Below are 72,089 nucleotides of genomic sequence, written 5' to 3'. Positions count from 1 at the left end.
ACAGCAGAATTTTTTATCTGGCAGAAAGTACACACAACAACAGCTTCCCAATTTAAATTATAGGTAATTAATAATCATCCAATTGTGGATATTATTCAAACAGTGAGATGCTCAAGTTAAAGCTACATGGAGTTTAGGAGAATTTCTGAGATAAACTTAAGTATTGCCATCACAGCAAAGGAAGAGCACTTTGTGCTGACACAGAATTTTACTGAAGGATAACAAATAGATCAAATAAAAGTATTTGGCTACTAATCCATAGTGAATTGGGGGGAGAAAACATATTCTTTTTACAAAACCCTGCAACAAAGTATGAGCTTAACTCCTTAGTACAGAGCCTTAAACTGTGAAGTCTCATAAGCAGTGCAATAAAATGCTATGTTCAACAGTATCCAAGGCAACAATCAGATGAAGCAAAACAAGGAGATTTCAGATCCTAAATCTGTTACCATGATAAAACTTTGACATTTCTGATCATGGAACTCTCAGTACTCATCGAAACTAGAAAGCCACACTGAAAGACTTCAAATCAATCTTTACTAGACAATTAAAGGAATACTCCAAGCTATTTTTTTTTAAATATGTTGCAGTGATGACCAAGAAAAATAAACCGGTCTTTAATTCAAAGGCTCCATCAAATTTAAATGTATTCCCTGTCTATGCTCTGTGTTGATTTTTCTGGAAGTATTTATTTAACAATATTTTAGCAAAAATGTATGTGTTTTGCACATTGTAAGCATATGACTGGGTAAGTGACATGTGGATTATGCCTTTTTTGTTTTTTTTAAAATAGTATCAAGCAAACCGATTGGTTTTAATGCATTTTAATTGTCATTTCATCAAAGTTTACTGCATATGCTGAACCCTATTCAATAAATAAAGCAAAGCTAACTTAAAAGTAGATGAATACTCACGTCTCATGGGTGCCGAAAAAAAACACCTGGTACTTATTGGAGGAAGACTTAACTGCACCTTCAGGCAGTTCATCAATCTAGGGAAAAAAAAAAAAAAAGGAATATAAGAACAAAAGAACTCCATTTTTATAAGAGAGGTGACTCAGACAATTCTAATTCACAAACGTCTATTCAATAACTCTAAAACAACTTAAATGAACCACCTGAACGTTGGTTGCAAGAAAACTATTTACACAAGACGGAAAGCAATTTATGCATCTCTTTCATTTTAATATTCTATGAATTACTGTAAAACCTGGAAAAAACAGTGCAAGAGAAAATATTCTTCACCCATGTAGTATACAATACATTTATATATACAGATGCACACCAAGTTAATATTCCATTTTGGAAACCCTTAAATACTCTTTAACATTGATTGATCACAGCCTACAGGCTATGAACATGTTTAATGTTATTTCTGTCAGTTCCTTTAAGGTAAAAACACTTACAATTAAGGTAGAGTTAATAAAATATTAAATATTCAATAAAACTAAAAATGAAATTTTTTTTTTCAATTTTCTGCCGTGTAACAGAGCTGACTGTGAAATGGCGGGTAGTTGCACTGTGCCTTCAGGTTTCCATATGAACGTACAAAAAGATTACTTATTTCTTGTCATTTGTTTACATCTGTTAAGATTTGGACTACCAAGGTTCATAATAATATTAACTGACATGACTTCAGAAGCTTCTCGATAGGTGTTAAACACTAATTTGATCATCATGTCTATAGTTTTGTTACACTAGTTTTTTGTGGGATGTTTTAAAGTGTGCTGTAAATTTGTTTTGTTTAAATGCCCTATAAAGATGGTAATGTATCCGTAATATAATTGACCTTGACACTAATCATACTTTATACGGTTTAGGAATACTGTACTACATTTTTTTTTTTTTTATTGTGATCTTTACTGCAATGTTAGTAGATTATTCCTTTTTTATCCCTTTGTTATTTTGCACATACCTGTATATATTGTAAGTTTCAGTTTGGTACAAGGATCATGTATAACTGTAAATTTGGTAATGTACACAAAAGCTGTATAGACACACTTATGGGCAAGTGAGAATTAATAAACTGGGGAGCTGTAAAACCAATAGCTTGTTTCAACTTTGTTAAACTGGACATACATATGAAACAAACTGTGCCATGCATATGAACTAACATGGGAAAAATGCAGCTCAACACTTCTTCACATTGTTTATCCTCATTCAGTACGTACGGAAAAATATAATTTGTAAGACACCTCATTAGAAACTTGTTTTCACTATAATGTCCTACAATAATGCCAACATGTGTAAAATATTAAAAATGTTTAAATATTTTTGCCATCCTAGTTATTAAAAATTCTCTCAGGATATTTTGTCTAATAACAATTACGGCAGCATGGCACAAGACTTTACTGTTTTTAAAATAATGTGAAAATAAAATACCCACAGACCATCAGGGAAAATGAGTGTTCCAAAAGTGTTGTGCTTTTTGTGACCCCATTCGAAGCAAGCACGATTAAAACAGGTGAACAAATTTGTGCTTTACTGTTTGAAAAACTTTGTTAAACTGGACATACATATGAACTAATCTGACTGTTCACTCGTGGCAAATAAGATTGTCTTTGTTAATGACCGAGAAGAAAATATGATCATTGTCGTGCGTGGCTACATCAGATTAAATTGTTGTGTCCACATTAATAACACAATTCTCTCAAGTGCTTTTACACCAGCTGTGTTGGAGAAAGCACCCAAAGTTGCACAGCTCAGGTATTTCACACATACTGGACAACAAGGCAAGCTCAAAAAGTCATTCAGTCAATGGAAAAAAGATGGAACTCTAATTTTGATATACTTAACTGAGTATTGCAGCAATTTGACAATATCATATTAGTACTGCTAGAGGATAAGCAATACGACAGAACTGGTTGCATCAAAAAAAAAAAAATATTTACAACTGTGGTCTTTTTTCTGGAACCACTGAAAGATGCAACGACTAATTTAGAATCAGATATTACCACTGTATGTGCCTGTCTAGTGCTTCCACAGGCAGCAAGACTCGAGGAACACTGCAAGGCAACTGAGCCTATACTCGGTAAAGTCGCATCCATTTGTGTTCAACGTCTGAAACAACTATTGTCAACTAAATGGTCAGCACCAAATAATATGCATATGTTCTACAAAGTAGCAACATTTCATCACCCAAAGCTAGAACAACTGAAAATGCTTGACAAAAATTAACAAAATGCAGTAATGAATGCAGTCAAACAGCTGGTTTTGGACTTGGGTTTTAAAGTCAGAAATGATCAGTCACCTGCTAAGAAAGTGACTTTCCATGTCTTCTCAGAATGTGCGGATGTGGGTACCCACAGGCAGCGATGAATCAGTGTTTTTGGATTCAGATAATTGACTATGTAAGAACAAATACTGGACATACTGGAACTATCAAAAACACACAATGTTCTTCAGTGGTAGAAAAGTTACTGTTAAGAGCTGCAAGCTCTCAGTAAGCTAGCCCACTATGTTCTATCCATCAAGGCATCTAGTGCACCCTTGGATCTGGCCTTCAATGTTTGTGGTGCATATTCCAGCAAAGACGATGGATGCTGAAGCTCTCCTCCGAGAGTGATATTCTGTCCTTATTCAGAAATCTCTGTTAAACACTGTTCCTAAGTCTAGAACATAGCAATCCTGTATTTAATTTTATAACATTCCATTTTTCATGACTAATATGTTACTTATTCTGCATTATTTACAGCTCTTACTTAGACCTACGTATACAGAATGCATCCTGAGCCGATGTGTGAATAATTGAAACTTATTTTATAGACTGTATTTGCTGTAAATAAATATCTCTGTGTAGTTTGGGAACAATAATTAAAAATCAAAAATGTAGGCAATTATAAAGGGGAGATGGCCCATATTAAACAGGGCAATTTTCAAGACAGGAGTTGTTATAAATGAACCCTAGACGCAAGTTTCATCTTTTACTTTTTGTTTTTAATTACATGGGAAACCTGAATGTAACTTCAGAGACATTTTAATTTCCACAACTTCTTTGATGTAAATGCTTTTCTAGAATGACTGCCGATTATGTTATTGAAGAAAATATTTCACCTCCTCTATTGCACATACATACAATATACCTTATTTTCCCCGCTATATATTATTAAAATGAAAGACGGTTATGTACCGAGCATCACTTGAAAATTGCCTCAAGTACTCTACTAAATATAAATATTTTATATATCAGCATCAATGTTTATTATCACATATTAAAATGAATCAAATAGATGCAAAGGAACAGGAACAAGAAGAGATTTTTAATAAGTTGTTATAATCGTGCCTTAAAGCAACTACACAAAAACAAAGTGCAGTGAAGAGTTCACTGGACAACTGTTAGTAACATCCTCTTTCCTCACAGAACTAGCGAGTAAATGTGGAGATGCCAGTACGCTTACAGTAAATACCTTTTTTATTTCTTGTGATCTACTTTTTATTGAGTAATTACTTTTTGAAAGTGAGTAGTGGTGGTTTTAAGCAAAACTAATATATTCACCTTGTATGTATGCAGCACGTACCTTCGACATAGATAGATAGATACTTTATTAATCCCAAGGAGAAATTCACATAATCCAGCAGCATCATACTGATATAAAAAACAATATTAAAGAGTAATAAAAATGCAGGTAAAAACTGACAATAACTTTGAATAATATTAGCGTTAAAAAGGTGGAATTGAAGAGTCGCATAGTGTGGGGGAGGAACGATCGCCTCAGTCTGTCAGTGGAGCAGGACAGTGACAGCAGTCTGTCACTGAAGCTGCTCCTCTGCCTGGAGATGACACTGTTCAGTGGATGCGGTGGATTCTCCATGATTGACAAGAGCTTGCTCAGCGCCTGTCGCTCTGCCACAGATGTTAAACTGTCTAGCTTCATTCCTACAATACAGCCTGCCTTCCTCACAAGTTTGTCCAGGTGTGAGGCGTCCTTCTTTATCCTGCCTCCCTAGCACACCACTGCGTAGAAGAGGGCACTCCCCACAACCGTCTGGTAGAACATCTGCAGCATCTTATTGCAGATCTTGAAGGACGCCAGCCTTCTAAGGAAGTATGGTCGGCTCTGTCTTTTCTAACACAGAGCATCAGTATTGGCAGTCTAGTCCAATTTATCATCCAGCTACACTCCGAGGTATTTATAGGTCTACACCCTCTGCACACAGTCTCCTCTGATGATCATAGGGTCCATGAGGGGCCTGGGCCTCCTAAATTCCACCACCAGTTCCTTGGTCTTGCTGGTGTTCAGGTGTAAGTAGTTTGAGTCGCACCATTTAACAAAGTCCTTGATTAGCTTCCTATACTCCTCCTCCTGCCCACTCCTGATGCAGCCCACGATAGCAGTGTCGTCAGCGAACTTTTGTACGTGGAAGGACTCCGAATCGTATTGGAAGTCTGATGTATATAGGCTGAACAGGACCGGAGAAAGTACCGTCCCCTGCAACTCTCCTGTGTTGCTGACCACAATGTCAGACCTGCAGTTCCAAAGATGCACATACTGAGGTCTGTCTGTGAGATAGTCCACGATCCATGCAACCAGGTGTGAATCTACTCCCATCCCTGTCAGCTTGTCCCCAAGGAGCAGAGGTTGGATGGTGTTGAAGGCGCTAGAGAAGTCCAAAAACATAATTCTTACAGCACCACTGCCTCTGTCCAAGTGAGAGAGGGATCGGTGTAGCATATAGATGATGGCATCCTCCGCTCCCACCTTCTCCTGGTATGTGAACTGCAGAGGGTCGAGGGTGTGGCAGACCTGTGGCCTCAGGTGGTGAAGCAGCAGCCGTTCCATGGTCTTTATCACATGTGACATCAGAGCAACAGGCCAGAAGTCATTCAGCTCACTAGGGCGTGATACCTTTGGGACTGGGTGATACAAGATGTTTTCCAAAGCCTCAGGACTCTCCCCTGTTCAAGGTTCAGGTTGAAGATGCGCTGTAGAGGACTCCCCAGCCGGGACCGGGTGCTTTGCTGGCACGAAGTCTCCTCAGCTCTCTGCTCACCTGTGCTGCTGTAATTGTGGGTGGGGATGTCTCTCCCATGCTGGTATCAGCAGAAGGATGGTTGGAGGATGCAGTACTCCAAGGTGAGAGTGGGTTAGGGTAGTCAAACCTGTTAAAGAAGTTATTCATTTGGTTTGCTCTCTCCACGTCTCTCTCAAAGGTGGCACCCCGCTTCGAGCTGTAGCCAGTGATGATCTTCATCCCATCCCACACTTCCTTCATGCTGTTATTCTGCAACTTCTGCTCCAGCTTTCTCCTGTACTGCTCCTTCGCCACCCTTAGCTGGACTCGGAGTTCCTTCTGCACGCGCTTAAGCTCATGTTGATCACCGCTTTTAAAAGCCTTTTTCTTCTGGTTCAAAAGGTCCTTGATATCACTTGTAATCCATGGTTTGTTGTAAGCATAGCAGCATACTGTTCTTACTGGAACTACAATGTCCATACAGTGGATGTAATCAGTTGTGCAGTCAACAACCTCCTCAATGTTCTCACTATGTGATCCCTGCAGGACATTCCAGTCCATAGTTCCAAAGCAGTCTCTCAGAGCCTGCTCTGCCTCAGGGGACCACTTCCTGAATGAGCGTGTGGCTGTAGGTAGCTCCATCATTTTTGGTTTGTAGTGAGGCTGAAGCAGAACCAGGTTATGATCTGCTTTCCCAAGCGCAGGCAGCGGGGTGGCACTGTATGCGTCTTTAACGTTTGCATACAGTAGGTCAATAGACCCATTTCCCCGGGTGTTACAGCCCAACATGCTGGGAGAAGGCAGGTAATGTTTTGTCCAGAGTTACATGGTTAAAGTCTCCAGCGATTAGCACAAGCGCCTCAGGGTGCTGTGTTTATAATTTAGCAACTGCGGAATGGATGACGTCACTCTCTATCTCTTCATTCGCTCAAGGGGGGGGGATGTAAACAATAACAACAATGACTTGTCCAAACTCTCTGGGCAAGTAATAGGGACGCAAACTTACGGCCAACAGTTTGATGTCCTTGCAGCAAGTGGAGATTTTAACGTTTACATGTCCAGAGTTGCACCATCTTGTATTGACATAGAGAGCGACACCCCCTCCTTTGTCTGCTTCCCGCTGGTACTTGCATCTCTGTCCACTCTAACTGTGCTAAACCGTGTAGCTCCACGTTAGCATCTGGGATGTTAGTTGATAGCCACATTTCACTAAAACACAGCAAACTGCTTTCACTGTAGATCCTGACATTTTTCACCAGTGCAGCCAGTTCGTCGATCTTATTTGGTAGTATGTTCAAATTTCCCAGGATCAAAGAAGGCATCGAAGGTTTGTAACACCAATTTCTTGCTAGACGCATGGCTTTTATCTTAGCACCGGCTCTGCTGCCCTGATACCCACCTTCTTACCTCATCAGGTAAATTGGGAACCACACCAGCGTGCGCATTTGTTCTCAGTGCTTGAAGTTGACTACTTGAATAGATTAGTCTTGGTGTGTAAAAATTCATCTCCAAGTAGTAAAAAGTGTCCATGGAACGAGTCCACATAAAAGAAAGTGGTAGGATTTAACAGTGAAATAAAGAAAAATAGAGAAAAAGGTAGAAATATAAAGACTACACAGAGAATACACAGAGCTGCTGGAAAGGCTGCCACTCACGTTGGTGCATGAGTTTCTGTGCAAGAAGTTCAGGGCTGTGGAGTCAGTAGATAAATGCTCCGACTCTGACGTTTCTAAATCTTCCGACACGACTCCGACTCCTCTGTATGTATATACTATGCTAATGTATTTTCTACATCCATTGAAGGAAAGGAAGGCAATAGACATGTCATTTCACCACAGAACTACTGGCTAGGAAAGCCAACACAATTGATTGGCGGCCGCAGATTGCGGGTGTCCACATGGACGGGCAGATCCAGCTTGCTGAAAATCTCGACCACCGCCCCCATCCAAAGTAATGTGATGCCTCTGTCTGCTGCAGTGGCTGTCTCCTCTGTCAGCCAGCCGGAAGTTTAGTGCATTGTGTCACTCACCGGCCAGCTGATCAGCAGAACGAGCCTCTGTTGTAGACAGGTAGGGAGATCTGTGTTCTCGGCTCCTTCGGGCCCCTTCACTAGCGCATAGCGAAGGGGAGCCGACGGAGCTGAGAACACACCAGATGATTTTCAGGCGTTTGGCGTGATGACTCGTTGAACGGCGAAAAATCGGCAGTGCATCTGTAAATGTATGGGGGGCTTTAGGCTAGGTTCACAGTTCCCTGTAACAGTGGAACACGACACAATGGAAAGCGGTGCCGCACCTTACCTGTGCATTACATCCGATATAGTGACGCATACAGTCAATGAAAAGCATGCTTCATGGTTACTTAACATGTTCGTTTTGTGGTAACATTATGCACTGCATGCACTGGGCTTTATTCTTACAGCAGAGAAGTAGTTCATTATGACTGTTTGTGAATTGGGACATTTCAACTTACTTTTTTAATTCCCATTTAAATTTAGTAGGAGTCGGTTAACTTTTTGCCGACTCCGACTCCAGGTACCCAAAATTGTCTCCGACTCCGACTCCACAGCCCTGGTAAGAACATTACATTTTTGTGGAATGAATACCAATTATTAACATACGTCATACTTTATTTCCATATGTGATAGTAAGCATTGCCTACCTACAGTACAAAGCTTGACAAAACACATTGTTTACACTTATCTTTTCTGGTGGTTTCTGTAAAAAGATGTGTGGACTTGTGCTTAGAAATTATTATTAAAGTCCCATCGGAAGATCTGTAATAAATACTGATGAAGCAGAACCGTCACCAAAAAAAAAAGAAGTGGACTCAGTCAAAAAGGGGAAAGGTTCATGTTAAACAGGCTTATCAACCACACATTACTTTTTTTCCTCAAAAGAAGTAGGACAAAAACCTTAGGGTGCGGGAAGGAGCACTACAAATGAGGCCAAATATATGCAGAAGCGGGCAGGTGTGGGATGGAGTACTGCGGAGCAGGTTAAAAAAAAATAAATAAATAAATAAATCAATCAATCAATCAGTCCTGCACAAACTTCCAAGCAATGCCAAGACTTCCAAATCATTGGATAAAGTGTCCTAGAGAACACAAATGGAAAATCACCGAGAGGCACTCGGCAAGATGATTGGGAACATGGGAAAGAGGTGATTTCACAAACTGAGCAGAAATAGCTATGACCAGTTTCATTAACTGTTGTTTTTCAAGGTTGTTCATGTGTCCATGTTCTTCAAGTATGGCTGTAGATCACTAACTACTAAAGAAATGTACCTATTATGGCGCTTAACCCTTTTACGGTGTTTTGTGTGTCTCTCTGTCTTTCCACCTCAGTGCTCATTACAGTATCATTGTTAAAGATAAGAAGTGGGAACTATTCACATAGCTTAGTACAACATTTTACCTTATGTTCTTCTTCTTCTTCTCCTATTGCTTGGATTATTACTATAACTATCTTTGCAGTGAAGCCTTATAATCAGTATGAGAAAACCACAAATTATCATGAGTGCCATTTAACTTGCATTGTTACACATTTGTAAGAGGAGATGAAAAAAATAAGATTAATTGGTTTTAAATAATGTCCTAAACAGCTGTGATAAATGAACCAAGGCTTTGCATTCATTCTCTGATTGTAATGAGATGTTCAACAGATGTCAATCAGTCCAAGCATCTGTCCATTTTCCTAGCCAGTGTATTCAGTTCAGTGCCTCGCTGGTGTGTAACTCACAGACATTTCAGTGCCAATTTCAGTAAAACTATTTGAAGGGTGTCTACATAATGACTTCACAACATATGCATAAGCATGGAATGACATTGAAAAAGCAATAATTAGTGATGAACTGTTAACATCAGTATTTAAAAGATGTTTAAAGAGCAATAATATTTTGTTTCACAAAAAAAGAATTCACAGCACAGCAGTCATTTAAAATCCAACATAATTTGACATGCATCGCCACAGCAGAGTCCATACACATTATGGGAGGGCTTTATGACATCTACTTCATCTTGTGAATAATATTACAAAATAATTAAATATTGTTTCTTAATGTTATTCAGCAACCTATTTGTGTCTTATGAATCTCCATGTAGACACCATTTAATTAAGCTGTTAGCCAAATTTATTCCCTTATTGGCCATTAAATAATAATGTTGAATTTGTCAAAATTAAGCATACAGCAGGAGAACTTGAGTCTTTCTATAATTCTACAAGCTGCACATCTTTAGTTGCTCATGTGTAGCTGTCACATTAATCGGTCTCAAAAACACAGTTCCTACTCAGACAAAAAGTAAGCATTTTAAAATGAGGATCTACATCTAAAGCTTGTTAACAGCGGTGTTGGATGAATGGAGGATAAAGGACAAAAAAACAGCCATCATGACTAACAAAAAAGCTAATATGATCTGGGCGGCACAGCTCATGGAGCTACTTCTGGTTGACTGCTTTGCACACGTGTTCATTTTTGTATCACAGGCTCCTCTGAAAATTCCAACAATTGCCCCCTTCCTTGGCCAGGTGAGGAGCGTTACAAACTTTTTCCATCGTAGCAGTACAGCTAGCCACATGCTTAAAGAAAAGCAACATTTATTGGACTTGTCAACATACAAACTTGAGATTGATGTGGTCATGCAATGGAACAGCACATTAAAAATGCTTGAAAGGTTTTTGGAACAGCCAGCCTCTTAGCAGCTCTGTATATACAAGAAGGCAATGAGGTTACTCCTGATGTGACTGGCATTCAGTGCTTCTGTCTGCAACACATCCATCACAAGTACCCTTTAATGGAGTGACATGCGATTGTCACATAGGAATCTGCCGCCCTGTATGTACAGCTGTCACAAGTTTGGGCTACTCTTTCCGCTGACCTGAGAGACATGGCAGTGCTTTGCTTAAGATCTTCATAAAGCCTAGGTACAATGACTTCACTCATTTGCATTCAGATTGGCATACCGCAGTTCCAAAACCAGTATCATTTGTCAAAAGCACTTGTTATCAACAATGGTGTAGGGTCTCATATCATTACAGATAAAACTGCTATAGATTGTTATTTTTGGGCACATGGTGAATTAAATGAAAGCTTGGACCTGAATGTTATCTCTAGGTAAGAATTCTTTGGCTCTACTCATTTGACAGCCAAGATTACGTTTATGGGCGACATCGGGATAGATTATTTCTAATATTTGTTGTGTTATAACAATGCTTAACGTCTGAGCTGCACACATAGCTGACACACATTCCCTGTGTTAATTTGATGTGTCCTCCGAGAACGTACTCAGACATTAACAAGACACATGCATGAGTGGCAGTACTGGCAAAAAAATTGGGGGGCACAGTATGTTCAAGTTGGAAAGTGACATCAGATTCTCTGTTTACTATCAACATGTGACAGCAAGCTGCTGATCAATGTGCGTGCTTCGATGTTTGATGAACGGTTCAAAGTGGTGAAGCAAAATGCAGACATACAAATGTATTTGTGGTGCTTTTCTTTTCAGGCGTTGCATATTCCCCATCGTAATGATGCAATACATTTTAAAGGTCTCATATACGATCTTCTTTGAGGTCTTTTTTTTTCGTCACAACAGCATCAGAATGTATAGCATGTACGACAGCGTATTTGAGCCACAGAGAGAGAGAGAAAAAAAAAAAAATCAGGGACACACTGAGAAAGTCTATTTTGTGATTAAAGTGGAAATTTTGGATTTAATCTCGACATTTTGTCATTAAAGTTGGCCATCGTAAACATCTTAAAGCTGATCCAGTTGTTAATCGCTATGTGCTGCCTCTTAACTGACAGCAGCAGCAAGCAGCAATTGCTACACAGAACAATTAAAATTATGACATTCCAGCTCTCTGCACATTTAGAATCCATAGATTTATACTTGATATCACTTTTATGATGAAATGCATTAAAGTATGTATATTACATTTTACAGATAAATCATTAAGTTAATTTAAATAATGAATACTGCTAATAATTACACGAGGGGGCTAAATACATGTCTTGTTCCTGGTGTTCCCTGCCTGGAGTTTGCATGTTTTCCTGGTGGGTTTCCACCCAGCTTCCATCCAAGGATATGCAGGTTTGGGGATTTGGTGATGCTAAAATGACGGCAGTGCATGTGTGTGCTTGTATTCACCTTGTGTAGCAGGAGCGTCCACAGGAGCAAGCATCATGTCGCATGAAACGTACACTCAGCCTAACTTAAACCCTTTGCTCTCTCGGATTACAGAGCAATGCTATCAGAATTTCTTTTCTCTTCCATTAATTTCCAGACAAGACACTTTTTTTGTGTTTTTCTCTACAAGCGGCTTGCGTGCTCACTTTCCCCAGAGGTTTTACTAACTTATAATGGGGTTCACAGCAGCTGTCAGATAAGTAAAGCAACTATACAAAATATAAAAGTTGACTCAACGTAAAATTAAAACAGCAAACTAATTCATACATGACAGGCAGAATGTATGTCTGTTTTAAGATAGAGGAGTCTGCAGTTTCACCAATGTTTTTCAATAAGATATTAAAAAAAGAATATAAAAAATTAAAATTAGATACTAAAAAAATTCAAAACTTTATACTTTGCAATCTGCTTAAGATAGCGCAACAAAAACTGAACTCTCTCAACCCTGTTCAGGACAAAGCAGAATTAAAAAATTAAGGATAGATGAATAGCCTAAATTTCATCAAAACTCGTGCACCGAGAGCCAAGTTGTTAAATCCAAACAATCAGACATGGCCATCACAATAGGTGCGTCTCACATTATATGCAAACACACCAAAGAAAAAAATACATATTTAGTACACATGAAATATTAAAGTATTATACTAAATTGTACCTCATTATACTCAATTAATTGTGTTCGTAAAAAGTAAATATACTAGTCCAGCCCACTAAACATATTGCAAAATATGGCATACTAAACTTGCAGGCCAGAAAAACAATCCTGAAAACAAAAACACTTGTAATATTTGCAAAAATCCAATTATCCATGTATTTCTTCATCTTTGTTGTCCAGTTCAGCATCAACTGAGTCAAAGCCTATAATCGCAGCATCAAGTTGGTTCCTGTCTTGCTAATGTTAGGCAGGATGTTTGGCGGTTACAAAGCACGTTGCCAGACATCCACAATCATTCATACAGGGCCTGATATTATAATATACTAGCAGAGAAAACACAGATTGCCTACGGAATAAAACCGCGTATGGTATCTCGTTGCAGTAGTGGAGAATCTACTGTATGCAACACTTAGTGGCAAGAAGTTGAAACTGGAACACATTCAGGTTTGAAAGAAACTTGTTCCTTGTAGAACATTCCTCGTGTAACAAGCGATATATCCATGGTGCAACAATACCTTTTCCGGTGTAAACAAATAACTTTTTTGTACAAAACAATATTTACTACACCATTCATTTGCTATAAAAACATTACACATTACAAGACGCGCTACAGAGATAATAATATACAGTGTATCACACTGGAACTGAACCTTTCAGTTGTGCGCGTCTTCAGGAGATAATTACTGTAAAGCGCAATATTCAGAATTTTGGAAACGAAAAGGGCATACAAAAATGTAACGACAAGAAAGGGTGATAAAAACAACGGATAATCGTCTTTCATTGCTTAACTATACAAAAAGCTTCTTCTGAACATTTTGCCATTGTTCTTACGTTCACTAAAGACGAATTCAAATTAATTTCCGAACCGATCTAGAAAACGCGCCAATTACTTTCTATTGGGTTTTTTATAATCAGGGTTGTGTATTCCGGAAGATTTTTTAAAAATAAATGCACTCTTTATCGTGTATATCAACACATTTTACGTTATTTCACCACGCTACTATACCTCTTAAAAGATTGCAGACTAAATAATCCTTATGCGGTTACTGTAACGCATAAACAATAACCGCGCTGGGATTTCAAAACAGAAAGTAAACTTTATACAGTGAATTTCACATCGAGTTAAAAAGGAGGTGGGCGTTGCAACGTTACGTGCCGGGATAATATTCAAAACGAGGTTTTGCGCCTCTTCAGTGGACTAACACTCGTACACCACATAAGCTCCGCCCATCATTATTCGTTGAAATAAGCGTGCGATTTTTCCCGGTTTGCGGTTAACAAATTAAACTACTCTCCTCCAGCCTTTTATTAATGTGTTTGCACATAAAGAACAAGCCAACACACAGCCCCAACCTACACCGTAGCCAGTCGATTAAATCAAGGGCCCACCTGCCCCCTAATTCGACTGCCTAGGGCTGTGCAGCACTCGGCCCTGTGTTTACATAGCTTGCGCGGGCTTTACGAGTGGCCGGATGACAAGTAGGCCTTAGGGGCTGGAAAGGTGGAGTTGACTGTAATAAAACAAATCTCGGGCATACATCCTGAAACCGACGGGTACTTAATCATACACACGCTTTTCTTTCTATGACATAACTGGTTACAACCCTCCGGTTCTATCCCCACTGGCGACTATTAAAGTTTAATACGAGACTGGCAATACGTAGGCCTCATGCATTCTATGGAGAGATTACGATGCGATCCACAACCGTTAAACAATGATGACGAAAAAACGCATACAATATTTGAACTGTGTGTGATTGCTTACCCTCGCTGGCCAATGTGGATAGCCTTTCATTTTTGCAAACACCAGGTCACCGGGCTTGTATTCCCTCTGTCTGTTCGACCTGGGCATTTTCTTTTGGCGCGGTTTACTTAAAAAAAGTATCAACGATAATTTAACAAAAGTTAAAATAGATTTCCGGTATAAAGCAAAATGAACATCCACTGTAGCAAGCACAAAACGTGTCCACAGGATTGATTAAAAAGTCCAGTTGCCACGATCCTTTCAGCAAAGTTTGCGTGCTCTGGCGCTTGTTTGCAAAGTTCGATAGGTGCACTTTACGTCTGTGTGCTCGGAGTCTTCTTTCTGGCGCTTTTTTGGTTTGTATATATTTCCTTTTTGGTTTAATAGCTGGTTATGGAGGACAGTCTCCCTCCCTCAATCTATCTCCAGTTGTTTTTGTTTGAAATTGGAACTGCTTCCCTCCTCCAGACTCAAGCACCCCCTCCTAAGGAGTTGAATTACATCTAACATCAGCTACTTCTTCCTGGCCCATCTGTGAAGTAATAGCGTAACAGGGGGGTGTAAGACTTATTGAGCTTATTATCGAGCAGTCGATCAAAAACTGATAATCCTCTTACGGTAACTGAGAGCCTTATCGCATTATTTTCATATTATAATTGCGGACGAACTCCTGGTAATCCACAAAGGAAAAGCACTGTCCTGCAAGGCTTTATACAGTGAAGTGAAATACAACACTTAAAATTTTGAGAAAGTATGCACGTTTTCCAATCCAGTACCACATTCAAAGTATTCGTTAAATTAAGGGGCCACACCAGTTTAATTGTGTGTCCAATTTAAGGACTTTATGTGAAAAACGTGCTCCAAATACCACCCGGCATTGAACTGTATTACTAACAAACAATTACTACAGTGTTTTATTCTTTTCCCTTTTTTCAATGACATGACACATGATGGAGAGACCCTAAAGCAATCCAGTTCTTAAGAGCATGAATATATTCAATGATGCACAAACTTGGACACATCATCAGTGACGTTACCTTGAGTCATCAGGTGTTTTAGGTCTTTCACACATCTAACACTCCAGTTGACCCAACCAAGGCTGATCAACCTTTGGCCTGTGTTCAAGTGGTAAACCACTTTCTCCTTTTCAGCCAGAATCACCTTGTAGCTTTTCTTGCTGCCTCTGTATTGAACCTGATGGCGCTGTCCCTGCTTAGCCTCAAAATGCCAAAGGCTCATTGATCAATCAATAATCAAGACAGCTTTCATAAAGGCTGTGCAGCAAAGCCTCTGCATCCTCCTTCAATGAGCATGCACCTTGACATGCAACCCTGTCTTTGGCAAACAGCCACCAGCTTTCCATACTTTGCTCCCTTCCATTCTTTCTTCCCACGGGACAGTAAGCTCCAGTAATTAATCTGTTTTGATGTTTCTGAAATCACGATGATATCGGGATGTGATTTCCATGGTCTAAGTGATATGGGATGCAATTTCATGCTGCCTTCCCACATCAACTGACATTACCCAGTCCCTTGCTGATGATAAAAGGCCTGCTTGGCAATGCCTGTTCTTTTATTTTGGCTACTGTCTCTTAACAAAGGCTGTCTACATTGCTGAAGGCAGAATTTTTCTGCTGTCCTTGATTCTCTTGCTGATAGATTCAGCAATGGATGTGAGGATTTGTTTATGCCTCCAATGTTAATGCCCTTCCCCAATGCTTTAAGGCAACTGCTTAATATGTGTTCCAAAGTCCTAGTTTTTGAACACTGGGGGCATGCAGGTATTTCAGCTAAGACCCATATGAACAAATTTTTTGGATTTGGGAGGACATCATAGACCCCTTGTATCAGAAACCTGATTCTTTGTGGGTTCCACTGCCAGATGTCCTTCCAGGTAACTCTCCTCCCTAAAGCTTGCTCCCACTTCATCCAAGCACCTTATCATTTCATGGTTACTTCCTTGCATGTCCTTTCCTCCTCCACTATAGCTCACACCTCCTCCTGCACTAGTCTCCTTCTTTTTCTCCAATTGGCAGTGCCATACCAAGTTGCCAAGGCTAGCTGTACCTTGTACCATCTTACAACAAGGACTATGTGCTGCAGCAGGGCCTCTGCCTGTTGCACTGCATCTGCCTCCTTCCGTAATAGACCTTAACATTACACCCTTTTGTATTAGGAGGATAACATCAATTCCAGTTTACCTCATGTGCCAAAGGCCCATTTGGGTCACACTACCATAACCCAATGTAAATTAAATACATTGCAATTTATCCAAGAATACTGTATGTGGTCATATCTTTCCATGTAATGTAACTTAAATATAGATTATTTATTAATTTTTAGGATTACATATATTTTTAGGAGAACATATATTTCCCTTAATACTGTATATTGCACCAAACACATTTCCAAATATATTGTGTATAAGACATTCAAAATAATGTGTTTCTAGAACCAAGTCAGATCATTCATGACCATTCATCAACTTTACCTGGAAAAAGTTAAACAAAGTCTTCCTAACGAATCCAATTAATTTTGAACTCAGTAAAATTAGTTCAAGCAGTCAGCTCCAACTGCATACCTCCATCTGCAGGCTTCAATTTACAGCCTTACTACTTACTTGTACTCAATTAATAATAGGTTTATAATTTGTTCTGTTACACATTGTGATTGATTTAAACATATCTCATTATCAGGAAAGTCCCTGTGATATCTATGGGATGATATTTTCTAAGCCAGATTAATATGTTTTTAAACTCTACTGCAATATACAAAAATGACAGGTATCTTGAAACAGAAGCTGTTAGATATATTGTACAATATATTTAAAATAAATATTGTTATTGTTTTCTAAACTATACCTTGCGGTAAAATATTTCTCATATTTTTAAATATATTAATATACTTTTAGAATTTGGAAAATATATTACCATGTATAATATGAGTAATAGTTTAAGTACATATTTTACAGTTTATGTAATATATCTTAAAATGTATTTTACATATATCTCATTTTCACAATAACCAAGACCTTGGAATCAAGAACACAGTCAGACTGTAGTCAAAATGTTCCATCTCTCCAGGAGGACTGATAGAACTGAGTCATTCTTTAAGACAGTTGCTCAGACTTGTCACTTTTCACTGGGATACGGCAGTAGATCTTGCGTAGTGATCCTTTATCAATACAGAAGATAAATGGCATAGTTTAGTCACTAGAACTAGATCTGATAGCACACTTTTTTCAAACCCATCAGCACCTTAAATTGCCCTGCTTAGAGTGTCTGCAGCTTTAGGTAGATATCCGTTTCTTCCAAAAACTATGTAACCACCACATTGGCATACTAGGTCCTGATAGTAGACGTCATAGTGCAACTTTTGTTTAATACTCACATGAGTGAAGAGCTCTAAAGCAAAGGCATGCATTTAGACTAGATGCTGTTGGAGTTCCCAGACAAACCTAGTGCAGAACTGGCCTTTGCTTTAGGATTTGAGAGTGTGCCTAAATGCCATATCCACAGGAGCTCCTAACCAAAAACATTGGGGTGGGAGTGCACATGATTTATCTCCCCACAGTCATTTAGTAAGTACACCGGACAGGAAAAGGTGATAATTGTTGGATATAGTCTTGACTCCAAATTGAGCATGTCCCTGGTGTGGTTCACTGTAATCTGACTGCATTTCTCTTTTATGCCAGCAAGTGTGAGGTGATCGGAAATTACGTTTATTATATCTCTGCTTCATTAATCCTCCTCAAAATTGTATTTCCATTGTATACCAATCACAGTTAATTACTCTTTATGAAATTGGCGTTTTGTGGCCCTAGTCAGACTGAAAAAACTTCCATGACTCAGGTCAGATCAGGTCAGGTTGGGGAGCACCTGGACTCTAAAGACTTGGACCCTCATCCTTTTGCATAAATTTTGGGAGCACTACACACCCCTTTCCAGCGACCTCATGACCCCCCATGCTCTCCCAATCAACTTCATAGGAAGAGGCACCAGAGACACGAATGTCACTGCCAAGGTAAGTAAACATGGTTGACACTCTCCTCCAATTAGCTGTGAACCACCCAATCTCACTGAGATTGCACAGATGGTGAACCAGCTGAGGGTAGGAAAGGCTGTAGGGATCTGTGTTATCCAGGATGAACTTCTCCAGGGTGGTGGTAAGACTGTCCTCATTGAATTGCAAGCAATCTTTGCTTCCATTGGGAGACGGGTGTCATCCTGTGTGTACAAAATACCTAATATGTGTCCATAAGTCATTTTCCAGCTGAGACATTGAACCAGTTGACTCTGTAGTATTCTCTATATCTCTATATTCTTGACTGTGTATGTGTGCTCACGTGCCTCCTGAACTTTGCAGTTTAGCAATGTGGCTTGAAGGTCATCTCCCATATTAAAATGAGGGCTGCATTTTTTTATTTTTTATTGCATGTTTATAATTAAATTTGACTGATTTGACCATATCCCAATTCTAGCTACATAGCGCACACCAGGAAAGAAGTACAAAAGTCCCTTAATGATTGTCACAGTAATCTGAAAAAAAGAAATAAAAAAGAAAATCTATATCAAGAATGCATCATCCACATGCCATTTTGCTGCATCTTCATTTTCACCCACCACTGAAGAAAACTGTGCTAAATTTGAAAAAGCCACCAAAAATCCACAGTGTACTCCTTCCACTTTATGGTAAATAAGCCAGGTGTATGATACTACTGTTTCAAAGATGCACAGATTCTTGAGGCAGAAAGAACATGTATGTTTGCAGAAAATCAGATTTTTAGAGATTTCTGTATAAATAGTAGAAATGCTATATTTGAAGCACAAAGTGTTAAATTTTATTATCCAGCAACACATTTTTGTAAAGCATACCTTAATTCAGCTAAAAGTATGCATCACACATATATATCTGTGACAGTATTACTACTCCTACTCCTCCTACTACTGCTACTACTACTTCTTCAACTACTACTACTACTGCTGTTACTACAACCATGTCTATACTCAGGCCATTCAGGATTTTAATATTTACATATTTCATAGCAGGCTTGGATTTGAAAATTACTGCCAGTCTTTTAAAAGTAATATGTAGAGTAACACATGATGTAATAAAAATATGCTGTTATAACTACATTAACAAACAGAAGGCTTATTTTGCTTACCTGGAAAAATCCTAATCCATCTTCAATAATTCAAAGTGAAAATATGGTTTTATATTATCTAAAAACTACAAAAAATGACATTCTTTATTCAGGTTTTGGATTATATTTTTGTTTTCAGAATTTGGCAACAATGAATTAATGCTGTTTTAAAATAAAAAATGTGAAACCTTTTCTATTCTGTTAATTTAAATGAGGAAGAATTTTAGACAGGATTTTGTTGACATATAGTTCCCTAAGGAAATGAGAATTGAGTGTTCAGATTGATAGATTTTTTTGGAACATAAGGTTAACTGTATTAACTCAATTTTGTTTGAACTGTGACTTATTTTCTCTTTGTGATTTATTCTTTTAGGTAAAAGTGATTTTGCCAGTAAGTATTTTTAAATGCTGTGCGCATTACTAGAACTAGAATATAAATTACCTTTATAGTGTATATTCTTCCATTCTTTTATGCTTCTTTGATTATCCTTTGGAAAAATGTAATATCTTATTTTTTACCTTTTTTAATTATCATTCCTTTCTATACATATAGTCAACTGGGGTCCAAATTTTTAACTTTGCAAAAGCAGGAATACAAGTTGAAACCTGGTCCTGCCCATTGTAACTCTGTCAGGACTAATCTCCCGCATGGCAGGTTTTGAGTGGTTGGTTCAAGGGGGCTATGCCCTGAAACACATGGTTGATGTGAACACAACAATAATACATTTGTTTTCCCAACTGTCAAGTCACGTCAAGTCAACATAATCAAATTGAATCTGCTGTGATTGTAGTCCCTTTAGGGATTGGAATGGCTGCCATTCAAAATGGTTCAGAACAAATTCTGGGTCAGTAGAGGCTTGCACACTGAACAGTGTGGCACAGAAACATGTTAGGCTGTGCCAGTACAAGTGGATTTTCACCATCAGAAGCTGTTATAACTCTTAATTCTGTGGCAAACTTCAATACTAGGTATTTCTGAGGTGGACTATAATTTAAGAATGTAGGAGGACAAGGCTAAATGCGTGAGGTATACCCCAGTATGGAAGGTGGCAGCAATAAAACTTACTGTTGTATATGTGGCTGTCAGCAGCATGTAATAGTTATTCGGTAATCTGGGCAGTGCTTCTCTCTTTAAAAGAAGGCAGGGCTCTAGGATGGTATGGACATTTGGGGTCACTATATTCAGTTAAGAGGATAGTCCCATGAGTTCCCTAGGCCATACCTCACCCCCCAATTGATTCAAGGAATACCTGAAAATAATTCATAGACAGTGCATAAAAGCTCTTCCTGCCATGATCATTTTGAACTTGGAACCAAGGGGAGAGGCTGAGTAAAGTTCAAATGTAGCATGGAATAGGAAAAAAAACTCACATGCTAAACAGGGGTTCAAGGCCAAGCAGTAATGCCCTGAAAGTGAACAGGATGGTTGTTTTTTGCTTGTTGCCTTAGCTTGTCTTGTGTTTCTCCCATCCTTATGTTAGTATTTTGTTAAGCCAACATTTTATTGGATATACTTTGGTCTAATTTCTATTAATTCTGGGCAACATTCACAAACTTATTGACCATTTTGTCTGCATTTTCTTTAATATGATTAAGCAGTCTGATTGTTGGACAGATTTCTGTGTTCCTAAACTCAACAAACAGATGCATTTTACAGGTAGAAGTTTCCACTTAATCCTTAATTTTATTCTGAAAGGGACAGTATATAAGAAAAAAAGCCACAAGAAGGAAACACATTTGATGGTCTCAAGCATTGGAATTAACAATTCTGTGTCAATATTAGAAGCCATCCTCGACCTCAAAGTACCACTTAAAAAGAGTATTGAAAGCAGACATCACATACTATATTAGGGAAAATAATAGACAATAAAAAAGTATTAAAACATTTAATACAATTCTAAAACTAATTCAGATATTCAGGTATAAGAAGCGGCGGCACGGTGGCACAGTAGTAGCGCTGCTGCCTCGCAGTTAGGAGACCCGGGTTCGCTTCCCGGGTCCTCCCTGCGTGGAGTTTGCATGTTCTCCCGTGTCTGCGTGGGTTTCCTCTGGGCGCTCCGGTTTCCTCCCACAATCCAAAGACATGCAGGTTAGGTGGATTGGCGATTCTAAATTGGCCCTAGTGTGTGCTTGGTGTGTTTCTGTGTGTCCTGCGGTGGGTTGGCACCCTGCCCAGGATTGGTTCCTGCCTTGTGCCCTGGGATTGGCTCCAGCAGACCCCCGTGACCCTGTATTCGGATTCAGCGGGTTAGAAAATGGATGGAGGTATAAGAAGTTGCTGTAAATGTTTCAAAGATTCCAGATCAGAGATGTTTGTTTCATCAACCAACAGTACCTGTGAAGAGCAATTCTGTAACACAAGAACAGACCCAAGGTTACATTTTCGGGCACAGTTTTTACCTGGTTTTAGTTTTCTTCATACAGGACTCTAATCAATATTAAATTACGTTTAATTTATGGCTCATCAATCAGAACCTACTCCTACCTCTCACTCAAGTGGTCATGAAATGAGAAGAAGAACACACTCAATCAGTTTTAAGAAGGTATACAACAAAATGCTAATAACACAGATCTGAAACACTGAGCATATGCACCAGTGCACACATTCTGTAAAGCCAGAGTGTATTTTTTACTTCAGCCGTACATTCATTGTCAAGTTTGTCTTTGTCTTTTTTAGCTCCTGTACTCTCTGTGATGTCAAACCAAATCCTTTCTATACTGCTCAAAAAATTAAAGGAACTATAATTAGAGTATAGCATCAAGTCAGTGAAACTTCTGGGATATTGATCTGGTCAGTTAAGTAGCAGAGGGGGTTGTTAATCAGTTTCAGCTGCTTTGGTGTTAATGAAATTAACATCAGGTGCACTAGAGGGGCAACAATGAGACAACCCCCAAAACAGCAATGGTTTAACAGGTGGAGGCCACTGACATTTTTCCCTCCTCATCTTTTCTGACTGTTGTTTCACTAGTTTTGCATTTGGCTACAGTCAGTGTCACTACTGGTACCATGAAGTGATACCGGGACCCTACAGAAGTTGCATAGGTAGTCCAACTTTTCCAGGATAGCACATCCATATGTGCCATTGCCAGATGGTTTGCTGTGTCTCCCAGCACAGTGTCAAGGGCATGGAGGAAATTGCAGGAGACAGGCAGTTACGCTAGGAGAGCTGGACAGGGCCGTAGAAGGTCCTTAACCCACCCGCAGGAACAGTATCTGCTTTTTGGGCAAGGAGGAAAAGGATGAGTACTGCCAGAGCCCTGCAAAATGACCTCCAGCAGGCCACTGGTTTGAATGTCTCTGACAAAACAAGACATTACCCTTCATTAAATAATGTTTAATACAGCACTTTGCTTAGATTTCTAGATTCACATTCACAGGAATGGCCTTGCATTTTTTCCTTGGGTATTCTCAAATAGTTCATGGTCCGTTTTGGAGTCATGATGCCCAGAATAATGTAAGAAGATATGTGAGCAAAACACATGACAACACAAGTGAACTACAGCAAGTTAATGCTCAAGTACATCTCGTCGTAGCCCCATTCCATTCAGGCTGTGATAAGGCTGATAGTGCGAGCAGCACACATTTGAAAATCATGCAATTCTTTATATATGCAAATTTTCCTAAGGTTTATTAAGTCTATTTATTAGATAATTGACTGAGTAAAAAATTGTGCTTATTTGTGATTTTGTGATAAATGTTTTATTTACATCACATAAAGGAAAAAAACAGAGAAGAATACAATTTTAACATAATATTAACAAATCCCCCCAACCCACTGTTACAAATCCAAATCCTGCAAGATTTTATTTGAAAAGAAAAGATGTGAGTAGCCTGACATGAAGGATTTGGCCCCACGGCCAGCCTTGCTGAGGCAGGAGTTTACAATGTTGACTGAAAGGCATCTTCTTCCAAACTAACTTTAGAACATTGCCAGATGCCGATTTGATCCTTGGTAGAAACTGCTCTAACATCATCAGAATTATAAAAAAAAAAATGATTTTCTAGAGAAAGAAAGATGGAAGAGAATCTGTAGGTTTCCAGCAAGAGGAAAATAAGTAAAATTTGTTATTGAGTTTGTACAAGCTAACACTGCTGATTTCTTGCCAACTGCAACAAATTACATTTCTTGCAATACTGTATCTTAATGCTTCTGTATACTGTATCTTAATGTTTCACTTATTTCTGGAATTGTTGTAGTAAATAATGCATCTAAAGCAGAGGTCATTTTCATTACATTTAAGCATAAATTTAACTAAAATGTTAAGCAATCTAAATACTATGCTGGACTCAACAGGGAAAGTAAATTATCCTCAGTGCACCGAGTCTGTTTATGTCAGGTCAACCTCAGTGTCCCTGCACATTTCAGTGACACAATCAGACAGAATCAGGGATAAAGTACGGTTCCAAAAGACTTGAAAAGCAAGGTGGAAAAAAATCTCAAATATTCTCATGGTTATATGAAATATATTTATTCTACATTTACATAATTAATGTGGTTGTACAGGGATTAGCATGGTGGAACAATGCAGATTTAACTTCACTTAGGACTGAATTTTACTTAAATTGACAAGTGCACTGAGTAAAATGTATTGTTAGGAGAATGGCTTTCTTTTTTTTTTTTTGCAAATTTTAATATTTTCTCTACTCCCTTCTTTATTCTCTTAACTTATTTTGTATTATTTGTAATTGATCCCTTCCTTTCCCTATAATTATGCTCTTTGGACCTTGAGGTGTGACTTGATTGGGTCTATAAATGTAATTTATTGGCATCAGCTTTCTGATGACACTTTGCAATACTTCATGGCTTTTGTTTTTCATCCCTCCCTGTACTTCCTTAATATTATGGACTTTTGCATTTTTTTGGACTTGCTTTTGTTTAAGTTGAATTGCCTTTTTTCACTTACTGTGCTGTTTTTAGTATTTAGCTTGGTTATTATCTGAAATGCATTTTTATTCTTGAAGTTTGCTATTATTAATTTTGCCTGTTTTGAATGTTTATGAGTTGTCACACACATGTGATTGGGAGACAGCTAAAGGGCCTGAATGATAATAATTCCATGCCAGACCAGGGAGTGGCAGAGTGCACTGACTGTCTCTCTCAATCCCTTGCAGACCATCCACGGGAAATCCTGTAGGGTTCCAGTGCCACTGACAATGTCACTTCCGAATCCAGCACCACTGATGATGTCACTTTCTTATCTCGGCATATAAAGCTGCTATCTTAACTGCATAGCTTAGTACTGTTCTGGACTTGGATCTATGAACACTTTTGTTCAATTTAAACCAATTTTGCAGCCAAGGAACAATATATGGGTGGCTGCCCCAAACCTTTTTGATGACTTTAGTACTATTGTATTGTTTTCAACTTATGTGATTTAATAAAATAAATATTAAATACATATTAAAATAAATATTATTCTGCTTGTTTTCATTTTTATTTTTTACATTTTTTTCGTCCCCCCCTTTGATTTTATTTTCTTTGTCCCTCTTTTGGGCCTATTTTTAAGCCATCTTTGAAATCTAGTGACCTATCTTTTGATTTTGAACCCTTTTTTTATTTGTTTGGCCTAAAATCATAATAGTTGGAAAGAGCTTTGTCAGCATGATGGACCTGGAACTAACATTAATTGAAAAGAATCCTAAATTTTATTAGCAGTCTTAACTTTACCCTTATCAAGATTTCACAAAGTCTCTTGTCCGAATTTATTGTGAATGCTGCATGCAGGGTATTGCCATTTTAAATAACCTGGACACAATAATGTTATAAGCCTTGCCCACCTTGCAACACATATTACACCCTTGTGCCTTGCCACATGTGTCAAAACCATAAACAAAATGGCATCAACCCATGCCTAAACATTGCAAAATGGCATTGTCCAAAAAAACAAATTGGTGGTGTACAAAGTAATAAAATAATTCAAAACATTCTTAAATACATAAATAATAACCAATATATAATTGCAAACCTTGGGCACTCATTCATGACAATCCACAGCAAAATCATAACAATAAGACATGAACAAAAATAATGTAGTCCAAGTCTTGATGAGACAGAAGCCTTGGCTGGAATAAACTTTTTGCTAATGCACCCTCCTTATTTAGAGCTCATTCTTTTATTCAGTTATAACACCTTAGGTGAGCAGCCCGGTGACATACTGGTTAGCACTATTATTCCAAGGTCCTTAGTTCAAATCCCTTGCCCAATTGTTGTCTTTTGGGTGTTTTGTTATTCTTCCCGTGTCTGTGTCAGTTCCTCTAAACAACTAAATAGCACATACAGTGGTGCTTGAAAATTTGTGAACTCTTCAGAATTTTCTATATTTCTGCATAAATATGACCTAAAACATCATCAGATTTTCATTCAAGTCCTAAAAGTAGATAAAGAGAAACCAGTTAAACAAATGAGACAAAAATATTATACTTGGTCATTTATTTATTGAGGAAAATGATCGAATATTACATATTTGTGAGTGGCAAAAGTATGTGAACCTCTAGGATTAGCAGTTAGTTTGAAAGTGAAATTAGAGTCAGGTGTTTTCAATCAATGGGATGACAATCAGGTGTGAGTGGGCACCCTCTGTTATTTAAAGAACAGGGATCTATCAAAGTCTGCTCTTCGCAACACATGTTTGTGGAAGTGTATCATGGCACGAACAAAGGAGATTTCTGAGGACCTCAGAAAAAGAGTTGTTGATGCTCATCAGGCTGGAAAAGGTTACAAAACCATCTCTAAAGAGTTTGGACTCCACCAATCCACAGTCAGACAGATTGTGTACAAATGGAGGAAATTCAAGACCATTGTTACCCTCCCCAGGAGTGGTCAACCAACAAAGATCAGTCCAACAGCAAGGTGTGTAATAGTCGACAAGGTCACAAAGGACCCCAGGGTAACTTCTAAGCAACTGAAGGCCTCTCTCACATTGGCTAATGTTCATGTTCATGAGTCCACCATCAGGAGAACACTGAACAACAATGGTGTGCATGGCAGGGTTGCAGGGAGAAAGCCACTGTTCTCCAAAAAAACATTGCTGCTCATCTACAGTTTGCTAAAGATCACGTGGAAAAACCAGAAGGCTATTGGAAGAATGTTTTGTGGATGGATGAGACCAAAATAGAACTTTTTGGTTTAAATGAAAAGCGTTATGTTTGGAGAAAGTAAAACACTGCATTCCAGCATAAGAACCTTATCCCATCTGTGAAACATGGTGGTGGTAGTATCATGGTTTGGGCCTGTTTTGTTGCATCTGGGCCAGGACGGCTTGCCTTCATTGATGGAACAATGAATTCTGAATTATATCAGAGAATTCTAAAGGAAAATGTCAGGACATCTGTCCATGAACTGAATCTCAAGAGAAGGTGGGTCATGCAGCAAGACAACGACCCTAGGCACATAAGTCGTTCTATCAAAGAATGGTTAAAGAAGAATAAAGTTTATGTTTTGGAATGGCCAAGTCAAAGTCCTGACCTTAATCCAATCGAAATGTTGTGGAAGGACCTGAAGCGAGCAGTTCATGTGAGGAAACCCACCAACATCCCAGAGTTGAAGCTGTTCTGTACGGAGGAATGGGCTAAAATTCCTCCAAGCCGGTGTGCAGGAATGATCAGAACTTACCGGAAATGTTTAGTTGCAGTTATTGCTGCAAAGGAGGGTCACACCAGATACTGAAAGCAAAGGTTCACATACTTTTGCCACTCACAAATATGTAATATTCAATCATTTTCCTTAATAAATAAATGACCAAGTATAATATTTTTGTCTCATTTGTCTAACTGGTTTCTCTTTATCTACTTTTAGGATTTGATTGAAAATGTGATGATGTTTTAGGTAATATTTATGCAGAAATTTAGGAAATTCTAAAGGGTTCACAAACTTTCATGCACCACTGTATATATAGGCCTGACTTTAACTGTGTTCTTATGTACCGGGGTGAAAAAATTATGCACTTTGCAGTTTTTTAAAAAAACACTTATTTGTGTGTGGATATTAGGATTATTTGGGCAAAATGTAGCTTTTAAGTGAAAAAAAAAACTGTAAACAAGACTGCAATGCAAAGCTCATAAGGTAAAGCTAACATTGTTTTTAGCTGTGTGAAGTTAAACAAGAGTTTAACAGGCAATTGCTTTTTAGGACAGATGGATGTGTCAGCGAGCACAAGACAATGTGCGGTCATAGGGTGACAATGTGTTTTTTCAAAAGAGAAAGGATTTTGGAAGGCATGCAAATAAACTGAAACATTCTGTGAGACATGCAAATTTGAAAGCTAAAAATTAAGGTAGTGTAGTACTTAGTAGATTGTATATATTTAAGCTCAGATAAACTAACCAGATAAAGTGAAGAAGGTAATAAATAAGTGCTTGGGACCTCGAAGTCAACATATTATTATATTTTGCTAAAAGTAACTTCACTGATACATAATACAAGCATTAGAAATTATTAGTTGTCTGATTTCAGCCAATTGCAAAACCTTGCCTAATCAGCCACCAAAGCATTTTATTCAGGAGAGGATTTGAAAGTATATCTTTGACTGGCTTAAGAAGGTAAAGATGGCAACAGCCATCTGACAAACGAACTGATTCAAAGTTGTAAGGATTTGTATTGTTTAGGTTGTATGTTTTCTCCTGTTTTAACTTGTACTGCTTGATATGACTGATTTCCCTAAAAATAAATATTAGTTGAGATTGACGTAAAGTTTTAGTGTTATCTCACTGAAAATTATTTGTTTACTGACACAAGCAATCACTAGAGGTTTGGAGATTCTATAGAATTTGGGATTGAGACACTTTTCCATCTTCTGTAAGATCCTAACCCAGGTCATAAAAGGTTCAGTAATATAACAAGCTAGGTGCTCTTTCAGGTTAAATAATTTCAGACATGGTAAAGTGAGAGCAAATTGTGATTTTTGATCCCAGAAGAGGTATATTTCTGTTCTTTGTTAAGTATTTCGTGTTTTGTATTTAGTGCAATCCTTTCAAAGTAGCCAGTCCTTGGAAGGAATGGTTCAGCTCTTACAAAGGTTGAAAACTGGGAAAAAGATTGGTCCCAGTAGCATGCAGCTTGCCCTTATTAGGGTATTCATAGGTTTGGCTCTTATAGTAGTGGAAAGCCGGATTGGTCCCAGCTGCATATAGCCTACAACGGTTAAGGTACTCAGAGGTTCAGTGTTAAATCCTTAGAAGAGTGGAGAACAGAGTAAGAAGATTGGTCTTAGAAGTGTGCAGCCAGGCCATGTTAAGAATTCCAGAGGTAAATGTGTGTGGTGTACATTTGAAACGAAGTCAGTAAGCTAGTAACATTACTTAGCATTTCAGGATTAACTTGTTCACTAATAAAAAAGAACCTTAGGAGGCTAAAGGACCTTCCATGGATAGTTTCATCATAAAACAGCTTATATATGCCTTGTAATATTCCTGACTTGTTCTTGCCTTGAACCCACTGCCATCAGGGTAGGCTCTAGTGTTTGTATCGCATTGGGTTGTTGACATACCATTAAAGGTGGAAGTTCAGAAACCCTGAACCACAAGGTTTTAAAAATAATGAACTGCAGTGTACAAGCATAAGGAACATCCCATCATGTATTGTCCTGCTTACTGGAAAGCTCTTGGTCTCTTAAAATGTCTTTATCCCAGAAAATATGTGTGCTTTGTGTATGTGGGCACATAAAAGGATTACATAATTAAGTTAGTAAGGAAATGATCATAATATTTTGCAAGCAATGAAATTATGTGCCTAATCATATTTCTGTGGAAGGTCATTCCTTAAAAACTGAGAAAAATGTACTTCAAAATCCAATAATTATAACTTTTCATCTCACAATTATATCTTTGCTTATTACATACTTTTAACCTTTCTGTCTTAAATTTATGAGGCTATCTCATAATTTTAATTTAGTATATCATAATTATTATTACTTACTCATAATTTCTACTTATAGTTATAATTTTACATTTCAATATTCTAACTTTCAATTATGACCTCAGATTTCAAAGTGACAGCTTCCTATTTGATAATTCTGTGGATTGAAAATTTTAATTATGAGATAGTAAGTCATAATTGAGAGCTACTAAATGAACACTGTGAAATATCAAGTCATATTTCTTAAATAGTAAGTAGTAATTATGATATTTAAGGTCATAGTTTTGTGATATACTGTTAGAATTATATTTTTAAAAACTAAAATTATCAGATATACTTGCATTTGCTGCATTTGTTGGAAACAGACTCATACATTTCTCATTGTCATGAAATAATGTGCTAAAGGCACATACTACACACAACTTTTAACAATTTTTAAATTTTAGTGACTGTAAATGTCAAACTACTTGTTTAAATAAAATCATATTAACACAATTCTGTACCTTTTACCACTCTGATATCAACACATGATTTCTTATCTTCTGGCTTTCAAAATGTGGTAAATCTGCAAATATGTATTAGAGTTACTCAACATTTGGAGCAATTTTATTTACGTGTAGTTACAGTTTTCATTTAAAACATACAGTATGTAAAATACTGTAAAGTTTCATCATGAGTATGACAATTAAACTGGGCCTGAAAGGATTAAACTAAAGTGAATACATCAGAGGGCTGAAAAAGATGTTAGGAAAGCCTTCTGTCAGCTGGCTGCTTCATCGACATTCATGAAGCCACTGACACAGAAGAAGAGCAGAGATCCCTATCCAACTTTGTCTACCAAAACCCTGGCTTCTGAAACATTCAGGAAATCCATGGTATAAAAAGTCCCCAACTTCCTTGTCATCTTCATTTTACAACTGCATGGAATCAGGACTATTGTACAACTAGTTTTTGCAACCAACATTGGCGGCAGTAATCTCTTTGGGCTTTCTTTTCATTGTGTTCAGATCCCTTCAAAGAAAGAACAGCTGGAGAATATTTATTAAAAAACAAACTATATATGTATTGTGAACGCTGGCCCGGACACACACAGACAGACAACATAGTTTCACCCACACACTGTTTATTTACAATTAATTATTTACAAAAGTCACGTGTACCACAAACCCCAGTGCCTCTTGCACCGATTCCCCAAAGTCCAGGCCTCACTCTTCCAGTGCCTCTCTCTCTTTGACCGCCTCCCGTCCTCTCTCCAGCTCTGTCCTCTTCCACCCGACATCCACTGCTGACTGGAGGGAGGCGGCCCCTTTTATAGGAACCCAGATGGGCTCCAGCTGCTTCCCGGCAATCTCCCGCGGACACACCCCCGTGTGGCGGAAGTGCCGGCTGCGCACCCGGAAGCCGTCCGGGTGTCCCCTGTCATCTTCCCCTCCTGGGATAATCAGGCACTGGGGCGCCGCCTGGCGGTGGCCACGGGTCCCTACAGGGCTGGGCTTCCAAGCCCTCTACCCGAGGCCTCCAGTATAACCAGGATGGACGCCCCCTCTCCTTGTCTGGAGGAGGCACAAGCCCTCCTCTGGTCCTCCTGGGCGTCCCAGCCGGGGGGACCACATGGGATATACCGGCATCGGGGCGCCGCCTGCCGGTGGCCACGGGTCCCTACAGGGCTGGGCTTCCAAGTCCTTTACCCGAGGCCCCCAACATAACCAGGACGGACACCCCCTCTCGGTCTGGAGGAGGCACAAGCCCTCCTCTGGTCCTCCTGGGCATCCCGGCCGGGCTGGACCACAGTATATATCTAAACATTTAATAGTACAAGACGCCATATAGCTCTGATCCATAGTAATGTATCTACAGTACCTGGTCTCGCCATACATCCCTCCAAGGAGTTTCTCTTTTACTTTGGCCAGCCTGCTAAATGCCTTTGCCTCTAACATACATCCTAAAAATGAGTGATTTTTATTATTTTGTATTTTTTTCTCTATTAATTGTTAACGCTATACTTCTGAACTGAAGAGCTTCATAGTAGAATGCTAAACATTCAATTTAGCCATTCTGAGAAAGATTTGGTTGTGACCAAATACCTTGGAGAATATAATATGAAGTCCTAGAAATTCATTCAATCAATATTGAAACATTTAATTTTCAAAAACAAATCAAAAAATGTAATTTTACAGAAAAATGTTTATTTTTATAAAAAATTCAAAGTATTTAATCTACATTTTCTCACAAAACTCTACATATCCATATAAGAAAAGATTATATGTAATAAATTTCTAAAATAAACTTAACTATAGTGGATTAAGATAAATTTGATTATAAATTGAGTACAAAATCACAGGGTAATGAGAAAGTAAAAGACAAGCAGGAGCCACAAGCAAAAACAAAAGCAATGTCACAAATACACAACAAAGAACGTCATAAAAATGGCATATTGCAGTTCCAGAAAAAAAGATCACAAAAGAAAATTAAGATGTGCTGTTCAGAACATAAATCATTGGTAATAGTATATACACTCTATACTCAGACGCTGTTCCAAAACATTGCAACACAGTACATACAAATTCATAACCTCTTTGATTTCAAGGTGTTACTCAATTGTCAACACCTATCCAATTAAGGATTTTTAGGCACATTACAAGTCTTTTACAGTCAATTCAATAAAACTTCACTATAATTGTGAATACTGTTGTGACAGATAGGGGGCACTATTGCCCCCTTGAACCCTTGTCCAAGACGGCAGACACCAGATAAAAGTCCAAAAGTTGACTTTATTCATAAACAACATTGCACAAAGCACCCTCCTCTCCACAATACTCATTAACCAATAACCAATAATCACTAACAAATAATCCTCCACTCCCAGACGCATTGCCACCCTTCCACCCAGTTCAGCTCGACGCTCTTGTGTCTTTCTCAGTTTTTTATATTCCCTGACCCGGAAGTGTTCCCACAGTCCTTCAGTCCATGATTCCTTATTACTTCCGGGTCAGATAAAAAGTCCTTTTCTTCACCCCAGAAGTATGTCATTCCCTCTGTCGCCTTGACTAAGACGTACTTCCGGATTATAAGTGAAACCAAAGTCTCTGTGTCTTCCTGCAGCGTCCCCTGGAGGTCCCCATGGTATCCAGCAGGGCTGTGATGAAAAACTCCATTGTCCATGATGCCCTGCTGGAACTCAGGGCACCTCTATGTTGCTTGCAGGGCTCCACCTGGTGGCCTGGGGGTATTGGCCGAGATGAAAGGCAGGCCATATCCCACACTGTACAGTACCCATAAGTGTTTCAGTATATAGTTAATGTGCTTAGCATATAGCATGTGCACTTCAGTGTGCAGCTTAAGTACGGTTACGTGGATAAATTGGATTCTAAGGAAAGTCTCATTAAAGATGACAGTTTACAAGGTGTATGTGCATAGCCAAATAACACATAGGTAACAAAAAATTAACAAATTATACAAAAAAATAAATCACTTAGCTCACAATGCCAACAATGAATCCTCACACTGTCATGATAAATATCTGGAATGTGATGATTGGCTGAAAGCAAGTATAAAGTGGTTTGTGGTAAGCATACATTCTGAAATGATCACATACATCTTCATATGCTGAAGAGTAAGATAGATTTCTGTTGTGAAATCTAGTATATGAAACCCAAAATTCCATTTTGTTTGAATGATTAATTTTAATTTTGTCATAGCTGACAGCATTTTTTTGTTATGATGGTGATGATCTACAAACTTGGACAACCTGGAAGAAGATAATGCTGATTTTCATACTGTGGCAGTGATGAAATCACACAATCAACACTTCCTGCTGTCACATACTAGCCACTAAGGTATCAACCATAACCAAAACTTCACAAAATGGTGGCACCCATGTAAAAACAAAATGACATCCTGTAATAAACTTAGGCATAATGATAACACATTTATATTATTTGAAACTATGAAATAATTATAGAAATGAATTGTCCATGTTCAAAAAAATCTCATCAATAAAATTAAAATGCTTCTAAGAGTAATCAAGTATTTCAAAAAAATTAGTAAAGATATTCATAACACGAAGGAAACATATTATCGCTACAGAAGTATATAAGGATATATAACATCTGAAAGATATTGCGTATTCATCACTAGTTCTACAAATATCACCAAATAATGCAAACATCTTTCTGGCTTACCATTTTTTTATGTGTAGTGTAAAAAAAATATTTATTTAGCTTACCTGATATTGTGAAAGAAACATTAGTTTCACCAACAAAACGAATAAAAGAAAAATCAATTTGTGTGGAAATATATTTAATACATTATTTATTTGCTAATTATAAAGGGCTAAGATTTAAACTGTGATAGTGATATTAAAAATTCTAAGCCTCTGGACAAGAAAAATGTGAAAAGAAATAACAATATAATCAAAGTGTCATGCTTTGAGAGAGATAAGCATATTTGTATTGATGATAAATTGATTGATATGTGTAATGTGTGATACATTGAAGAAAAGTGAAATTATTGAAGTCATGCTGGACATTTTCATTACAGTTGGAAAAAATCTGAGTGTTCAAAGCAGAATTAAACACACATTTGAAATCTGTAGTCACTATTTTGACTCATGAGTGGTGATATTAAGGATTAAAAAGAGAACTTTCACAAAAATTTGTCATTCCAATCTCATAGACATATGTTAGCCAAGATTAATTAAGATTCATTCATTCTCCTACCCAGTGTACTGCTGTGGACCTCTGTAACTGAGATTAACTAAGTAGTTTCAAACACTTTATGAATCAAAATTCCAACTCCTCTGGTTTTTTTGTTATAGACAGGATGAAATAAATTTCTCATCCAACCAGTGTTTAGTCTATTAGTGTTTAATATTTCAGTGGGTGTCCTGTAAAAAGGATACTTCATTAAGCTAAGATTTTGCTTTGTTTTGTTAAAGGCATGGACAAGATATAAAGAAAGTGTTGCTATCTGCTAATGTGTTAGAATTAGTTTGCAATATATACAACATAACTAATGATTAGTCCTTCACTTGGACATTGTTCTTTGATATTGCAATTCATGTCCACTGAGTCAAATGACTTGTTAAACTATTACTTTTTTGTCTAGCTGAAATTGTGTTGCAGTTTCAATTAAATGTGTCTTAAACTTTAATAAAAACAAATCCCTAAAATTTTGAAGCCATATACAACATTTCTTTTCAAAAGGATTTGACAATAAAAATGAAGAGGAGCCATGCACAAACCAAATGCTTCTGAATAAAGTTCATTCCCTACTCAGCAAAGAAAACTGATTTGTATTTAGTATATCAAATAACATTCAATCTGTCTGGATCATACTGCTCTGCAGCTGTAGTCCACAGAGAACTACCACAATCTTTCTTACTTTGTGACTTACCTTTGTACTGACTCACGGCTGTTGGCTCGGTGGTTTGGTCTTTGCTGCAAATGACATTTCCCTAATTGTTTCCTCCAAGGTGTATCACTTTGCCAATACAAATGTATTGACATTTACTTCCATGGTCATTTCCCAATGCTTTTTTTAGTGATCTGTATGCTGCACTAAGTCATCATACCATATACTGCATCGTTGCTGAATTTTTTTTTATTTCTGCTACAGAAAGTGAGTTAATTCTGGAAGAATGCAAATTGGATAAATGTCTTCACTATGACTTCAGTACACAGTATGTCAATGTCAATTTATTTATATAGCACATTTAAAACAACATAGTAATGCTGCGGCCAAAGTGCTTTACAATAATAGAATAAAAGAAAAATAAAAAACCAAAAACAATAAACAATAAAACATAAATAGTAATAAAATATATGAACATAAAATAAGATAGATAATAAATAGAAATAATGTTATATGATCACAAAGAGGAAAACCATCAGTATTACTGAAGGTCACTGAATGCAAGAGAAAAAAAGTGAGTTTTTAATCTTGTTTTGAACTGTTTAATTGTAGATGACTCCTTAATATGATGAGGTAGAGAGTTCCACAGCCGAGGGGCAGCAGCTGCAAAGGCCCTATCCCCCTTGGTTTTACATTTGGTACGAGAATCAGTATCTATTTCATGTCATGTCCTCATTACTATGCAAAGAATAAAGGGCCTTAAACTCCATCAATAGTTTATTACTTTCCCCTGCTGATGCTTGTCCAGCTCACTTTATACACATTTTTCCAGGATGTTTTAGCTCTAGAATATGGTTTGCTATGGCTTAAGCATAACCTAGAAAAATGGTATTGATTCCACAGATACATCATTCAAATGTTAGTGAAAAATGTATCAAGCTCAAAGAGGAATAAAGCCAAAGCTTTAAAATACAAATTATGACTGATAAAAATGCTTATAATTTAAAAGTCTCCTTCATTATATGCTAAGATTATGAAGTGATTTTTCATTTAGCAGAAGCCAATCTGTAGATTATTTTGAATCACCCAGTTTAATGTCTATGAATTCCAGGAAGATGCAGTAGTAACAAGCATAGATTTCATAATGACACCGTTACAGTAAATACAGTGATAAGTTTCAGTAAAAGGTATGAAACTATGAATTCTGATACGAGTGTGGACTGAACTATGTAAATGTATCAGAAGCTGAGATTGTGGAGATAGGTGTGTCAGACCCAACAGTTTTAGAGCCACAGTCCATCATCACCCACCAGGGTTTAAAGGTATACTTCATCCAAAAATTATATATTTATTATATTTTACTTACTGCATGTAATTTATTGTGATGGTTGAAAAAAAAACTCATGTTTTCAGGCAGAACAGAGATGACACCATTTTTCTGATATAATGGACCTCTATGTTCACCAGCACTGGATAATAGCAAACATTATCAAAAACATCCATGAAAAATATCTCATGTTACACATGTTGCAATATCCACATAGCAAGACATCCAGTTGTGTGCTCACAAAATCCAAAACACATGTATTCTTAGTAACCACCTCTGGAACAAAAATGGAACACCACTATGGTGCAAACAAATGCTTATTTTGTAGACCTACCTGTAGCTGAAAGGTCCAACTTGTGGTGAGTCAGCATTGTGGCCTAACCAATTCAATGGAGACATAAGAACACTCCAAGTGACTTTGTGGAAATGTGATTGAAACATACAAGTCAGTGGATAGATACAGGAAAACCTCCAAGTCACTGAAAATCCCTTGGACTCCAGTTAAATCAACCATTAAGAAATGGAAATAGTATGACACAGGCCATCCACAAAAACTGAATAATTTGTCAAGATAAAGACTTGTGAGGGAAGCCACCAAGAGACATATAAGAACGTTAGAAAGATAGTGCATACAACTGTTGCCTGGGCGCTTCACCACTCTGAGATTTGTGGAAGAGTGGCATTGATAAAGCCACTGTTAAAAAAAAAATGCACATAATATTCCAATGAGAGCTTGCCAGAGGGCATAAGAAGTTTTTATGGTCTGATTGAGCTTTTTGACCATCAAAAAAATCAGTCCACCATTTTCACATGAAGACAATGAGCCCAATGGTATAATCTGAACAGCATTCTTAAAAGACACACTAAAAAAAACAGTCAGCATTATGTTGCTGTGTGCAATCACTAACACTAATCAGTTGTATCTTCTACTTATTAGTGACAATTTGACTGTATACTGATATATTAAAGAGATCTTGTCACTCAGTATATGGTCAGACATGACTACCCCATCAGGTGCCACTTCATGGCAGTAGAATTTTCAAAAGCACACTGCTGATATCCCTTTTTGTAAGAAGTATGCTGGTAGTATGCTACCCCAATTTCAGTGCCCTTAAATCCTCCTTGGAGGAACTGTTGCACAAGACTTTACACAGCAACTATCTGACACCATGCCTCGAAGTACAGCCATTTTTATTACTAGCTCCAACTTTGACACCCAATTCTTGTCTAATGAACGATTCCTTTGCTCTTGTGTTGAATCATTTCTTCCTTTCTCTATTGTTTCCTTTCCTGAAAACAAAACAACTGCTTGTGAGTGTGACTATTTTTTATTATTTCTGAGTGTATATTCTTTCAGTTGAAATGTAGCAAAATACAATACAATACAATTTATTTTTGTATAACCCAAAATCACACAGGAAGTGCCGCAATGGGCTTTAACAGGCCCTGCCTCTTGACAGCCCCCCAGCCTTGACTCTCTGAGAAGACAAGGAAAAACTCCCAAAAAACCTTGTAAGGAAAATGGAAGAAACCTTGGGAAAGGCAGTTCAAAGAGAGACCCCTTTAAAGGTAGGTTGGGCGTGCAGTGGGTGTCAAAAGAAGGGGGTCAATACAATACACAGAACAGAACAAATCCTTAATACAGCATAAAAATAAAAATTTTAGAAATACGGAGCAGAATTTAACAGTAGATGATATCACAAAAAAACCCTCTTTTCATTTTGTATCTGTCAGTAATGAGCACTTGGTAGAATGATTACCTGAATAGCAGGCTTATTCCCTGAATGGTATGCAGATACCTGAGGAAATTTAATACAGTATGTAGTAACTGGTTTGGCCTTACTGTGATTCACTGAACTATTGAAAAATAATGAAGTACACCAGTACATTTACAGATCTGAGGTGTCCTGAATAATAACAGCTACACAATTATACTGTCCTTATTATATTTAGTGCTTTTGTAACCTAGCTTTTTTATTTTTGTGTAGATGAAATGTGGTGTAGCACTATGGCATTTGACTTAAAACCCAATGTTCCTAGTTCAGTTCATGCCTGTGATTCACTGTATGAGCCTAAACAAGTTATTTAATTTACTGTTCTTCATCTTTAAAACTACTCGTAAACAGCAGTTATGTATCCTGAATTCAGAAGTCACCATGGATGAATGTGTCAACCAAAAACATGGACATAATTAAGCTATAAACTTTCTGAAATGATTTGCAGGTAAAAGACCAAATAAGCACTTTAATAAATAAATCATACACATTTAATTGAAATAAAATGCTTCTCTTCAGGTGTGTTTATTGAGAAAGTTAAGCAAGTAAAATATCATTATGCTTAAGGTTGTGGATAAAAATGCTGGACAGACAGTGTTTCTTATTTCAGGTGGCTACCATTACTCAAGGACAGCATCTCATTAACTTTGATAGAGGGGTTTTTGGCAATCTGATACAGGAGCATGAAGTTTAGTAAAGATAGATCTGTCAAGAAATTCAGAGAGAATAATACAACATTCACATAGCAGTGTTGAAACCGCTTTTCTAAGCATTGAAAAAAGTCTTATGATCAGAAGATCATTCTCTATCTCGTTCATAACAATGGCAAAGAACTCTACAGGCTAAAATACTCTCTTCCATTGGGTTCAGGTGATTCTCCTGTGGTGGATTTCTCCTTCATGACTTAAGTGCTTTGATTCAGTTGGAGAACAAGATAAAAGCAATTCTGCATGATTACCTTTATCCTCATGGGTAACAAGACATATGAGGAAGAATGTCTTTAGAGAATTGCAAAATGCAGCATTTTGTTGTAACCAGGTGATAATTGAAGCTGGAATACTGTTAAAAGGACATTCTAGGACACCAATCAAACACGAGTGCTTAGTACTTCAGCATAATGTCCAGAGAAACCAGGTTTGACTGGTTGTTAAACAATAATTTGTTAAAATTAGCAAAATTATGACAGCAATAGAAATGCAACTAAAGCAATTTTTTTTCCAAGTGTCCAGTCACCAATAATTTCTGACTCATATAAAATCTCTCGTTAATCTGAACACCACTTCATTAAGAGGGGTGTTAAGAGGATTGTCCTGTTGATCCTAGCTCCGCTTCATTTTCCATCAGTTTATCCCTGCTTTCTTTACCGGTGTTCTATACTCATTTACCTCATTCTAACATTGGAAAATTATGCTTTATATTACATTTAGTTAGCCCATGAGCTACATTTACTCGTTTTTCTTATGTTTAATAATCCATTGTTATAACTTCATATATATATATATATGTAAATATTGTCACACATGTGTTCTTGGGGAGCAACCTAAGGGCTTAGGTATGTGTGATTTGACACTGAGACATGAGCTGCATTGTGTAATAACACTCTTTCTTCTCCCCCACACTCTGTATAAAGGAAGATTGACAATGCTCCCACTCTGACATCACGTCTGGGATCAGACCACCTGGACCCACCCCTTTCCTCCCAGAATTCCTATTAGAGGGGACCGACGGTATCTTGCCAGCAGAACGTCTTGAGAACAGCATAAAGTCAACCTTTGTGTAGTACCACGCATTTCATTTCATGCCTTTTGCATATTCTAATATAGGGGGTATGCCTTTGGGTGCCCCAGACCCTTTATCTGTGTCTTGCGTCCCCTACTATATATATATATATATATACATATATATATACATGTACTTATAATATATTGTTAAAGGATTATGAACTAAAAATTCCATAATGTATAGAAGGCAATCTACCAAAAATGATTCCTCTATAGCACCTTTATTTTTAAGAGGGTGGGCTGTCACCCTGCCAACAACAACCCTTCTTGTCTAGCAACCTTTTCCTAACCAAATAACTCACAGTGCAAAGATGAACAAAGCACCATCATTTCCATTTTTGATGTAATGTTACATTTAGGTATGCTTCTTATCTGTCACCATAAACTCTTGTATGGCACGTGGATGGGAGCTTGTCATTGCTATGGCAGTTACTATAAATGATTTTCCTCTCACATTGGTTTGACTAGCAATGTTGTATTGATTAGAAAGAAAACTGGATGCCACAGCCATGAAGATGATGCAATGGATGTGAGAAGTAACAAAGCTTGATAAGATCAGGGATGACAAAATTGGTACAGTTAAAGCTGTAAAAATCTAAAAGAAAAATACAACAAAGATTGGTAAATTGGTATGGGTATGTCATCAAAAGTGAGATAAACAATGTAGGGAACATTAATGTGGAGGTGTTGGAACAGAGGAGGAGAAGAGGAAGTATGCAACAGATGAGAGTGGAGGAGGCTATGAATGTGGGGAATACTTTAAAAAAATAATTTAGTGGTATTTTATGTTGTAGGTATTGCAACTTTTCATTAGTTGTAATAGACGTTAAATCTACCTGCGGAGTTAAGAGTCTTTCAATTATAATATTTTTGTTTAAACGTTTAGCACAAGGATAAAGAAAGCCACAAGGAGTCTACGAATTTGCGTTAACCAATCATCAGCCTAAATGACCATGGTGCACTGCGTTCACTTCCTTTCGTGTTCTCGGGGTTTTCTGGGAGTTGTGGTCCTTCAATTGACCGACATGAACAATGTTTTGAATGTGTACCTCACGGCTAAAGGGGAAGATAGCTTCATTTATATAAACCTTTTGGAAATATTTTTCTGCATATTAACAAATTCTGAGTAGTTAAATGCAAATTGCAGAAATCAAATAAACGACTGAAGATAACACGAATGAAGGAAACAATTAGTATTAAACGCCGCGGCCTCTGGAATTTACCTCATCCACGGTCTCGATTTGCAAACAAGTACCGGGTATGAGTGGAAACGTTTTATGGAAAGTAACGAGATTTTGTTTGGTTGAATAATCGCAGCAGCCGTTTTTATTTTACTGCCTGAGGATAATAACACACATTTATTGATATACATATATCGCCGTAGTATAAGAGACTATTTTTATTTGTGCTTTGATATCTTGAACAAAGGACTGAAATTATTAGGGTCGGTTAAAGGTTGTCAAAGAACGTTGACTATTTGATATTTTCTTTTCCTTTTATTATCATATTCAACAATACATTAAGTAAAATCCCTTAAATGAAACGCGAAGTTGTTGCGCAGCTTGGTTGTAGTAAGGGGTATATATCTTTAAACGTACTTTTACACTTTATCACAAATGGCGTTAACAGCATAACTATAACGTTTCATGGGTCTGTTTCGGTTTAAATGATGAGCACAGCTTTATAGAACTGGTTCTTACCTGACATATATATATATATATATATCTATCTATTATATTGTTTTGACAGTATTTACTTGCCATTTTATTCGTGTGCTATTGGAATCGGGTTTCGCTAGTCGACTTTAATAATCACTGCGATTTTTCGCCATGTCTTTGGTTGCTTATGGTAGCAGTGATGAGAGTGACAGCGAAGACATTGTCCAGGAAGATGGGTCTACTGCAGGAACCATTAAAAGTGACATGTTTTCTAGGCTTCCTGCCCCTAGAAGCTCAATTCACGAAGACACGTATACTGGAGCCCTTAAGCAGACTGGATTCAATTTCCCCATTCCCAGAGATGCCACGGAGAGACCACAAGGTCATCAGCCTCCATCGAGACTCGGCCTCCCACCTCCCAGGAACGAGTCGTCTTGGTCTGACCAGGAACTGGACAAGCACCCGTTCAGTTTGGGACTGCCACCTCCAAGGAACCCTGCGGGCATTGGCTTCAGCCTCCCACCCTTCATACCAGGGGGGGAGTTTGATTTGCCTAAACCGAAAAAGAGATCTGAACCTGTCAAAATCACCATTCCTGAAATCGAGAAAGGAGACGTGAGTAAAATAATCATTGAATGTTTTGTTTTTATGAAACTTTCTGTTTTAGAATTTTTTTTGATGCATAAATGTATCACTAGGGTGTTTTACCATGTTAGCCATTATAGATTTAATCTTGCCCGAAGAAGGGGCCCAAGATGCCTTGAAAACTTGCATATTGTAATCTTTTTAGTTAGCCAGTAAAAGGTGTCATTTTGCTTTACTTCTCATCAGATGCATGAATGTAACCCAGTACATCTGCACAGTAGTTCATATCTCTAGAGACCCAATCTGGTTTCTTTTAAATTTGACATATTATTTAATAGGTTGACTATTGCCTTTAATTACAAAAAATTGCCAAATTTAACTCATAAAAATGGTTTAATTATGAATAGTTATTTTTGTTTTCATTCATGAACACATTACAAACATATAATTAGAATGTTTCCATCACATCATAATTAAGTACACAGTTAAGTGACACAATTTATTCATGTAGACAATATAGTTATAAAACAATTTAACACAGTGGAATGTTTTTAACCATATATGTAAAGAAAACAGCAAGACATATCCATTGACTTGCATGAAACTTTTCTACCTTTTCACTTTTTTAATCCAAAACTTAATTTGTTTGCCCATCATTTGTATACACATTCTACATCCCTGTGAATCATCCAGCAGCAGTCCTCTATCATCTTACATCCCTGAGGAAAACGTCCAAAATGTGAATCAAAAAAGTGAATTGAGATACATTTTTTTTGTTTTTCTCAAATGTTTTGTTCAAGCAGCTTATTTTTGTCAAAACATAATAATGCAAAGTGATCTGAAAAGAAGAAAAAACATACGCTGCATAGACCCATGCTTTAAAAGATTAACTGTTTGTGGAAAAGTATAACCTCTATTGTTAATTTTTAAGTTCTGTAATAACTTTCATTACCTTGAGTCAGAGCCATTAAAAGACATAATTTAATAGTTTATTGACAAAAATGTTTTATTTCAATTCTTAAGTCTGTTTTTGTTCAGTTGTTAATTCTATTATTATTATTATTTTTTTTTAAGTCTGATGAAGATGAACCAGTTAAGAAGAAGGTCACTGGGCAGGTAAGGGTTTATGCTGGGCTGATTATATAGTAAATTTATAGTATTTTTTCTCTTATTTTAATTATTTCACTTTTGTTAATTACCATTCACTTTGAAGCAAGAAATGATTTAATATTCGTCCATTGCAAATATTGAACAGAATACAAGAATTATTTTAATTTTTAAATGTGAAATGAATAGTGAAAGCTGGTGGAAAGCAGTCATGAAATGAAAAGAGTATTTGCTTATATATTGTGGCCTCTTGGTTAAGGTATTGGTGTTACAAATGGCAGTTCAATATCTCTCCTCACTTTTTAATCCTGTTCTAGTCACTTGGCCACTGAAAGGTTTAGTTCTCTAATTATGAGTAAATATACACTTTGTAACTACTTTTAGTGCATTATTCGATACAGATGGCCCACGTCCTCCAAACAACCAATCATGTGACTTCAAATAAATATATAATGCTGCAAAAATCAACCTCAAAAATTAGTACAAAAGTAGTTGCCAGTTTCTTTTAGACTCTCTGACAAGCAATACAACATATGCAGTCAGGCATTTAACCTGCAAACCACCAAACCAAAAGCTTGTAAGGTACTCTTTTATCCAGTGCGGTTCAGGTGGAACAAGTCATTTCTTTAAAAGGTCTTAAATCATTGTTTGAGTCACAACATGCATAAGCCACACTTAGACATTTTTCTCTGCATTTCCCAATACCTTGAATGTCACTAGGAGCAAAGGAGAGGGTAGCTGACATGCTGCAGGGAGAAAAGTCATGTGAATAATCCTAAACTGGCTCCACAAATGTGATGGTGACTTATTTTTACTTCAGTGACTCGCACAATCTCCAGATAACAATATAAAAGAGCACCTTAGGATGTGGTGGAATGGGAAATATGCAAATATGTGAACAAAAAGTCTTAACAATAATGGAACAAGATCTCTAAGGAACATATCCAGTATCTTGTTAATTCTGTGTACTAAAGAATTAGGCTACTCTGGAAACATGAGGTTCCCTGCAGGTAATAGAGATCGGTATACCTAATAAAGTCAGTGTAGCTTTGTGATTTGTAAGTACTTTTGAATATGGTTTCTGAGAAATAAAAAAGTGCAAATTTTGATAAATCCCCCATGTTAAATGCTAGCAGTTGTCTTGATAATTTGCTGTAAAACAAATGATTGTCCACAGTGCATTGTGCAATGGCCTTCCTTAAAACTGAAAATCTTGCAAACGTTTTAGTGAAAAACTATGACATATTTTATTGTTACCTGAAAATAATTAAGAGTTGTACGGTGGATGGGTAATTTTAATGAATGGAGTTAGTCCAACAAATTTTACATCTTAAATAGGTGGTAGAATATAAACTGATGGCTGATAAAGGCATGTAACTACTCAGTAACATTTGCTATTTTATATTTTTTCTAGGATGCCAGCTTGAGTTCAGGTCTTTCATCCTTGCTTCCTCAGCCTCGAAATATGACTGTTAAGGAGACTCAGCGCCCACTTGTCCCTCATTCCTTGACCAAGCAGAAACCAGAAGCCAGAGTAGTAGGCAGACCTCACACTGTGTCATCAACAAGCGTCAATGCCTCTCCTTCAGCAATCAAAGCTGCTGCCAAATCAGCAACTCTTCAGCTTGCTCGGCAGATTGCACAAGAAGAGACCGAAGAGGGGAGTGATGAAGACCTTGAACCAGAAAACTATTTTTCTCTTCCCACTGAGAAAAGCAAGCCTCCCATAGAGCTTGATATGATGGTTCCTCCAGGAACAGAACCACCAAATGCTTTTCATTCCAACAACCCTTTAGAGTTTAGTTCATCAGCAAGTAGTTATACTGAGGCAGATACTACATGGGGAGATCAGTCAGGCGAACAGTTCTATCCTCAGTATCTACAACCTGCTGAACAGAATTCAGGCAACATGGGTTACTATCAGGTGAGTTTGAAGACTGTTTTATAGTCTTTGCATTTTATTTTTACATATTGATGTACAGTGAACCCTCGTTTAATCACTGTTAATCCGTTCCAGACTCTACCGTGATTAATGAATTTTCGCGAAGTAGGATTCTTTATTTATAAATCGAATATTTTTGCAGTTAGAGTATAGAAAACCTGTTTACGACCTTCTAAATACGTTTTTTAACATTATTAGAGCCCTCTAGACATGAAATACACACTTTAGTCATCATTACACTCGTATTACCCAATATATTAGACAAAATAAGAGAAAATAAGACACATTAGACGTTACAAATATCATATTATTACTAGGCTCACCCGCCTTTTATCCTCAATTTGTCTGCGCTCCATGTGTACATCAGGCATGTAAGTGTAGGGAATGAGAACATTAAAGGGCCCATTCATAACATCTCCCGAAAACCTAAGTTTTTCTTATCCCCTCGAGTGCCTGTCCAAAGTCGTACAATGTCAGCCCGAATCTATACCGCTAAAGACGGAGTTTCATGCACTAAATAAGCTATAGATGAGAATAAGCAAGCACCATCTCCCCTGATATTTACTACGTGGTGAGGCATTTGTACTCCATCAACATTAATTATTTCCAGAGACATAATTTTGTCTATTTTTCCAGCGCATCGTGCACAAAAGCAAGGGAACGATGGGAGCACCAGAACTCTGCTCACATCGCGTCGCTTCGTACCGCAAGTAATAAGTCTGTGATAAGCGGAATACCACTACACTTTGCACTCATGGGACAGAAGGACAATCTTGACCGCTTTATATAGTAGATTATTGTACTGTACATTTAATTGCACACACACACACACTTCTTACACACAACCACTAACCTATGAAGGCACAACCTCAGTAGGAGAGTCTTCAGGTGGTGCAGTATCTTCAGCAGGTGCATCGTTGTCTTCTTCCGCTGAAGGTGTACTAAGAGTAGGCAGTAGGTATCTGGGTGCGCGGCTGAAGAACATCTTGATAGGCAGTTGCTGGTGCTGTCTATTCATATGCGTGAGGAGGCTTTTGTAGGGTATTGCCATCTTTGATCATATCCAAGAGTTTCACCTTCTCCTGGATAGTAAGCATCTTCCTCCGGCGCTTAGTTTTATTGTCAGAAGGCTTAGAAAAAGCAGCACGTTTAGGAGCCATCGTAGGGCTTAGATAAAAGTTCTCAGAAAGCGTATGCGTAGTGACGTAAGCGTGTATGAGAAAAAATCGCGATAGAGTGAAGCCGCGAAAGTCGAAGCGTGATATAGCGAGGGATCACTGTACTGGCAATTGATTACATTTCTTTAAGCACTTTTTTATTCTATTTAAAGCACAATAATATACCTGAATTTTTACTTAAAATACCGGTTTTGAGTTGTAGTGCTCTAGTATATATCTGGCAAATGATGGATGGGTGTGTGTCAGTTCTCTTGAAACAAAAGTATACTGTGAAAATCAGATAGTGGTACATACTGTATATTGTGTTAAATACTGTATATTGTAAAACGTTTGGGGGCCTTGAGTCTTTAAGTGCAAATTATTAGTGTGCACATTTCATAATACATCATGCCTGATTCAACTGTATTTTGTACATAGTACTTGAAAGAAATTATATATTCATGGTATGTTATGGAATTAGGGGCATAGTTCTCTTTTTCTGTCTTATGTAAGAAATGTTGTTTAATCTTTTGGCTTAAGAATTGTTACCTTATTTCTAGAAATTTGTTAAGAAAGCCTAAGCTTACTTAGAAGAACACATATTAGCTGTTTGGTACTAAAGTCAAAAATAGACTGCAATGATAATATAGTAGTGAAAAATTGCCTTCCATTGCTGTGCTTTAGATTCCAAAGGAAAAAAAAGCAACAAGTACAATTCTGTATGTTCAGTCATAATAAAGATGACAGAAATTGTAGGTGGCCATAGAAAAAATGTTTTATATTCTTTCATATATACTTTTCTTGGAATTGAAATACTGTAGATGATGTTTCTGGAGGTGCACTGATCATGATTTTTATTTGTTGCTCTGATTTCTTTGACAGAAGATTTTTTTTAACCTTGAATCTGCATATTTCAAGGTGTTTGCTGTCTGCAAGTGTTACATGGATGATTCTGATCAACATAGTAGCATACATATTCAGTATTTTGCCTAAATATTTAAAATATTTCAGGGCACTGGAACTAATTGCTGTATATGGCATAAAAACAGCTGTAAAGTGAAGTTGGTCACCAATGTTTATTTTATTTCATTTCAATTTACTTAATCCTGCTTAAACAATCCTTCATTATTTGAACCTACTTTGTCCATCTCTAGGTTTAGGTAGTCCTCTTCCTGAATTTGTTTGTGGCCATGATTAGACTCTTGCCTAATAATTTTTGCATATGTCAGATACATTCATGTTGTATATTTATTTATTTTTCTCTAATTTTCAAAGCAAAATTCTCCTTCCTATGGTTGCAATGCTGATGCAGCAAAAAAATTAATTTCCATCTCAAAACACAGTGATGATTATCATCCAAAAGTAGCATATGTGAAGTTTGTATATTGTATATAATACTATGTTGCACTGTGTTTAACAAACAGTATAAAATACTATGTAAATGTTCATATAATTACAAAATAATGTCTCTTAGAAGAAAGTCTTCTTATATCTGCCACTGGCTTACTTTTTGGAACTTAGACCATTTGTGCAGCATAGTATAATTTTAAGCAAGTGTATAACATTTACTAGGAATCTACTAATGTACTGTATACAAACATATTAAAAAATCTAACTACATAAATGAACTATCCACCTTGTGGCTCTGCATGAGTCATATGCTTTGATATACTTAAACTACTCTGGTTATTCACCAAGTCCTTCTTCACCAGCTCTCCTAGATTATTAAAATGAATGGAATTCACTTGGCTGTCAACACAAGCACTTTGATTGCTCACACTACTTCAATACTAAGCACTGTTCCCCTGTAGCAAGGTGAAAGGAGAATGAAAAATACAATGACATTTTAAAAATGTAATATGACAAACAATCTCTTCAGCAGAAAATTGTTCCTCTGAGTTACCTTTTTTTTCTTTTAATTTGCTTTATAGGATTTTTACAGTAATGAATACTATCAAGAATCTGATTCCAGCTCTGGTCAACCTGAAGAGCCTAGCCAGGCCTCCTTTCTAGATGACGAAGCAGTAAGTATAACATTTTGGTTTGTTTGTAGTTCCTTATAAAACGAATGGCCAGCTATATCCATGAGAAATGTTTATAACATAAGAATCTCTCTTTAGCTGTGAGAATTGATGAAGTGATCTCTGCTTTGTACTTAATAATGAGAAGAGCTGCCTTAGAGTGGAATAGATATTTGGAATTCCTTAGTTATATATTGTGTTGGCAAAGGGAAGGGTTACTGGAATCATTGTATAACTACCACAACGTAACCTGTTTGAGTGAAAGTTATCTCACACACATCACAGAGTTGTTACAATCCGCCCAGGAGAAACTGCTTTTGATAGTATTTCATTTTCTCTGCTGTCCTTTGTAATAATTATCATAGGGTAAGAATCTGCAGGTTTTTATTTTAAACCAGGTTCATAACATGTTATTCTTACATTTTAACTGAGTTTGGTTATGTGGCATACAAGTTATTTATGAGCAATTCATTAGTATGTCTACTCTGTGTTGATTTTTTTTTTTTTTAATTATTTATCATTTTCTCTACTGTTTACTGATGATCTGCAGTGAGGAGTGCAGACAGCATTGAATAGGGAGCAATTACATTATACTATACTGCTATTTGTTACCTATCTGTTCATGAAAAAAGGTTCTTTCAACTGAGTAGATAAGTGAATATGGCAATAAAGTAATTAGATCGACTTAAGCATTCAGAACTGTCAGGATTTGGGTGCAATTAAGGGAGTTGTTTTTTCAGGGGTTCTAGAATAAGGAGTATATCTTCATTTGAGAAGTTTCAGTTGATCAAGATAACTATAAAATGGAGACAAACGTAAAAAAGGAGGTTGAGATTTCAAAAATTAAAATGTCAGTAGTTGGTAACTTTTAATAAAAGAAGTTGACTAAACAGCTCTTGTTTCCTGCATCTACTAATATTTCCACAGTGGTAAATGCTACAACTGTCACAACATGACCTGATGATAAGCCATTTTTGAAAACATGTTACTAAAATAGCCTGAACGAGTATTTATAATCCACATGTTGTAAAGGAAAATATCCTGAATATTGTCAGTAATGACTAATTCAAATGGCAGCACAGTTATAATACTGTTTTTTGAGTTTTTGTTTAGTGGCTATTGATTTTTGGCAGTTTTTATAACTGAAATACCAAATAGAGTAAATCAGTTTAAGACCCACACAGAAATCCCTACTGTTTAGATAATGGGGGTGAAAAACAAGGTGTTACATTTTTTTTTGACTCTCAGTTTCTCTTGTAGAATTTAGGATGACTTGAGTCATATGTGCACTCATAGATTTTCATTATTTAAGTCCAGACCCACTGATACCCATTCCAAAACATTTGTATTTCCTGCAAATGATCTCTGGTTGATTTAGTGGTTAAATCCAACCTCTCTTTATTTTTGTTACAGGTTCTGGGACATAAGCCTCCGGAATTTGTTATATTTATTGAAATCTATTCATCCTTCTACATGCATAGTTTTCTCTTTTTATGCCATTTAATGCTGTAGCACTCTCAAAATACAGTATATCAGCTCAGTGTATGATAAGGTGTACATTACTTAAAGTGCTTCATGTTTTTTCAGTTTCTTTCAATGGTTAAAATGTTTTAGAGAAAGGCTTCTTTTCTTGGGGTAATTGAAGAGGCTTCCTTTTAATATCTATTCTATACAAGTCATCATTGTTAACTGTTTACTATGCTTTTTTGCAGGTTCTTTGCGTTTGTCTAGATACTGTTTTGCAGTTTTCTTCTCTGAGACAGATCTTAAACTTTAAACTTAAATACATGTCACTTGGCAGTATTTCAGAATGTTCAAATCAGCAATTGGAAGACTTTGTAATTTTTTTGTGGCCATTCTGTGAAATAAATACATAAATAAAACTTTTTGTTGTTTTTAAGTCCTCACATTACTTAAAAGGAGCCTCAGAATCCTAAAAGCATGTAGAATTAAGTCTGTCTTTAATGATTAACACTTGGAGTTCTGTTTACCAGATTAACTGAATTTCAGACAAATAAACAGACTATTCTATAAATTAGTAACTAACTTTTAACAAAGTAATAAATATTTATCTTAAGAATTCCCAAACACTTACCTGTTATATATTTTCTTTTTCTATTGAGTGTACTAAATTGGAAATATAATTAATGATATGTTTAGCAAAAGATCACCTGTGTAATTGTGTTGCTTGTCCTGTTTTGCTTATTTGTAGTTTTAGTTAAATTTACATTAAATTTAGACCATGATTTCCAAATATTTGCACTCCACTATTTGTAATCCATCGTAAAGAGGTGGATTCAAGCAGCTAAGATTTATTTGCTGCATAGGTGCATCATGAAGTTAGAGAGTCACACACCATTAAATGCAGGTTCCTTGTTGGTTCTGTAAACTTCAAAGTGACTCCCCTTGTATGACACATGTACTTGCCTCTTTTGTATTGGTTTTAGTTTTTAGGAACCTGTCCAGGAAGCAATAGTCCACTTTTGTTCTCATTATTCTCTACAGTCTTAAAAAAGTTAACCTTGGTAAAACAACTAAAGCATTTCAATCAATCAAAATCAAATAGCCTTTTATTGTCAATTCACTATATATACAGAACATTCAAAAGAATCGAAATACTGTTTCTCTCTCATCTTAGTAGTGTAATAAAATATAAAATATAGTATATAAGTATAACATATAAAATAAATAAAATTAGAGCTTGTAAAGTAAACCTAAGTACAATGTGCAATAGTCAGTAGTGCAAAAGCCACTTACAGTAATAAGTGAGAAGGTGCATTATAGAGTAACTTACAAGATGTACAAAAAGACAGACAATTAGCAGCAGATGTAATATTGAGTCTTTATATAATAACAGCTGAAGTAGGGTACTTGGTAGATAATGACTCTTGTTGGCTTCAATGAAGAAAATAGCATTTTTGTATCTTGCGTAAACTGGTTTATTGAGTACTCTCCTGTATTTTGATCTTAAACAGTTGCCAGTTTAACTTGTTGCTTATAGATTTTGTTGTATTAATTAAAGCTGTTCTTTTCTTTTTTTCCACTTGATTCTAACTGCTTATCGGGAATATAAATTTATGAGGGATTTTTTTAAGAATAAACTTGTAAGGTGTATTTTCAATTGTAAAGAAAAGCTTCAGATTAAGTTATTCATTCCTTTTTGTTAACAATTTACACTTTTCAACAATCACTAGCTGTCAGAACAAATCTAACACCTAGATCCCAGGTCATTCCCTACTGCAAGCAAGAATGCTGAAAGTTTCTTGTTGCACAGATTATATCAGACATAAGCAAAATTTGTTTGTTTAAGTACTTAAAAGATACTGAGGATATTTGTGCAGTGTTATTTTTAACTTGTGTTATTTTTTCCTAGCATTATTTTGTCCTGTACGCAGTACCTCTTTGTAACAGCTCATTTGATTCACAACTGGAAAATATCTAAAAGAATACTAAGTTTCCAAGTCACATCAAACACAGACAGCAGCCTAAACTAAAAAGTGTACTTGATTTGCCATACATTTAGTAACAGAACCAGAGTTCAGTGGCAATGAGGCTAAACTCTTTAAGGCAACAGTGTACCCAAGAAGTTGACAGTCATGTTCAGGATGTACAGGAACATTGAACAGCACTTTTGCATATGCAGCAACACTCTTTCATTCTGGCTAATATTAGTTTATATTTTTAAGTTTATAATTGATGTGTTCGTGCTGGGTGCAAGGGTCATGGGGTGAAAATGATGTCACAGTTGGAGACACATCCCTGTTGTTTTTTTTTTTTTTTGCCCCCTGACACGCACAGAAATTTTTCTTATTCACAAATTCAAGTAATTCCATTCATTAACTTATTAAAAATTTATAAAAGGAATTATCTTGCATTGAGTTGTCAATGTAAGGGAATCCCAGTAGTTTTTCTGTCGTAATGTTTCTTGTTGTCTGGCAGTTTGATGCTGCTCTTCAGAAAGTTTGTGTATACAATTTGTTTTTCATTCACTGCCTAGGTGCAAGACCTGCTGCCGCTGATATTCGGATAATGTCGCTCTGTGGTTTGTCATACGTAGTCTTTGTTGTTCTAAGGCATCTTGCTTGTGCTGGTTGGTCTGGCATGATGTAGATGTTTCTGCATGTTGGTGTGAGTATGTAGGCTGGCGTGACCGTTTCTGTTGGTCACAGCTAGGCTGTAAGTGCCTTTTCATTTTATCGGGAGGCTTAAGTTGAAGTGAAGGAAAAAGGAGGTGTAAAATGGTAGTGTCATAATGCAGTTTCGGTCAGTAACAAAGCATGCACCGAATAAACAGTCAAATATCACAGTCGATAGCTGGTCACATTGATGAACTGAAGACTTGAAGATAAGCCTAAGACCAAAACTCTGCCAGGAACACTGATTCCTCACTATTACTGTGGAGGGATATAGTAGTTGTGGCAACCATTGTTTATATCGAGCATGGATGGACACAAGCAAAATAATATAAGGATTGACAGCAGAAGTGCATAACAGTTGCAAAAAGACCAATAACATACTGTTTTCACAATGAACTTTTTCTTAAACTTTCATTATGTTTTTATTCAGATTGTAGCACTGATGTTAAACTATCAACCCAGTTTGTTTGATTCTCAGTATCTGTAAGTGTGCCATGTTAATTAGCCACTTTATTAACTTCCTGTATTGCTCCACATCTTTGGTACTCTTCTTGTTCTCTTTTGCTTGAGGACCTTAATTTCACACAAATACAAGATATGGATCTCGGAGCTTAATATTATACTGTCATGCAAGAAGTGCTTATAATTAACACAGTATTGCTTTAAAGACACTTTGAATATTTGAACATCTTGTTGAATGCATTACAAAGTACTGAATAGAGCACACAGCAATTTAGCACATTCAGTTGTTGCATTTTTTTTAAACAAGTTCAAATTTATAGTGTCCGTGTGTGGCACACACCAATCTTCGTCCCCTGCACAAGGGTACACATGCATTATTTTCTCACTGATGCTGATCACTTTGAATTTTGATCACTCTCATGTTTGTACCAGAAGTGCATATTATTTTATATCACTTCATTATAGCTTGTTTTACTTTGTTCCTATTAAGAAATAAAGATTTTGAGTTTTACTTTGAAAAGTACATTTCAGTTTTACAATACATTGAAAGCGTATGATTAAGGGAAAGAAATTAATTTTAGCTTAAGAGAGACAAAGTGAAATGATCCATGGTGTTTATCCAGAGGCTTTTACAGTTTAAATATTTTTATTTTTTGTAATTTACACCATTTATACCAAGGAATTGGATATACAGTACAATAGCAAAGAGGTCTTTGATAGAACATAAGAAATTAGAAAATTTGAAAAAAAGAGGAGACCATTCAGTCCATCAAGCTTGTTTGTTTAACTAATAGCTAAGCTGAATCAGATACTTCTTAAAGGTTGTCAAAGTTTTTGTTTCAACTACATATCTCTCTAGATTGTTCGAGTCCCACAATTCTTATGTCAATAATTGCTTCCTAACTTTAGTCTTAAATGCACACCCTCTTAATTTCCACAGGTGTCCTCAAATATGTGATTTGAGAATGCGTTTGAGAATTTTGATCACCTGCCTTAGGTCTCCACATAGTCTCCTTGGCTCTAAACTAAACAAGTTTAATTTACTGAGTCTGTCAGAGTCCATCACATCCTCAAGCCTTGGGATACCCTTGGTTGCTCTCCTCTGCGCATCTTTAAGTGCAGACATTATCCTCTTATCTGTACTGTTTGTTTTCTGTAGGTTAAACAACTTCAGATCCAGTTTTGTAGGTCTCCTCTTATGCCTACAGTTTCTAGTTTAAGGATGAATCTTTGGTATTGGACTGTATCAAAAGCCTTTTGAAAGTCTAAGTAAATGATTTTGCTATGCTTTGTTTTTGTGCACTGTTCCAGTTGCCTGTTTAAAAAAAATGGAAATTGGTTGGCAGGATTTTCTCTCATAACACATGCTGGCTGTTATTTAGTATATTGTTTTCATATTATGTACAGTACTTCCAATCAAAAACACTATAATCATTATGTATTGTATCCCAATGTGCAATTAACATTTTTTTTGTTTCACTTTCCTGCAAAAAAAGTCTTTGTACAACTACCAAATATCTGTCTTTTACTTGGTAGTTAGTGAATATAAGACCTTTATTTACAAAATGTAAATATTTTCTTTAGAGTTACCATGTGCCTCTTTACAGAGTAAAGAAAATAGAGACACAGAGATACTGACTTCTTAATTGTATTACACTGCAGATAGCTGGCACAACCCAATCAATAAATACTACATTTAAATTTTATTGTCTGAAAGTAGTGTATAGCCAAAATCTCATTTTCTTTGTTTTAGTATTATTTTGGTAGAATAAATAGTAAGCATAGTCCCAACCTCTCTCTGTCTCTGCAACAGTCTAGTGATATATTTGGGTTTTAATGCCATAGTTCAACATTTGGAGGACGAATGTTGGTTTCCTTGTGTGTTTAATCAATTTCTGCTTTGTTTTGTGTTTTAAAAAATGTGTCTTTATATGTACTAATTCTGTAATTAGTAAAAATTTGCATTTTACATGAGAAGAGCATATACAAAAATAAACTGCATTGAATTATAGTTTCGACGGCTTCAAGGAAAGCGCAATCGTGGAAAGGAAGAGATAAAGTTCCTTGAGATTAAAGGAGATGATCAACTGATTGGAAACCAGCAATGGCTGACCAAGGGCTTGACTGAGGAGAAGGAACAGCGCAAGTCCTTTAGCAAGGTAAATGCAATATTAAAATGGAGCAGAAGGAAGCAACTGAAGTATGTATTTTGCCTTGTAAAGTGTACTTTGTGTCGTTAACTTTCTAGCTTCAGTATTTTTCATCTATGCTGACTTCAAATAGTGTGTTTTAAGTGCTTATCTGTGGTATATGTTAGTAATTTCAGATAGTTAATGTGCCTTTTTATGAAACATTTCTATTAATAAAATATTTTTCAAATTAATAACCTTATCTGCTGTCAGCCATGCATGGGTAGCATGATGTTGCATGTAATAGTTTGTATTTTTTTTCAAACTGTAAATTCTGTGAAGAATATGTCGCTTAACAAAATGTATGCTTATTTAGAAAAGATAAACATTTTTCAATTGCTCAGTATTGTTTTGTCTGTTGCAGAAAAAGGGAGATCAACCAACTGGTCAGCAAAGACGAAAGCACCAGATCACATACCTTATTCACCAGGTTGGTAGATCTGAATTATTAATGCTATGTAATGATTGTCTTGATTCATATTTTTCTAAATCAGTAAACAAAAAACAAACAAAAAAAAAGGGTTGCATTATGACAGCTGCATCAAGCTCGCTTCTTGGAGCACAGCAGTTGCTACAGGCTTTAACTCTAGTCGGTTTTTTAATTATAGTAGTAACCAGTAACTACTGAAATAGCAACAGACTGCTTTTGACTTAATTTTAATTTATTGCTTGGTAACTTTCAGAACCCTTAACTGTTTGTTTTTACCTCAATCAGCAGTCACACATGCAAACAAGCAAATAGAAGAATAGTGAACTGAAATTCAGTTTTTAGAGGATCACTATTTTCACTTTTGACAGTTTCTTAATTAAAGGCTAAGTTCATTAAAAATATTATTTTACTATATAACTTTTTTTGATTTTGATTTGATATATGTTGCTAATCCCTGAGGGAAAATAGTCTTTTTGGGTGACTTTTGCAGTCAGAGTGCGTGGTCAGCCATTGTACAGTGCCCCTGGAGCAATTTTCAGGTTAAGGACCTCGCTCAAGGGCCCAATGGAGTAAAATCCCATTTGGTAGTAATGTTATTTGAACTAGCAACCTTCCAGATACCAGCACAGATCCTTAGCCACAGAGCCACCACTCTGTCGGCCACACCAGTCTTTTTAAAAACTGTTGTGTTTTTTGGAGAGCTTAAGCCTAATGTTGTTTGTACCACGACAGTGTTTCTCAGACATTAACTTTTATCGTTTTTGAACTATTTTATTGACACAGATAAGGTAAGATGAGTACAAAGGTTCAAATGCAGTCAAGTTAGCTGAGTATCTGTTAACTCGCTTAGTATTTTTGTGTGCCAAAAGAAAGATTGAATGATTCAAAATTTAAGTCAAATAAAATTAAGACACACAAGCCAAGGATGTTCCATTAGCAACTATAATTGAGTTTTATTTAAGAAATGGTCTGGAACAAAAACTTGTGGCTTTGGGGGTCCTCTGAGTTTGACACTCCTGCACTCGGCATAACAATACACTGAAAACAAGTATCAGGATTTTTTATGTTGTTTTTTTACTTGCATATCAAAAGTAATTGCTTCTAAAATCTATTACATGTCACACTAAACTGTTTCTTATTTTTGATAGCTTGTGAACATTTTTTTTTTTATTTATGTCAAATAATTGTAAATTGTTCAGTGCATGTTGAAGCTGAGTATTTGGATTGATTTAAAATTTCCCATGTTATACAGAAGAAAGAGCTTGATATAAAAAGTACAATATGTAAGCACTATCCATCCATCCATTTTCCAACCCGCTGAATCCGAATACAGGGTCACGGGGGTCTGCTGGAGCCAATCCCAGCCAACACAGGGCACAAGGCAGGAACCAATCCTGGGCAGGGTGCCAACCCACAGCAGGACACACACAAACACACCCACACACCAAGCACACACTAGGGCCAATTTAGAATCGCCAGTCCACCTAACCTGTATGTCTTTGGACTGTGGGAGGAAACCGGAGCGCCCGGAGGAAACCCACGCAGACACGGGGAGAACATGCAAACTCCACGCAGGGAGGACCCGGGAAGCGAACCCAGGTCTCCTAACTGCGAGGCAACAGCGCTACCACTGCACCACCGTGCCGCCCCATATGTAAGCACTATTTAAAGATAATTAAGTACAGTGGCATGTTGTCAAGTAGGGCTGTCAACTTTTTTTGTATGTTAAAATGTGCATTACTGTAATGCTATATAAATGTTCACAGCTGAATTGAAAATTTAAAGTCTATAGTCAAGAGTGTATTAATCAAGACACATTATTCATCACTATGGTGTTACCATCTCGTTTTCACACATTACTTTCAGGAACACTTTATATTTATTGGTTAGATAACTTGGATTATTATCAATGTAAAACACACCGTGTCCTATTAGGAAAAAAAACAGCTTTTTCCTTTTCAGCTGGCAGAAAGGCCAGTCATCTTTTGACTCTGTTCTCAAGTTTCTGACTAGAAAGCCTGGTTGGGATGATTGTCTGTCTGCCATGTGACATAAATGTTCAAATGCTAACTTATACTTCATGTAGCAGTGAGTTTCTCATTCTCTACAGGGATTAACTGATGCAGTCATAGTTTTTCTGTCTTTTCATGTGCTGTGCAGCTGTGACAATTTTGTTTTAAATCCTTTGTTCTATTAGGCTTATCCCAAACCTGTCCTGATTGGGTCTGAATTGCAGTAAAGCATTGCTAGTCATTTTAAAAAAAAAAAGTTAACATTTTTCAGATTATAGTTTTTTGTACAGGGTCAACTTTGCAACCTGCATGTATGTAAACCCTGCAACTTTCATCTTGTGATAAAGTCAAGTCAGGTTGGGGAGCATGCACTGGTACAGTGCGTTGCAGCACCCTCTACACGGTGAAACAACTCGGGATCCCGGTTTGCAACTCCCCAGCCAGACACGCCGTCCAGTCCCACCCTCCGGAAATCAACTTCCATCTGCCGCAGGTGTTACGTGGGCAACCCCTTGGCCTGGTCCAACCACTTGGGTCCCCAACAGTGAGGATCTTACGAGCCGGATCACCCTCGCGGAAATGTGCCACATGACCGTAGTGCCGTAACTGACGCTCCCTCACAATGCAGGTAATGTGCCTTATTTGGGACTCCATGAGCAACCGCTCATTCGACACAAAGTCAAACCAGTGGTATCCAAAGATTTCCTGGAGAGACACAGTACCAAAGGAGTCCAGTCTTCGTCTCAGGTCACTGGATAGCGTCCATGTCTTGCAACCTTTTGCATAAATATCGGGAGTGCCACACACCCCTTTCCAGCGACCTCATGACTCCCCATGCTCTCCCAGTCCGTCTACTGACTTCATAGGAAGAGTCACCAGAGACATGAATGTCACTGCCAAGGTAAGTAAACCTCTCAAAAAGGTCAACACTCTCACTGCAAACAGAAACTGCTGATGGCTGTACCCAAGAGATCATTGAAGGCCTGGATCTTAGTTTTTATCCAGGACACTCGCAAGCCCAGATACAGACTCCTCACTCAGTCTCTCAAGCGCTCCGATCAGAGCCTCTATTGACTCCGCGAAGATCACAGTATCGTCAGCAAAGTCAAGATCCGTGAATCTTTCTTCACCAACAAATGCCCCACAGCCGCTGGACCCCACGACCTTGCCCAACACCCAGTCCATACAAGCATTGAACAGAGTAGGAGCAAGAACACACCCTCAGGTAAACCCCAGAATCAACTGGGAAAAATGCAGAGTTCCTGCCTCCACTCAGCACAGCACTCACAGTACCAGTGTACATGCTGGCCATTATATCCAGCAACCTCAATGGGATCCCGCGAACCCTCAGGATGTCTCACAGGGCAGCTCGATCAACTTGAGTCTTGTGATAAACCAGCCCAGTATTAATGACATTTCTGGTCTTAGGGATATTATAGCAAATAGTCAAACCTGTTTGTCTTAAGAGACATGAGAAAATAAAGATCTGTATTTATGTGTACCATCACTGTGCCAGTATGTAGTATATATGTACTGTCTATTTAATATCATAGTGCCTTTCAAATGTACTGTTAAGTCTGTACGATTGCATTATCTTATGTACAATGGATAATGAAGCCTGCCCTATTCAGAGAAGCATTACCTCATTTGATGTTAATTTGTTGAAGAATTACATGTTGACCTACAGTTTTCCAACAGCAGCTTTCAGTCGCAGAGCTAAATTCACATGACACTTTTGTGTGTAAGTGTACCATTTTTTTTTTGTTTGTTTTTGGGTTCATTTTTTTTTTCTTCAGTTTTCAATATCAATCCAGTTTTATTCATTCACTCTTGATCTGGTTTAGTTCTTTAAATTATCTTTTGAACCTAGATTGTCTGCATCAGTTTGATAAACTTGTCTTTTTTTGTTAATCTAGTTACTCATTGGATGGTTGGTGTTAACTATTGCTTTTCTAATTTTAAATAGTTATAAATGTTGAGCAAAAGGTTTTGAACTAGGTCTACTAAGAGAAACAGCAGTAAAACAAGATAAGAAGAACGTAAGCTCCATTAATACCAATAGACTTGTTATAACATTTGCAAAACTTTTCTTTGCTGCTTATGTTGCTTGTGCTACCATAGCTTAGTATTTCACTTGATGTTTTGATCTTTGGCACAGTGCAGCTCACATAGGTAACCATTGTGAATTGGGAACAGATGATAGTCACATGAGGCCTGATCTGTGCAATTGGGCGGGTATGACATCTGTTCAGGTGTACAGTTTCTTAGAGCTGCCTTTGCAGTCCTTGAGCTGTAGACATACTCTCATGAAACAGAAGAAGGGAGGAATGTTTGACAGATTTTCTTTTTTCCTGATTGAATACCAAAGGAAGTCAGTATAATATTGATAAGTGACATGGACCTTTAAGGTATATAATCAGTATGGACTACATTAACTATGCCCTAAAAATGTGTTTGGCACTTGAATCTCTTTAGTGTTGGAGAATTGCCACAATTCCATTGTTCCAAATGTTTTGTGTGCTTTTTGGGCCAGTTTAACCCAGTTATGAAATATTTCATTTATTTCTCCCAGTCTGAATTAATTAACTTGAAAATCTTTTATGAACACTGGATGCAGTTTGCTTCATTTCAAGGCTATGCATTCTTGGACCCAATGTGCATAGACCTTGCTCATGTTTAATTGTTCTTAGGAATGGGTTCAAGTGACCAACTACTAATTCACATAATGATTGATAAGTAGATACTTTATTAATCCTAAGGGGAAATTCAAATACTCCAGCAACAGCATACTGATAAAAATAAACAATATTAAATATTATATTAATTAAAGAGCGATTTAGTGATAGCTCACACACCGTCATTCTTTGATTAGCCATTACAATTCTATTGTCAATAGTGAATTTAAGCCAGACCTTGGGTTATCCTCAAGAGACACCCTGCAATAATGACATTTTGCAGCTCATCTTTTTTTTTTTTATTGAGCCATTTTAATGGGACTGGTTCTAAGTGAGAATGAATTTTCAAAGGCATGTCATTTTCTAATGTTTGACATAATACTTGATTTTGTGTCTTTGGGTGTCCATGTTGATCTGGCTCTGAAACAAAAAGTGTAGGCAATAAAACAAAAATACTAGAAACTTGTAATTCACATTTACAGTGCATCTAGAAAGTATTCACAGCACATCACTTTTTCCACATTTTATGTTGCAGCCTTATTCCAAAATGGATTAAATTATTTTTTTTCCTCAGAATTCTACACACAACACCCCATATAATGACAACATGAAAAAAGTTTACTTGAGGTTTTGGCAATTTTATTAAAAATAAAAAAACTGAGAAATCACATGTACATAAGTATTCACAGCCTTTGCTCAATACTTTGTCGATGCACCTTTGGCAGCAATTATAGCCTCAAGTCTTTTTGAATATGATGCCACAAGCTGGGCACACCTATCCTTGGCCAGTTTCGCCCATTCCTCTTTGCAGCACCTCTCAAGCTCCATCAGGTTGGATGGGAGGCGTCGGTGCACAGCCATTTTAAGATCTCTCCAGAAATGTTCAATCGGATTCAAGTCTGGGCTCTGGCTGGGCCACTCAAGGACATTCACAAAGTTGTCCTGAAGCCACTCCTTTGATATCTTGGCTGTGTGCTTAGGGTCATTGTCCTGCTGAAAGATGAACCGTCGCCCCAGTCTGAGGTCAAGAGCGCTCTGGAGCAGGTTTTCATCCAGGATGTCTCATTGCTCCATCTTTTCCTTTATCCTGACTAGTCTCCCAGTTCCTGCCGCTGAAAAACATCCCCACAGCATAATGCTGCCACCACCATACTTCACTGTAGGGATGGTATTGGCCTGGTGATGAGCGGTGCCTGGTTTCCTCCAAACGTGACGCCTGGTATTCACACCAAAGAGTTCAATCTTTGTCTCAGCAGACCAGAGAATTTTGTTTCTCATGGTCTGAGAGTCCTTCAGGTGCTTTTTGGCAAACCAGGTGGGCTGCCATGTGCCTTTTACTAAGGAGTAGCTTCCGTCTGGCCACTCTACCATACAGGCCTGATTGTTGGATTACTGCAGAGATGGTTGTCCTTCTGGAAGGTTCTCCTCTCTCCACAGAGGACCTGTGGAGCTCTGACAGAGCGACCATCGGGTTCTTGGTCACCTCCCTGACTAAGGCCCTTCTCCCCCGATCGCTCAGTTTAGATGGCCGGCCAGCTCTTTCGAACTTCTTCCACTTACGGATGATGGAGGCCACTGTGTTCTTTGGGACCTTCAAAGCAGCAGAATTTTTTCTGTAACCTTCCCCAGATTTGTGCCTCGAGAAAATTCTGTCTCGGAGGTCTACAGACAATTCCTTTGACTTCATGCTTGGTTTGTGCTCTGACATGAACTGTCAACTGCGGGACCTTATACAGACAGGTGTGTGCCTTTCCAAATCATGTCCAATCAATTGAATTTACCACAGGTGGACTCCAACTAAGCTGCAGAAACATCTCAAGGATGATCAGGTGGAAACAGGATGCACATGAGCTCAATTTTGAGCTTCATGGCAAAGGCTGTGAATACTTATGTACACGTGATTTCTCAGTTTTTTTATTTTTAATATATTTGTCTCAAGTAAACTTTTTTCACGTTGTCATTATGGGATGTTGTGTGTAGAATTCTGAGGAAAAAATGAATTTAATCCATTTTGGAATAAGGCTGTAACCTAACAAAATGTGGAAAAATTGATGCGCTGTGAATACTTCCCAGATGCACTGTATATACTCAGGAGCTAGTCTTATAAAATCAGAACAATATAATATCCATTTACAGTTCATAGTCAACTTTTTGAACATCTGTTATATTAATATATTTTATCATTTTGAACTTCACCAAATTCCATGTAACCAATTCTATGATGTAATTTTTGTTACACTATGTTACATTGTTTGTAAGTTTTTACAGTCTCTTAAAATTAAGTGTGTAATGTGCCAGTAATGAGTGTAAACCAAAACACTTTGATTTCAAGCACCATTAACATAATGTGCTAAACAGGGGTAATTTGCCGGGTATAGTCACTAATACGCTCCTGTGTGCAAATGGATATAAAAGCAGTTTTGGTCAGTATACAGTCCTCTGTAACTAGATACTGCATTTTATTAACTTATTGTTCTCATCTTTTTTACTTCTACAATTTTCTCTCCCTGCTAGGCTAAAGAGAGGGAACTGGAGTTGAAAAACTCGTGGGCTGAAAATAAACTCACACGTCGGCAGACACAAGCCAAGTATGGTTTCTAGAGAGATGGGCACTATGCCAGTTGTCCAGGACAATGAAACATGCCCATGGAGTGAAAATGATGGCAGTGTCATTTTAGAGGAGTGGGGTGATCTCACAACTATGTACAAACATGCTCTAGACATCCTTTGTAATGTGATTCTACCACCTCCACCCCACCCAAAGACTACAAGAGGGAGCAGCTCTCAGCAGCCTGCAAGCTGAAGACCAGTGTTCTCATGTTTTTTTTTTTGTGCTTTATTTTTGTTTGCTTATTTTCTCCATCGGCATTTTGTTAGTATATTTGTATTATTATGGTCTGAAATATTCTGAACAGAAGAACACCTGTTGTCTTTATTTAAGTCACTACAAGGTAGAAGTGTGTAAATAACATTTTTTACAGTATAAAAACCCTTATGCAAAGTGGGTAGTTTGACCTTCATAAGAATAGTTCTGTTTTATGTAGTTAGGTGCTGGACATTATTATTTCAGGTAACCCAATCCTTGCCATAATATAAACCTTTGGAGAATCTGAGCACAAAATCAATCAAATCAAGTTTTAATTAAAAGATAATATAAATGCATCATTGTTTTCTCTATTTCTTTTAAGGGGCAAAACAAATAATGTGTTTGAAGTAAGGATTGCTTATTTTATATGATTCTTTTCCCACTGCAAACTGATTCTATATAACTTGTTTGGGGAAAAAGTAGAAAAGATATCTAGCTATAAAAATGACTTTATTCTGATCCAGTGATTTATTATGTTTGGCAGGAAACTGAGAAAATGGGCAACATTAATTAGTTCATTTTTTTTTTTCCAAATAACTTCCAAAACAGTGTATTTAGTACTCTTAAGAATGTAAAAATGCACAACATGTATGTTTGATAATAAAATGATGTTATAGCTGATAGTATTTTTCATATGTATAATATGAATGAAACACAATTTTGGTGTCTTTCTGCCTAGTCAGTGGCATGGACTAACCTCATTCTTGTATGAACTTGTCTTAAAATAAGGCCGGATCTGCATCTAAGTTACAACAATGAACACAGTCTGGTTTAACAAATACTGCACAAACTATTATATTGGTCTTGTTTGCATAGAATATATCTTTCAGACTTTCACAGTGTACGTTGGCAAAGGTATGTAAACCTGGAGGCTAATGACTTCAACAAAAGCCAACTGAAGTCTGTAGTTGGCAAACCAGTTAATGAAACAAGATTGGAGGAGAGGTGTTAAAACAGTTTTCCCTAAAAAAATGACTCCTAACATTTGGATTTTGCTGTTTACAAGAAGCATCTCCCGATGTGAGGCATGTCCCACAAAACCAAGATCTTGTAAGATCTATGATCAAGAATTTTTAATTTGCATTAAGCTGAAAAAATATTTCACAAAGCGATTTCAAAGAATTTAGATATTCATTAGTTCAGACAGACTGTGTAATCGCCCTAGAAGTGAGCGCCCAGTCAAGATGGCTTGAAAAGTACAATGCAGGGTGCTCAGTGAGGAAAGAAGAAAGTGTAGATTAATAGTTAAAGGCTTGAAGGAATCACTGGAACGGATTAACATCTCTGTGTATGAGTCTACTATACAGAAAACACTGAATGGGTATGGTGTTTGTGGCAGCTTACCAAGGAGGGAGTGTGTGGACTGAAGAAAGTCAGATGAATTTTTAAGAAAGAATACACATCAGTATGTATTGTGTGAAAAGGGCATAGCATTCCAGTGGTGAAGCATGGTGGAGGGCGCATCATGAGCGGTGACTGAAAGCCTGGACAGCTTATCCTCATCAAACAGAAAGTTTATCACGGTATCCTACAGGATAATGTCAGAGGAGCTGGGTCATGCAGCAGGACAATGACTAAACAAATTATATCTACTACAAGATGGCTTCAAAAACAAAAATACTCCTTTTGAAGTGTCCCGGACCATTTTTAATAAAGACATTAAATATTAGATTTGTGTGTTATTAGCATAAGCATACAATGTCTGTCTCAGTGTGACTTGGATGAAGATCTGATCATGTTTTATGACCATTTAGTGCAAAAAAACAGGTGATTCCAAATGGTTCACATACTTTTTTTTTTGCTACTGTATACAATTCTTATAACTAATTACAGACAGTGAGTAGGCCAAGAACTGAACCTGAATCTCTGGAGCTATGACCAGAGCAACATGAGCAGCTATACTACTGTGCAGTCCAAAATGATCTGTCAAGTAAGTATTAATACATATTTTCACCATTCCACAGAAACAACCATTTGCTCTGTAAGAGGCTACCAATTTCATTTAGCATGTTACATGAAAACATTTGTAACATTGTGCTGGAGAGAGGAAGTGTGGCATGTTAATCACATATGCAAGCAACCTTTTTATTGTACTCAGTACATGACAGACAAATCTACAGCAGAATTGTCCTATTCATTAGCAATTAATCTTCCAATTTGCAATCTGCCATGGCCTGGTCCTGATTTAAGTGGGTTGGAGGAAAACAGCCACTGTGACGGGAAGGGTCCTGCTCCCTCTCAACCCAATACCGTCGGTAATGTAACCGGATGAACTGACAGCTGGGGACAAATCACACTTGTAGCAAGGATATGGTGTAAAATTGCAAAAACTGCTTTTATTACAACAAACAGAAACAGTGTCCATAGTGCAGTGCCTCAAAGTTAATAATGCCATAAAAACAACAGTGAAGTGGAGATTAAAATGTCAATAAATAAATTCTTTAAAAGTGAGGTTAAAATACTGAGAGGAGTGTTTAAAGTCTTTCATTTCCCTCTTCAAATCGACGCTTCTACGGCTTGTCCGTCATAGGACTTGCAACATGGAGACATGTACACCAACAGGCGCAGACATTCATTATAACTGGCCCGTGTCCCCACCGTCTGATCCACGGTATTCCGTGGGGAGCCACCGGACCCTGCTCGCAGCTCCCACTGCTTCCAACCCAGGCTCCAACCGGCGAGAACACATCCTAGAGCACAGTGATCACTCCTGCTCTGGGCTGCTCAGCAGCAGAGATCCTTGTGCCTCCTCTTGAGGCACCATCTCCATCTGCCTGCTTCCTCCTAGAGATAGGAAAATGATACCGAAGCATCGAAGCTTGTGTCAGTTAATCTGAAGCATAGTGAGTCAAATCATTGTGTCAGAGCTTGTTTTAAAACACCTCTATCACATGACCCATGATGTTTGAAGCTTCGAACGTCATCAGTGCTTCACAGCGCACATTATTGGTTTGACAAATTAACAGGTAGCCTATCTAAAATGCATCATTCTCATTCAACAACGTTAGTTGGTTGTGAGGACAGAGAGATTTGGAGAGCTTTGGTGACAGATGGTGACTAACAGCGGAAAGTGGCATTCAAAAGTTATAATATAAATGGACCTAAATACCATAGCAGAATAAAATGAACACAGACTTTTCTGATTTATTACTGGTGACATGAGACTGAAACAGTGACTGCTGCTTCACTTGCGCTCTTGAGAGCTTGCCTTGACCTCAGTTAACCACCAGATGTCACTGTTCATACTGGGGCAGAGGCTTCAAATCTTTTTCGACACAAATAGAAAGAAAGCCTCAAAGCTTCACGAGGCTTCATTTTCCCATCACTACTTCCTCCTAAACAAGCGCCGGCTTACTCCAATTCCTGCCTTTCCTTCTATTAACCTCCACTCTATGTGTCTCTTTTTCCATTCGTATTTCTTTCTCTCCCCCAATATCCTATGCTAGGCACATACTCATACGGCTCCGTGGGCTCAACAGCTCAATAATGCACCGTAGGAAGTAATTGAGATTGAGTGCACCCTCACCCCTAATGTGAAGGTGCGTCTCACCCCAGTTACCTCATCAACTCCTTGCAGCCGCACGAGCGCGCCCACGGAGACTGACACAGCGAAATGGAATTATTTTAAAAACTGGCCATTCATTCAAAGCTGTGGACCCACTATACCACAGCCACCTCATCTTCTTTCTCCATTTATAAAATCCAACGTGTGTCTGTCTGCTTTTTCACAAGACAACTACTTAACGGATTTTGGTCAGATTTTTTTTCTGGAATTTGCTTGAACATTCCAGTTGATTTTTTACGACTTCTCACATCCGCTAAGAATTATAGTTTGCTTGCATGAGCAATACAGCATATTCGTGCTAATCCGAGACAGAGGCTACGGGCCTAGGGGAGGGCAAAACGTGGCGTCAGGAGTGGGGAGTCGGTCTACCTCTGCATTTTGGAGTGTAACTTGACTCCGCTTAGCTAGCGATATCTTTTTGTTTATTGTTTTTTAAAGTTTGTCCTGTTTCACTACTACTCAGTCGAAGCCGCGGGGGTTGGCAAGTATGATATGATTGTGAATTTAAGGCTGTTGCAAACAGACCAAACCAGAAATATGCTACGATTTTTTATTTAAGTATCCTAGCAGTGCTCAATAATTCTTTGCTGGTTTAACTTAAACAGCTCATTTAATTTCAAGTCCTTTAGATGGCAGTACTGTGACATATCTGAGCCACCCAGCCTTTTTCAGACATGCAGTGGTGCAGCCTTTAATTAAAAAAAAAAAAAAAATTTGGATTTTACAGACCTTTTCAACTTCAGACTCATCTCCAAGTTGCCCATTCATTCTAAAAATTTGGAGAAGGTTGTCTTTCTATTACTAGAAACCTTTTTAAATGAAAATGGCATTTCTGAAGTATTTCAGTCTGGTTTTAAGACACACCACAGCACAGATTCTGCACTTTTCAGGGTTCTCAATGACCTCTTATTAATAAGTGACTCTGGGGATACTGCTGTCCTGTTGCTGATACAGTTGACATCCATCTTGAGCAGTCTTTGGGTATTCAAGGAACTGCCTTGGATTGGTTCAGGTCGTACCTCACAGACAAAAGCTTTTCAGTCAGCCTAGGGGAATCTCTCCTCATCCTCATCCTTAGATACTACAATATGGATGTCACTAATTTTTCTTAGTTTAAATTACAAAAAAACAGAGGTTGTGTGTTTTGGAGCTTCTGCCTTTACTTGTGCTCCTGCAGTTAATCTTAGCCCTTGGACAATGCAACGTAAAATCTTCACAAAAAATCTTGGGGTGATTTTTGATAATGTCCTCAAATATGGTAAACAAATCAACTCCATTGTTAAAGCCTGTTTCTATCAGCTTATGGTATTATCTAAAGTCAGGCCCTTTCTTTCTGTACATCGGGGTCCCCAACTCTTTCTGGACTGCTGTGGTGGCTGCAGGTTTTCATTCTAACCCTTTTCTTAATTAGTGACCTGTTTCTGCTGCTAATTAACTTCTTTTGAATTAATTATAATTGACTTGCTCTTGAAAACTCAGACCCCTTAATTGTTTATTTTTCCTTAATTGGCTGCCAAACAATAATGAGATACAAAATGTGACAAAATATGACCAGCAAACTGTGTTGAACATACAATATCTGGAAATAAAGAAAAATGAAGGTCTCCTGAATGTTGATCTGCTCAGGTCCCCAAAACATTTTAACAGTGCTCTTAGAAAAGAGAAAATCAACAATTTCAGAAATGTCTGCTATGGCACAATGAGTGCAACCACAAGCCATGGAATTAAAGAACAGGAGGGTATTTTCCGTACGTCGCTTAAATCATCCGAGATCAGGGGCCTCATCTTGGATAAGTTAATGCCGGTGACACTCATCCGGGATAGGTCGGTTTTTCAAATGCAGCGGTGTAGTAGATTAGTCTAGCTGGATCTAACCATCTGAGATGATTGCGCGCGCCCACGCTGATTGAAAAGCATATATATATCGAGTCTAGAAAACATGATCAGCAATGATCTTTGATAGGCTGCAACAGAATGACGAAAGAACGGGTGCATTCTTTCACATAAGTGGAGCAGGACCTGTTACTCGAAAGATATGAAGAATTTCAAGAGTTGATATGTACAAGGGGTAAAACTGCAAAAGCAGCCCAAACTAGAAAAGATGGCTGGCAAAAATTGGCCGACAAATTAAACGCATAAGTAGTGTGCATTGTATTTACTGAATGCAGTGTTTCATTTCCTATGTGTCACATTAATTATTATTTAATATGTCATAATTTCAGATCAAACGTGAGCACAAGGAGAACATGGGAACAGGTTAAAGTGAAGTACAAGAATATACTTCAAACTGGTAAATATTGGTATATAACTATTTAAAGAATTGTTGACATAAAGAATCATTTATAATAGAAAAACCATTAATTTGAAAGCTAATAAAAAGAAGTCAGACAAGCAAAAAAACAGGTGGAGGTCCACGCAGTCCAGACCTAACCCCTGCAGAAGGGTTGGCTCTCCACCAAAATGCCCATTGTCCGGTTTCTGAAGGCATTGCAGGGGGACGCTCCTCCTCAGAACCAGTGGCAGGATGCAGTGGTAACTTCATTTCAGGTAAAGGATGGTCATTACATATATTTTGTCCTCAATGTGTGTCATAGGTATGTCCCATTTAGCCCTCTTTTTTATTTTGTTTTTTTGTTGGGTCAGTTGCAGGGAATGTCATATCTCTAGAACCTGTGTCTGACCACCGAGCTATTGACGAATTTCAAATATTTGATGAAGACACTGTGTCTGATTATTCATCAGGAGGAGAGGCAAATGTTCAAATTGTTTGAACAAACTCCATTCTGATCAGTCCCATGTGATATAACTGTGTTGCAGGAGCCTGAAGCCAGCACACATGTACCTTTTGGAACATCCACATCAAAAAAAGGAGATGGTGAGGTTGGATGAGCCATCTGTTGTACTTGATACGAAATAATTTAAAATGATATACTGTGTATACAATATAGAGGAAAAAAGGCATTTGTAATTGTGTATTTATTTGCAGAAAAATGTGAGGGCTCTATACAAGAGATATCTTCAGCAGAAAGTCACGTACAGGAAACTAAAATTGAGGAAAATAAAGCAGGACATGGAACTTCATGAACTGAAGACAACCAAAATGAAGTTGCAGATAAAAATACTAGAAAAACAATTGGTAACAAAATTCTCTTCTCTTTCCCATGATGTGTAAGCGTGAGTGTATCCTTAAGTTATGTTCTCCTCCTTACAGGGTGAAGGTCCGTAATATATAATAAATCAATTTTGTGTGAAACCACTGTCGTCTTTTTTATTGAAAATGTTGGGCCACAATTCTTTCTCTGGCAGCTCTGCCACTGGTTTGCTCAAGGTGCACTGGATCAAGGTCATCATCAGGCTGCACCAAAACCTCAGGGACTCTCTCTTTTCTGATGATCGCTATGTTGTGTAAGACAGAGCATGCAACAATTATGCCACATGCTCTGTCAGGTGCAACCCTCAGCATTTAGAGACATTGAAATCTCTCCTATAGGTGGCCAAAGGTCATTTCAATTCGTGCCCTTGTCCTAGACAGAGCTGCATTATATAGAGTTTGTGGCCCAGGGTTGGTGTCAGGAAACGGGGTCATTAAAAAATTCCTACAGGCATATCCCCTGTCCCCAAGCAGGATTCTATCATGATGACCTGTGGAATATGTAAAAATTGTGAATACAATACACACATTACCATGATTAATAATTAGATTATTACCTTGTTCAAATGTCCAATACAGGTGTGACTCCTTAAAAATTCTAGAGTCATGAACAGACCCTGGCCATTTAGCCTCCACATTTGATACAAGGTAGGATGCATCACAGATCATCTGAGAATTGATAGCATGTAGGTCAAACAATTTTACTGTCAACATACCTATTGGCTATTTTCAACTCTTTCAAAAAATGACATTACCTGCACGTTAATACTGTGGAAGCCTTTTCTCTTCACGTAATCTGGCTCATTTGGACCTGATGGGGCCTTTATTCGGATCTGTGTACAATCCAGTGCCCCAATCACATTTGGAAATCCTAGGTAATGAGAATGTTAGGCTGATTGTGAGATTCTTTATGGAACTGTGGGTGTTTTTTCCTGTGTATTACCTACCTGCAATGGCATGAAACGCCTCTTTTATGGTCTGCACACGCAGGTGTCCAGGAAACACTATGAAAAGAAAATGTTTCAGAGCCGAACAGACTTTACGAATTGCCTGGCACACTGCACTTTTCGATAGATGTTCCGCATTGCCTGCAGTATATAAAAAAGTGCCGCTTGCAAGAAACCTCAAAGCAATGCATACTGTCTGTGTGGTTGTGAGAGTCTGACTTCGAATATAAGGAGCTAATAAATCTTTGAGGTACAATATTCCCCCTCAGCTAAACCGGTATCTTTCGAGAAGAATTTCCTCCGGGAGCAATAAAGGATCTTACCGATCGCGCAAAACTCTCTCTATATGAAATTCTCTTCGTATAATTTGTGCACCAATATCAATTGGTCGCTCATTCATGAACTGCGAAGCCATGACTGGATGAATTCCACACACTGTCACTGATTACGTGTGGGAGCTAATCCTTGTTTACATAGAACAAACCTGCTCCGAGCAGGTTTGAGGATTAGGATGTGTTGCTATGACAACACTTCCAGCAAGAGTTTCAAAAAACCGACAGATCCAGGATCAGGTCAAATTGTCAACAATTACATCCGGCTAAGCGAGTAATCCACGTACAAAAAATGCCCCCCAGGTTTAATTATCAACAAGAATCGGTGCTTAATTAAGCAACTGGTTGGAGTGAAATTGGTTGGAGTTTCAGGCCCTGACTTACTTGGTCTTCTTTTGGCTCACTCACTTCACATTTCATTTCTGTTTGGGTGCCATTTAAAGAAAGAAATGAAGCAATTCAGGGGAATGATGAGGAAATTCAGGGGAACAAATCTTAAAAATTAAGTCAATTAAAATGAAAGAAAAATGAGTTAATTAGCAACAAAAATTGGTCACCAATTAAGAAAACTGTTAGAATGAAAACCTGCATCCACTGCAGCCCTTCAGGACCGGAGATGGAGACCGCTGCTATACATGATTTTGAAACACTAATTCATGTGTTTGTCTCTTCTTGGCTTGACTATTACAACGTATTATACTGTATATTGGAGTTAATCAGTCATTCCTTGCTCATCTTCAACTCTTTCAGAATTCTGCTGCCAGGCTTCTAACAGGCTCACGAAAACAGAATCACATCACACCAATAATAGTTTCCCTCCACTGGCTTCTTGTTCACTACAGAGTTTAAAATTGTATTGTTTGTTTTTAAGCCCCTGAATGGTTTAGTCCCCTTTGATCTTACTGACCTCTTACACCCTAACTGTCCTTCATGATCACTGAGGTCCCCTGACCAGAAGCTATTGGTCATGCTGAGTTGTAGACTTAAGCTTAGAGGGGACCGTGCATTTGTAGTAGCTGCCCCTAAGCTTTGGAATAGTCTACCTTTTTGTATTAGGTCAGCACCAACTTTGGTCATTTTTAAATC

At 37.5% G+C, this 72,089-nt stretch overlaps 2 protein-coding genes across 2 annotated transcripts in view; one reads left to right on the top strand and one right to left on the bottom strand.

The window, feature by feature from the left end:
- The window catches only part of LOC120527479 (hepatoma-derived growth factor-like), a 49,440-nt gene extending 34,374 nt beyond the window's left edge, over positions 1–15,066 (bottom strand). The window contains exons 1-2 of the mRNA XM_039750936.1: positions 14,559–15,066; positions 915–991 (exon numbers count right to left, since the gene is read on the bottom strand). Coding sequence (XP_039606870.1) covers positions 915–991; positions 14,559–14,645 — 164 coding nt within the window. The 5' untranslated portion in view covers positions 14,646–15,066. The remainder of the gene's footprint in view (positions 1–914; positions 992–14,558) is intronic.
- Positions 15,067–40,761: 25,695 nt separating this feature from the next.
- On the top strand, positions 40,762–63,631 carry prcc (proline rich mitotic checkpoint control factor). Its single transcript, XM_039750922.1, has 7 exons — positions 40,762–42,041; positions 43,086–43,127; positions 44,533–45,042; positions 48,149–48,241; positions 54,849–54,995; positions 55,390–55,455; positions 62,657–63,631. The coding sequence occupies exons 1-7, from the start codon at positions 41,598–41,600 to the stop codon at positions 62,741–62,743; spliced, it is 1,389 nt and encodes a 462-aa protein (XP_039606856.1). The 5' UTR covers positions 40,762–41,597; the 3' UTR covers positions 62,744–63,631.
- The last annotated feature ends 8,458 nt before the right edge of the window (positions 63,632–72,089 follow it).

The sequence above is a fragment of the Polypterus senegalus genome, chromosome 1, assembly GCF_016835505.1.
Source record: "Polypterus senegalus isolate Bchr_013 chromosome 1, ASM1683550v1, whole genome shotgun sequence".
Lineage (NCBI taxonomy): Eukaryota > Metazoa > Chordata > Cladistia > Polypteriformes > Polypteridae > Polypterus > Polypterus senegalus.
This window is presented reverse-complemented; position numbering and strand designations above follow the sequence as displayed.

Coding starts and splice junctions, on each gene's coding strand:
- prcc (XM_039750922.1), top strand. CDS start 41,598: ATGTCTTTGGTTGCTTATGGTAGCAGTGATGAGAGTGACAGCGAAGAC. Junction 42,042..43,085: donor CTGAAATCGAGAAAGGAGAC/GTGAGTAAAATA, acceptor TTTTTTTTTAAG/TCTGATGAAGATGAACCAGT. Junction 45,043..48,148: donor GCAACATGGGTTACTATCAG/GTGAGTTTGAAG, acceptor TTTGCTTTATAG/GATTTTTACAGTAATGAATA.